A 71,681-nucleotide genomic window follows, 5' to 3' on the forward strand; every position below is an offset into this window, starting at 1 on the left:
GCAACAGAAGGATGGGGTTGGAAGCTGAGCAGATGATGACATCCTGTTCATGAGCTGTAACCTGTGTGTTTTGAAAACTAAGGTTAAATTCAGCTCTCTCTCTCTCAAAAAAAAAAAAAAAAAAAAAAAAAAGAGTTCAGTCACCTGGGAAAGATTTGGATGACCAAAATCTGAAATGGTACAGTGATTTTAGAACTTACCAGGCAGTTTTCCTAGGCTAATACTGGACCAAGAGCAGTAGTGACATTTATGCTGGTTTCACAGTGACTCAATCCCATTAGCTGCAGTGACATTATGGGTTCAGCTGCATGCAAGAGGTGAATTTGGTTCAGCTGCTCTGAATTAGCCTGGGAGTGCTCCAGGAGAGGGCACTTACAGGGTGGGTGAGGAGCAGTGATGTCTTTATCTGCTGGGCTTGATTCATGCTCGCAGAAGTCTCCTACAAACAGCTGTAAAAGGCCAGCAGGGTGTTTGTTCCTGCATTCAGCATGGAAATATACTGGGCTCAAAACAGAGCATCTTCTCAAAGCCAGAAAAGGTACCCTCTTGCCAAATCCATGCTTAAAGTGTGGCTTCTTTACATATAATTTTCATTCTCTGAAATCTGTAGACATGGTGAGCTGGTTTATTTGCAATATTTATGTAATTTTTTTTTAAATTGTAGGTTGAAGGTGCTGGGGTTTGCACCAATGTATTTCTTTCTACAGCGTAAACCAGAATTTGTTGCTAAAATCTATTTACATGCAGCAGGCTTCTGGTCTCTTAACTTTTGATATTAATAAGTGCATTTTTTATTTGTTTGGGCTTTATCAACATTTGCAATTAGAGAAAAATATTGTTCTGCAAAGCTTGAAAAGGGAAATTGTGTGAGCAATTTTAAGAGAGAAAACAAGGCCTCTGTTTTGGTTTCATTGGTAGATGTTCATCAAATTTAAACAAGATCCAAGTGTGTCACCTGGCTGTGATGGTAGATCTGTCTAAGGCATGTGTTGCTTGGGATGTCCTTTTTAAATTTGTCTCTTTAGCACTTGAATATTGGATTAGCTGAATAGTCTTAGGTATTTTCAAGAAATACAGATAATTTTGTTGTAGAAAAGACTCAGAACTGGAATCTGCAGAGGAAAAGCAGTTCCCAAAGGACTTTTCGGTGCAAATAAATTCGTGATAGGCTTGCCCAAATCCCAGCATGCTGATTAGCTGCAGACTAACGTCACTGCCATGAAAACAGTATTTGCTTCAATTTATGCAAATCTATAAATTGCCTTTAATTAATTTGATGTATTCCTGCTTGCAGAATTTGCTGAAATTGTGGAACACAGTATCTAAGGGTTCAAGTACATAACGCCCATTTATGTATCATGCAAGCAATAAATCATCATAACTCAGTTAAAAAAGATTATTAGATTCCCTTTCTGTATGATGAATGGCATAACATAAGCTATTGAGGGATTTAATTCTAGATATTTGCAGAAAAAATGATGGAGGATTTGGGATCTTAGTTCTAAGAATAACAGGAATAAGAGTAACAACACCTTCTATAGAGCAAATATTTTCTGAAATGCAGTTTCCAACACAGAGAAGTGAGTCCTTGCATGTTTGACTGAGGTGCTGCTTCATGAGTGTTTTACCCTCAGTAAATATTTGGGTGATCTCCAGGAAATCTCCCAAATATTGTGTGGTGGGGAGACCCAGCCCAGAACTGTGCAAGGCTACAGTAAATTTTACGTTATATTACAGTAAATTATTATATGATATATTTATTTAGTTAATATTTCTTGAGAAGTGTTAAGTAAAAATGACTTTTTTTCTGTCATTGGGGGAGGTGCAGTTCAAAAATAGTAGCACAACTCATAAATGTGTGTGTTTAACTTTGAATCTGGCTGGATCTTGATAAAAGAAAAAAGAACCTATCCCTTATCTCAGATTCATACAACTGCATGGCACTCATAATGTGTTATTATAAACATGTGTTTGTGGGTAATGTGATGTGTGATAGACATTGCTTATAATTATAAAATGTCCTTAACAAAGAATCGATCCCAACCAAGTAATGAATATGATTTTGTGAGCGTTGCCTTGCAATAACCCACATCAGTTATTCTTCAGCATCCCTTCAGCTTTTCCTCCCCGCATCGTTTTTATGTTATTCCCTACTTGCATTGTTCTTTCACTCAACTGCTTCCTTTTCTGCCTCCAGGATGAGATTCTGTGCCAAATCAATGCTTCTGTCTGACTGGCTCTTTCTGCTCTATGTGTTAATGGTCTGCTGTAAATTGTTGTCCGCCTCTAGTCACCATCCCCGGGGGCACACAGGTAGGAGCTTTTAAACTCATTATGTGCTACTGAGACCAATTAATACCACTTGCAGCATGTTAGAGCCCACTTTCTAGCAATGGATAATTGATGAGGCTGTTGACAGCATGTTATAATCAGTGCAATAGGTTAAAAATACACCACCAACAAGGAAGAAAAAAAAAAAAGAGTTATTGTAAATGTTCATGGCTTTTCTCTAGTTATTTATGTACTGAAGCTCGCCAGGAGGTTTTTGGAGTGACTTCATGACTGCTAGGTCTTTGGCATTTGTTTGTGTCATTTTGCTCTATCCTTATCCAAAAACATTCTGAAATGTATCTTTATCTTCACCCTCTTAATCCTGTTGTTATCAACTGACTTTACAGCAGTGGTGGGCAATAAATCGAAGCCCTCAGACTCATGTTAGCCAGTTCTCCCACTGACTGACACAAATTCTGACCTGTGCTTAGATCAGCCTCTGATACTCTCCTCCTTTTCCTAACTGGCATAATGAGGAAAACAAAGATCTTGCTTTTAAGGGATGCACTATTGTAGTAGGGAAATACCTACCAGGCATTAATAATATGATGTGTTATCATATTATTAATGCCAGAAAAAGCTCAGAATGAGCTGGATTGGCTTCCAGCCTGGATTTTTGTGGCAACATCTCTGGTAGGATCATGCAGACATCAGCTTGAGAGCAGAAAGAGATGGAGATGTAGCAGTGAAGGTATCTGTGCAAGTCCTGAATAAAATGGGATAGCTGTGCTAAGACTCTGCTACCTTTGATCCCACTAGAGAGAGGTAAGGTAGCAAAATACCCCGTGTCAGAGCTGCTTTTCAGGAGAGATCAAAAGTCTGGCTGCAAACCCCACAATGGGTTTGTTCTCAGCACCATAGACAGCTTCATGGCTTGGGGATTTCTGCAAGTCTTCCTCTCTGTGATGTGCCCCTAAATCAGGTGTTACTCCTCAAATCCATATGCAATGTTCTTAGCTCTGAGCCAGACTCCTGTGGGTCCAGGTCTAATGTTAGCATCCACTCCCCTCAGGGCTGGGAGGTGAGGATGCATTTGGTAAAGGCTCCATCCTCCAGGAGAGACAAACTATTGATCTCTTTCCTGGCTGCTTCAGTGGCTGTCTGGGCAGGAGCTGAAGGCTCCTCCTGTGCTCACCAAAATACCTCCAGAACTGGCAGGCAGGACTGACTGACCTGCACGTAGCTGCTGCGTCTCTGAGAGCTACAAAACCTCCTACTTGCCTTCCCCCATCACCAGCTCTGCTTTCCCTGGCTGTGCAGCACTCTGGTTGCTGCAAAACACAGCCACAGTTTATGGAAAGTAACTGCATTGGGAGGCAAAAGCCTGAGGAGTGACTCCAGAGAATGCAGAGGTGGAGGATGACCCACGTTGCTGCTTTGCTCTGGGAATTAGTTGTGTCCCTTCCATGAGGAAGGGAGGTCTGTGCACAGTCACAAGTTGATAGCAAAACATTTCAGAGCTGACTCTGCAGACAAACCTGGAGAGGAGCCTTCTGCAGATTTTGTCATTTGGGGAGTGGTCATGTCAGAAGAAATGTTGTTTTTGTCCTTTCAAGATGCACTTTGCCTGTATACCTAAGGGAAATACCTGTAATAAGGCAGCAGTGATATTGTATTGTGGGCTTGTATGATGAACACAGTGTATTATGTGAATCATGACAATATTTTTTACATGAAATTTCGGACTACTTGACAGCATACCTTAAATTGACACCAGGAATTCCTTCTTCCCTGTCAAAGAGGTACCACGAACACAGTCAAGTTACTTGACTTTAATCATGTTTGTGTGCTGTGATTTCTCTGGTGAGCTAAAAGAAGGTTCTGCTCCTCATCAATAGCTTGGTCCAGCTGTGGAGCTGTTTTTTCAGATGGACCCCCTTGAAGCTGCAGCCTTCATGCACCTTTTTTAGATCATGGTATCCTGTTCTTCCCCAAGTGTGAGTTTCCCTCTTTGCACACTGAAGTGACCCCCATCCCTCTTTGATTCCATGTGGTAGATGAAGCAGTGATCCCAATTTTGATTCTCTAAATCTGACTCTTGGCACCACAGAGGGTTTAGGGATCTGTTCTCAAGGGCCCTGTGTTTCCCAGCCCCATCTTATCTTTGCTGCCTGACACAACACATAGATTGCCCTTCTAATGGATAATCAAATCTCTGATGGAATCTATTATGTGAGCAAGGTGCTGCCTTGTTCATCAGGAAAACAAATAATTCAGAGCTTTTAGCAGAGCCTGTTTTGTGGAAAGCAAATAATTAGCCTCATTTATTTCATACAAATTAGCATGTTCTTGGATAGCAATTGAGATAAAATTTTTGCAGTCAATAGGCAGCATTCCCATTTTTCAAAGTAAAATGTCCTGAAGCACATTAGAGGGATGAATCCAAGGCTTGGGTTCAGCAAGGGCTTTGTCCTTTAGGTCCAGCAGGTACTGCTGAGCTGGGAGGCATCAGGAGCCCAGCCTGGGGTGCTTTGAGAGGAGCTGGTTTTTGAGAGCAGGTTGTGTCTGCTCCTGACACTCATTGTGTTTCAAATTATTTACTTGACATCATCAGCACCTTTTAAATAAGTGTGTGCTCACTACAGCTAAGAAACTTTGTTAACCAAGAGCAGACAAGAGAATTCAAGATGAAAAGTGGGAATTGACATCTTCTTTTCAAAATGCTGCCATTTTTAAGGAGCCTAATCTGGGAAAAGACAATTATTGACCTAGGTCATGCTAGATGGTGCTTGAAAAAATCACATTTGGCAACTGTGTGCCCTATTCAGGCCGGGACAGAGACTGGATCTTATGGACCCAAGAGCCATCCTGCTCCTGAAAAATGGGAGACAATAGCATTGAGAAATCCCTTTGACAATGGAGGCTCTTCCCTGGAATGAAGTGTAAGACAGACCTGGTTCTCTCTTTTGCTCTGTGAAATATTCACCACAAATATCCCCTGAAATACCTGTCAGAGGAGAGATGCTCAATCCTGCCTTGCTTTGGAACAGTTTGGGTCTTGAACTCAGCTTGGAGACTGCAGCCTGTTTTTCATTGGAACAGTGATTGCCCTGACTGACAGCGGCAAAAGGCAGAGGAGGAATTTTTCTTCTCATCACCATTAGATCATTAAAAATGCCATTTTTAGATCATTAAAGATGCTGCTTGTGCAGATTATTTTAGCAGCCCCTTGGATATTTGTGTGGAGAAGAAACCTGAGAATGTTCATCTGACTTTGTTGCTGTGAATGCCCTTCTGAAGAGTTTCTCTTTTGCCCTGACAATAACTAAGGGAAGCATAAGCACCAATTTTACTTCTTTTTTTAAAAAAATGGGCAGTATTTCAGGATTTTTGAGTACCTAATACCAATATAATGATCAATTCCATGCTGTTCTGGATGAAGCAACATACATTTAGCACCAGAAAAGGTTTGTTTCCACCTCACTGCTCAAAGCCACAAATGAAGAAGCATTGAAAAGACATTTTGTCAGGTCAGCTCATGTGAGGGCTGGCCCTGCAGACCCTGAGCTGGCACAGCCGGCTGAGCAGTTTCTGCCATGAATTACCTGGCTTTTTGGAGACTGGTTTATGTGGTGATGCTCACCTGCAATGCTTCCAGCTTTACTGAAGGGTCTAAATTTTTGGGCAGAATGTTCCACATTACTGCTGCTTTTCACAGCTTTAAGGACTTCTTTTCTCTACTTTCAGGGCTTTGTAGACGGACTCTGCTCCCACTGGAGTCAGAGGAAGAATTCCTTACTTACACAGGCTCCAGGATTTAATCTCCTTAAAGGAGAGCTGAAAAACGCAGCTTTATATCAGAAATATTGCTGCTTTTAAGAAAACAGGGAAAACCCATGCTGCTTGCTGTCCCTTTATTTTGGGGTTGGAGCCTCGTTTTTCCTGGCAGGGCTGCTGGGCAGCCGTGAGATGGATTCCTGTTTCCACCAGAGGGCCCTGCAAGGCTGTGCCAGGGGCTCCAGCACTCAGCCACCACCAGCTTCCTCCTGATTTAAATCCCAACTCTGCATTTTGCTAACTAGAATTATGAGTTTTCTGTATTTCCACGGGTCAGGCATGGTTACTGCACAATAAGCTTTAGCCCTTTGTTCTATTGAACTCCTTTTATGTCTTAATGTTTTATTCAGTGTGCTATTTATGTGGTTTATTACCCAGCTTCTAAATACAGGGTGGCTGCAATATACAGCCCTGACTGTAATCTCTTCAAGTAATAAGGTAGGGAAGGCAATTCACTTGAGAAATAGGTTCTCTTTAAGACAAAAAGGAGCAGAATTCTCAGTGTGAAGTTTGCCGGTGTACTTATTTTTGTGGAGAAAAAAAGTGTAAGAAATATTTATTTTCCATTTTAATTTTTTTCTAAATAACAATGAGAGCTTTTGATACTTATGACAGACTTTGACAATGACTTAAAATTAGATGCATATCTATGTTACCAGTAACAATTCAGGGTTGATTTTTTTTTTTAATAGAGTAAAATGTAGCTTCTGGTATCATTTTCCAAGAATGCACACTTTAACTATGTGATTGCATATGGAAACATTTGTGTATTCCTGGGAGCTGAGGGGTGGGAGGGGGAGAATTACAGGCACTTTTAAATGTGTATGTGTTGTGTTTCAAATGTCATTGTTTCAAAAGTGGGAGGGAAATTCTGTAATAAATAAGAGAGAGTCTCATTTAATACAAATGGTCAAGCACAGTTTGTCAAACTGTGGAGCAGGAGGCTGATACCAAGCACTTTCCTGCAGTATCAAAGTGACCTTATTTTAAAGCCATTGGGGAAAGCTTGTGAAAATATTGTCATTTTACAATGGCACCATCATTTTTTTTTACATAACTGTCACCTGCTGTAAATGATAATCTTTATATTGCATTGACCAAAATTCTAACCAGGAAAGCTTTCTTTATTCTGTGTCTTTTCTTTTAAACCTACTTCTCCCAAGCTTAGATCTGATAACAGAAAAAAAATATTACCTTGCAAATGGATTGTCTTGTGCTAGTGTGAGACAGAAATGGTTGGATAAGTGTAAATCCACAAATAGAATGGAAAAGATCTCATCCTTGGTGTTCACTTGAGTGAAGTGATGCAACAAAAAGCTCTGTTCTGGGTTTCCATGGAGGTCAGCCTGCTGAGTCCTTGGGAGGATGGATGCCAGAGTGATGAAGGCAAGAGATTGAGATGTAAAGGACTTGCATCAGTTCCTTGCTCTGAAATGATTAAAAGACCTGCCTAAGATGAAGTCCTGACCCCACTGAAGTGGGAGTTTGATTCTTCTGTGATTTAGTTTCCAGCCCACTCCGGATGTGTCTCAGCAGAAAAGTTAAACTCCATAGTTATGGTTTTATTAAAGCTAAAAGCAGTCACTCACAGCATTCACCACTGGCAAATCACTGCCTTTTTGAAGGATGGAAACTCTTTTAGGGTCTGTTCTTCTGTTGATCCCCAGCTCTGTGCTCACTGGCTGGGCTGCGCTGCCACAGCCTTCCAGTTAACATTGGTTGTGACAGCAGGGCAGAGCCTGCCCCAGAATCCCAGTCCCATTTCAGTGTAATTGTAAGGCCTTTCATCCCAAATGGCTGGCTGCCCAGGCCTGAATGGATGCCCATGGCAATGGGCAGCAGTTTCTGGTGATTTATTTAGGCTGTCTGTTTTTGTGTGTCTGCCTGGTGAAGGGAGGCTCAGAGGCTGCCCAGGGAGGGATTACTCTCCCTGGTGGGTTTCATTTGCCCACCCGGCTGTGGGTGGGTACAAAATACTCACCTTGTGTTGAAGAGCAGGAGATCTGCTGTCATCCTTGGCTGTAGCATCAGGCGTGGTCCAGCTGTGCCTGCTCCACTCACACTCTGGAGTGCCCAGCTCTGCTCTGGTGCCAAGCACAGTGCTCTGTCCTCCAGAAATCTGCCCCTCAACTTTAACTTTGAAAGTTTGTGGTGCTGATGTGCCTGGTTTCAAGGGCGTCTTTGAGCAAGCACTTCTTGGAAACCGTTATTAATGAATAATGGAAGAACCTGGAGATGGAATTTTTTTTTTTTTACTAACATTTAAGTGTTTTGCTGGCAGAGTACCTCGGGATTGCTGCTGGTAGCCCTTTGCTGCTGCTGTTTTTCAGTGTTTGGCAGCATTCTTGCATTCCTTCAGGAGAGTGACAACTGATAGCAGACAATGGATTCTAAATCAGGAGATTAAAGATGTCTTGTAGGCTTCAGCAGGGTAATCTCTCCTCATCACACTGGACATGGAAGCTACACCTGACATTCATTATCTTCCAGGGTGGCAATCTTTAACAATACCTCCAGAAATGCCAGAAGTTTTGAGTGGAAAATTCTAGGATCAACTGTACTGTTGCTTAGTGTTTGGCCTTTATTTATTTATTTATTTCCTTTATTTCCACTTATTTTTTCTCCTTATGGATATCATCCATACGCCTTGCAGTCTGTGAATGGTCACTAGTTTTCTGATTTATGTTGTTATTTTGGGAAATAATGACCAGAGAAGTGTGAGGCAAGATTTCCCTTAGCTTTATTTCCTACTTGCATCCTCCTGATACCAGTTCTTTTTTTACCTGTGTTTTCTTCAGGTAGCATCTTAAGATGAAGTCCATATTTTGGAATAAGCAGATTTATTTTGGTGTCTTTTTTTTTTTTTTTTTTTGTACAAAGAGTCACAAATTAGCTGGGGTGGAATGGCAAGCTCTGTGTTTAGCAGACCTGGGGTGTGTTAACAGCTGTTTGTAGGGTGTTGCATCACGTTGGCTGGTTTTGCCTGATAGCAAAAACAAAATTATGATTGTAAAGCAAAAATACAAATGTATCAAGGTGTACATTTCATAAATGAACCCAATCAAGGTGTACATTTCATAAATGAACCCAGCTTTTGGGTTTATTTTATTTTCAGATTGGGTGTAAAACATTAAAATATCTTTTGTGCTCTGTATATCCCATCTTCTACAGCTTCCATTCTTTTCCCAGGAGATTTCCTTCTGCATAACAGCAAATAAGGCTGAGAGGGAGCAGACACTGATCTTCCTTGTTCGTGGTGTCCCTGATTGTCTCTGAAAGGGACACAAAATCTCTCCTGACTTCCCATGTTGAGGAGATGCCCTTTTCAGAGGAGATCAAACAGGAAGATCTTAAGACTCTGTGTCAGCACTGACACTTGTTACTAAATTTTCTCAGATTTGTCTTTAGAAAACATAATTTATTGAAAATGTTAAAAATCAAGTCAGAATATAACTTGAGAAAAGAGCATATGATGTCAGTTGGCTTAACTCACCCAGCAATGTGAGTGTCTGGCATGAATTGTGGCTGGGCTGATGATTTCTGTCCAGTGAGTCCTTTCAGCAGATGCTGGTATTCTTCCAGCTGGAAAAAATAAATCAAAGCAACAAAACAACAACAACAAAAAAACCAAAACCAAACAAACAAAAAACCCCCAAAAAACCCTACTAAAATTCAGTCAACTGAAATTTGCTCATCTAAAAGAGTTTGAATGCAGAAATAGGTCCTTGCTGTTCTCTGCAGGCGCTCCATTGGAGTTAGTACTGTTGTGTCACTGAGGAAAAAAGTATAGCTGATAATTTTATTTTCAGTGTTTCTAAATGCATGTTGTTAAAAGAAAGTCTGATTGCTCTGCCAGGATTGTCACTTGCTTGGCTGGGTGTCCAGCTCTATCTGTTTTTAGAAATGGCTGCTGACAACTGAGTTTAATAATTTACTTGCCTAGAGTTAATTTTTCAGCCTTTGTTCCTCTTCCAAGGTTTCAGAAATATGGAGACAATATATTGGGTTTTATTATCAGATCTATGTTCAATGTTGTTTGAATTATATAGAAAAAAGCAATAGTTTGATATTTCATTCAGAAACACTGTGACAGATGGGCTATTTTTCTCCCCCTACCACACACTATTTTTAATATTTCATTTGGAAATACAAAAGACCCCTCAACTTTGTGTTGACACTCTTTAGAAATTGAGTAAAATTGCTGCCCTCAGCAAAATGCAATTTACTGCAAGGGATGCCACAGTCCCCAAACAAGGAGCCAAGATAATTAGTCTGCAACTGACAAATAAGTCTGCTATGCTAATGTGATGAAACATCCTTTTATCAGGCTGTATCACATGATAGTTTGTGCCAAGCTAGAGAGAAAAGAGAGTTTACTCTGAAAACATGTCCTCTTCTGGGGCAACAAATCTAATCCAGCACTGACTTGAAAGAATTTTCCTGACCCTTCCCTGGTATCAAGGGATTTGGATTGACTGAATTCTGGATCAAACCCAAGACCTGAGTAGGGTTTTTTGCAAAATCATTTCCATTTTTCTTTTGGCTGTAGCCAGAACAGCATCAAAGCAGCATTAAAAAGAGCTATGGCTGCAGAAGGAGCAGTTTAGGGAATAAAGGTGATTCAGCATTTTCTCTGTATCAACCCTCCAAAAAAGAGATGGGTCTTTGCCCCAAATCCTGCAGCCTAAATAAACAGTGATCTCTCCTCTGGCAGCCAAACCAAAGGGAAGTGTGATCATTCTCATTTAAGAGATGGAGATGAAACCCTTGTGTGCATGGTGAGCACTTCAGTGTCATGGGAACCAACAGGTCTCAGGTGCAGAACTTTGGTTTGGATTGTCCTGCCTGGGACTTGGTGGCTGGGCTGTGATTTATGCAAGCAATACACTTAAACACCATCACTGCTCTGTGCTGGCCAGCACAGGTACCACCAGTTAGAGCTGGCACGTGACTGGGGAGCTCCTTCCCAAACTCATTTCCAGCATTTCTCAGTCCAGAGTCTGTCAGCTGAGTTGGTCAAAAGGCACTGCAAAGAAAGGACATTTATTCTTATTTATTAGGTTTTGCTCACTATATATTTTTGGTGAAATATGACATGACCTTTCAGCCTGAGATCTGTTAGATGATAAAGATCATTAGCAGGGTCACTCCTTGACCAGGGGAAAGCTGCCTGTTGTGCAGTGATGAATTCAGTCAGGGGACAAGCAGAGGGAAGATGTCTGCTTTGTGGCAGCCTCAGCAGATGGTTGTGCTGAGAGGATATTGCTAATTGCCACTGCTCTTATATTAGCATGGTGATTAGGAACTGGTTTGCTACTTGGCTGTGGGGATGGGGAGAGAAGAAATGGGCTCCTGGTGTCTCAGGTGAGAGCACAGGGGTTGTGCACCCACTGGCTGACCCTGGTTTCATGCATGTGAAACACAGGTGACACCAAGGAACCTGGAGCTGAGGGGCAGCAGGTACTGGCCTCCAGCAGAGGAGGGATCAGTGATGTTATAACACACTGTAAATAAAGCATTAAACAAAGTGATTCTGAATATAAAAAGAAATTGGTATGAAAATCACAAGGATAAACACCATGCTTCAGTAAGAGTGTGTGTAAAAATCCAATTGCAAAGTGCTCTCTGGGGCAATGAGAGTTATTTAGTCTTTTTTGTATAAATCTGGTGATTTAAGCTATTTGCTTTGTGAAAGGACTGCAGGATGGAGTGAACAGGATGCGAGTCTTAGGGAAAAGAAGGGCAGAAATCCCTTTCAGTGGAGACAGGATCTCATGATGTCATTGAACGCTTGATAGGCCAATTGAAATTCAAAAATCACATTTCAGTTTCTGAATGATGACATGAGAGGGAGATAAATAGGTCTGCATTAGTGATTACATAACCTCTTGGCTAGAATCAAATAATATGTTGTACATTTTCTGTTAAGTCTGCGGTCTTGTGTCCAAAAATGTGCTAAAGTTCAAAATGCATTTGAGAAGTAACATCGTGGAAATGTCCAAAGCTGAGTTTATTCTTCATGTTAGGTGCTGTGCAAGTCTTGTTTGTAGGGGTGTGTGAATGATCAGGGCTTTAATGCTCCAGATAACTTGTTTAACAGGTAAATGGATTTATTGTGTTTTGGTACAGAGGCAAATCAAGGATATCTCTCTACTGACGGAGCACAACTATCCTAAATGAGTCCTCCTGAAATTAATCACTGGGAGTGTCCTGGGCTGGGTGTCTTGCTCAGACAGAGCTGAACTGAACACAGGGCAGTAAATCAAAGCAGATACCCTTGCAGAGTCTCTGTAAAAGCTGACTTGGTGCAGTGTGCAGCCTGTAATCACAGGGCAGCCCTGGCTTCTGCCTGTGACTCCAGTAGAGTGATTTTATAGCACCCAGGACTTCCTGGAGAGTGGAGGAGTTCTGGTTGTGCCCCTGCTTTCCTGGCAGGTTGACTGAACAGGGAGGACAACGTGTCAGGCTTTCAAACTGTTACCAAAACCCCAAGATAATCAAACCAGATGAAATGTGGATTATAATTCTCCCATTCTGCCGATGGTGCAGTTGAATATCAGGTACTGGTGAGTGCTTATCAGTCACCTGTTTCTCCCCATACACCAAAAATAAAGCAGCATCCCCTTCTTTGTTGGCTGCTACACCACTGCTGCTCTTTGGGAGAATTCTGTTTAGTGGGATTTAAAGATGAGTTAAATTAGAAGGATAAATGATCATTTTATGTTTCTTGTAGCAATTTTACAGTAAATATGAAGGTCTGAAAAATACAGAGACTGACACTTCTCTGTCTCAGCAGTGTCTCAGAGCAGAGCACTGATTGTGCAGCTGAACTGCTGAGGAAATCTTCGTCTTTTCCTCTTTCCTGGTCCCAAGTCAGCCACCTTTCCCTCTGCTTCCCTCCCATTCTCCTTGATTTGGAGGAGTCTGTGCCATTGATGTCTTGCTGTAGTCTCCTATTAGCATCAGGAATTTATCTTCTTCATAAATTGCCCTGTAGTACCCTGACAATTTGTGTTGGCTTTAAATTGTTGTCACTGTCTCTGCTTCATCATCCACAAGTAATGATGTTGGTAATGAAAATGTTATGCTATCATTTACAAATTCTTAGCTTGTCTGTAATCTTTGAGGAGATAAGTAGATAGCAGAACATCAAAGTCTCATTTTGCTCTACGTGTATTCTGAGCTCCCAAATACTGAAACAAGGCAGATACAGGCTTTTAACGCTAGATTTAACAAGATATTTAGGTACCATCACAGCAGATTAACAGCCAGTAGGATTTTTCTAGTGGGTTTATGCAAGGTATGTGCTGAACCTCCATTTTAAGTGTAGTGAAATTCTAGATCTGAAGACTTGGAATCTGTGCTGGTATAAGATCCTGCATGTTACAAAGCTCTGTGTGACCATTCCTCTCTCAGCTCCAGCATCTCAAACACCTCAAGAGCTGCAGGGTGGAGATGGATTGAGCCCATGGAGTGATTTCTCAGGCAGCACCAGGAGTGAGTCTGGGCAGGAGGTGCCTCTTTGTTCCTTGTGCAGAAGGAGCAGATTCTTACAAAGGCTTCTGTGGTGGTGTTCACAGGGGTCCCAGGAAGAGGGAAGAGATGAGAATCTGACTCCATGTTTCAGAAGGCTAATTTATTATTTTATGATATATATATATAATATTAAAACTATACTAAAAGAATAGAAGGAAGGATTTCATCAGAAGGCTTGAAAGCAAAGAAAGAAAAGGAATGATAAAAGCTCGTGACTGACCAAGAGTCTGAGACAGCTGGACTGTGATTGGCCATTAATTAGAAACAACCACATGAGACCAATCACAGATGCACCTGTTGCACTCCAGAGCAGCACATAACCATTGTTTACATTTTGTTCCTGAGGCCTCTTGTGACCGTGTTCACAGGGGTCCCAGGTTGAGGGAAGAGACGGGGATCTGACTCCATGTTTCAGAAGGCTTGATTTATTATTTTATGATATATATTATACTAAAACTATGCTAAAAGAATAGAAGAAAGGATTTCTTCAGAAGGCTAGCTAAGAATAGAAGAAGGAATGATAACAAAGGCAGCTGTCTCAGACTCTCTGTCCGAGCCAGCTGGGCTGTGGTTGGCCATTAATTAGAAACAACTAACATGGACTAATCAAAGATCTACCTGTTGCATTCCACAGCAGCAGATAACCATTGTTTACATCTTGTTCCTGAGGCCTCCAGCTTCTCAGGAGAAAAAATCCTAAGGAAAGGGTTGTTCATAAAACACGTCTGTGACGGGCTTCTCATTCACGCTTTATTTTCCTTTCCCTGCACACCTTAGCCTTGCTGGGCATTGCCAGGAGGAGCAGCAGGAGCATCCCTGTGCCCGTGGCGCTCTCTCCATCCTCGGCCGGGTCCCTGTGCCGAGCCCCGCTGGATGGCAGCAGCGCGACAGCCACGGCCCGAGCGCTGCCGCGCTCCCGTTGGGGACACGCTCTCCCACATTTCCACGGGATTTCTCCCCACTTCATCTCTTATTTACCTCTCTGTGTGTCCAGGGAGAAGCACAGCTAGGTGTTTAGCTGGCTCAGTGTCCAACACGCGTGTTGCTGTTGCAGATTTTGGAGGCGCAGGGGCCAGGCGAGGCAGTGAGGAGGGGACGCATCCCTGGTGTGGTGACCCTGCAGCAGGACCAGCCCAGCCCGCTGCTTCTCAGGCACATCTGGACCTGGGAAGAGAAATGAAATTGAGCCTGAACGTTTCCTTTCCAAGTTTTATTAGGCTGTATCAACAGCAATTAAAGCAGGCAGGTATTTACTGCCTGATAGCGCTGACAAATAATTTAATTTTGCACCGCTTAAAAAACGATCCTCGTCTTAGCAGGCTTTGTAATTAGGTTTGACCTTAAGCAGCCCCACATTCCTCATGTTGGTATCCTCGTGTTAGAAGCAGTTATCTGAATTTTGGGGTCTATTTAAAATGTAAATTATGTTTCTTAAAATTTGTAGCAGCATCTCGTACAGCATCAAGATGTTTAACGTTTATGTTATAAAGGTACATAATAACTAAATGTTTTACAACCAGATGCCATGATTTTATACTGAGTGCTTGGACCTGCCATACTTTATATGTGTGCTCGTATTTAAATGAGATCCAGCACAGCTCCAAGGCTAACAATCTATTATGATAAAAGTGTGGGCAGTTCACCTCAGTGTCACTGCTGTATTTTTCAGCTATTCATGTGTGGACTCTGTACTTTGAGAGAAAATATCTTGCTGTCAGCTACAGAATTTATTAATTATCCAAGAGCAATTTAAAGAAATGCATCGACTGAATATTTAGTTGCAGGAGATCAGATGTTAAAAACTAAAAAGCTGTGTCTTGCTCATTGAAGTTTGGGCTCTACCTAGATACCCAAGATGTTGCTATCATTTGAATTTTAATTTTTGTGAGACTTTCTCATGTTAAAGAGAAACCCTTGACTATAAAAATTTTTATTTTAGATCACACCTGCTTTCTTTGGAAGTGGTTCTAGGTTTAAGAGAAAATATTTGTGTTTACAAGGGTGTGAATATGGCATTAAGTGGTTCCAATAAGGATAGTGCTGTTTGTGCAAGCAGGAAGTATGATATCAGAACAGACTATTTCCCTAGAACAGCAGGGTTATAAGTGCTGAATTATTAACAGTAAATCCACAGCATTTCTTTTTGGATATGTAGAAGAGACTTAATCCCAGCCACAGGTCTTGATGATGGTTTTAGGCAAGAAGATGGAGACAATGAAGTGAGGAAAATTGCTATATGGAAAAAAAATTGCAAGCTTGGAGCTGGTACAGACATGACCTCTGTTATAGCCCTTAATCCTGGAATGAAACAAGATTTTGGCAACTTGTTCACCTCCTTCTGAACTTGCTTGCAGATACAGTGACACAAAACTCTTTCAAACTTATCAACACCAGCACTGGCTGAATGCATTATCTGATGCTGCACTGTGGAAATTGGGGCTGTTGGATTGATCTGGTTGACTGAAAAGCTGCAAGGAAAAATTGCTTTGAAGGAGAATTTTTAAAAAGTAAAGAGATCCCTTAGTTTTGGGTTAATTGTGCCATCCAGGGAAGGTATTTCATTAGCATTATTAATCTAGGACTCTGCCTGGCCCTGTGGGAGAGTGCTGTGCATGCTCCAGGTGACAGAAGATGGAATATCCATGGAGAGGACAGAGCAGCTCTAGCAGGCAGACATAAAATAATCCATATGAAACTGGGGAGTTTTAAGGAACTTTGGAAGTTTTAAGGCCATTGCTTAGAAGTGCACTGGGATTTGGTCCTGTACATTCATTATGAAATGATACAGTTTAATCAAGAGGTGATTTATGCACCTGTAACAGTGGTATAGACAGGCTGCTAAGTTCATCCTGATATTGGTGCCTTGTTCCAGGTGTTGGGATGGGCTACAGGTGATGAGAACAATGCTTTGTTTTTGTCCTAGTTTGTTACATTTCAATTTGCTCTTATTATATTTGTCAATCCAACAGTCCGGCATGTTCTGAATTAATTATGAAATGCCTCAGAGTAAATGGGACTGGGACTGCTGCAGAGAACAGGAGATTGCTGTGGTTTGCTGAGTTTAGTGAGACTCTGTGTTTCACAGTGCTTTCCTAAAGGGCAACCATGTGTGCACCTTGAATTTCAAACACTTCTTAACCCTGAAGGACTGAAATTCTAAAGGAGCAGGAGAGATGATATTTTCCAGTGCCTCCACCTGCCACTGACTCTCCAGTAATTTTTGAGAGTGCTGGGCCAGCAGAGGTTGTGTCAGTGCAGACTGTAACCCAAACACTGGGCTCCATCCCTCCCAGCACAGCCTGTGCTGTTCTCAGGTGTCAGTGTCCAGGTCACACTTAGATTTTGACTATTAGATGTCATCCCTTTGAGACATCAAGCATTAGATATCATCAGCAAATGCTGAACTGGAAAGGTCATTGTTTTCAGTGTTCCCTTAAGACTCTTCTGAAAATCCCACCTTTCAACTCTCTCATTAGTCACATTTGTTACATGAACAATGTCATTCCTCATCCTCAAATGACAGGGTAACACCAGTAGTAGCTCACCTTTAATTTCTTTAGTGGTTTTTTTGTGTTCAGTGACAAAGTTATAAAATATGTGTAGCAGGATGCCATAAATAACTGCAAGCTGAGAACAGAATAATGATGGAAAGCAACTAGTTAGCCAGATCATTTAACTGCAATGCTTTGTACTGCTGGAAGGACTCACACCAGGTTGCTTGCAGAGTTGCTGTTCTGAACCTTCTAGAAACCTGGAAGGTGTGTAATTTGAGAACGCTTATGGATTTCTTTATATAATAGTTCCAAGAAGCCTTGCCCCCTGTGACCTAATTATGTCACCTGCATGCTGCACAACTTTGTACTCAAGCAAGACTGCCACGGGCATGTGAGCTTTGTACTGAAATTTTTTTAAAAATTGGACTTCATCTTTTCTTCCCCTCTCTCCCAGTACAAGCTCCTTGACTTTAACATTTTACCTTAGGTTGGATACTTCACTTTTTTTCCCCCCTTGGTGTTTTGCTTATGTTTTTGTTGTGTGTGTTTTGGGGTTTTTTTCCTTTTTTTTTGTTCCCCAAAAGGCCGAGGATGCAATGCTACAACTAATTTGTATTTTTAATCTGTACCTTGTAATTAGAGCTAGGAGGGGCTGGAGGGAGATGCCAAATGAGTAAGAGCTTTTCCTTTAAAAGCTCTCCAGGCACATAACTGAGTTTTGGGAGAGCTTTAAAGGAAAGCACTAATGAAATTCCTGCAGAAAAGGAAAAATAAGCCAACAAAATTAAGACTTAAATGTGCTATTTTTATTCAGGACTGGGGTTAAAAAGACTTTGCTACCCCCTGGGTTCACTCTCAGATAAAACATGTGAATCACTAATTATTATATTCCTTTTGTGTGGATGAGTTTCTACCCCATTGATTTCCCCAGTACTGAAATTTTTAGGTGATTGAAGATGATGTTGCTGTTACTTGGAGGTTTTGCATTGTTCTACCTCAGCTTTGTTTGAAGACCAGGCTGTTTTTACTGTGAGATCAGTAATTTTCATGAAGTTTTGTTTTTCTAGAGGGCAGAACTCCAAAGCACAAACACCAACTTATTTAAGTCTTGGAAACTGAATAACTGTGGAATTGTGAAGGTTTAGAAATACACCTTTCACTCAAGCAGAGCAATGAATTAGAAACAAAAGAGTCATGGTTATAACCTCCAGGAAGGTGCTGGTGGTGAGGAAGGGTGGAGGTGGCAGAGCAGGTCTCTTGTGAAGCTGAAATAGGAGGTTGCCATCCTTTTGGGCAGGATTCTGCAGTTTAAAGCCAGTAGATCTCCAGTGGCAGAGCAGCACAGAGCCTTGTGCATGGATCTGCTGATGGGATTGCTCTAGCACAGAGGATCTTTGTTTCTGGGAAACACATACGCAAAATTTTCATTATCTGTTCCCTTCTGAGCGCGTGTGACTCCATGAGTGCAGTGAACTCCAGTGCCTTCCTTCTGCCAGCTGATCCTCTAAGGGCCCCTGACTTCTGCTCTCTGTGGCTTTTCTCCCTAATCTGTGACAACCTTTATTTAAAAATACCAGTTTATAGAATGGAAATGATGGCTCTGAACATTTCTCTGAAGCAGAGATTGCAGAGCTGAGCCATGTTCATTGGCAGGTTAAGCTGTGCATGAGAGGATGATTTTGCATTCCATGTGCAAGAAGGAACACAAGCCTCAGCCTGTGCTGGCATTCCCAAGGACAAATGAAAACAAATGTTGAATGAGACTTCTTTTGATAAAGAAGATAACCAGTTAAAATGAAACTCAAGCCTTTTGCTTATGCAAGACTAGCTTTTAGTCTTTCTAAAGAAGACATATCCAGGTGAACATACTGGGTCTTACCTGGTATTGCTTAAAACTGGGTTATTCCCTCCCTTCCCTGGTGGGAGCCATGGATAGCTGCCTTTCCCTAATCTTATTTTTGTATGCAAAGCTGGTTTTCTCTCCATAATATTTAGTACCTATCCTCTGTGACTTGACTTTTCCAGAGTGGTTTGGGTGATTTCTTTGTTTTCTGTGGCTTAGTGAAGGCAGCTTTCTCTCCTGTCATAGCTGGAGGACCAGGCTGAAGATCCAAGTGAAGTATCATCCATAGTCTGAAGAAAGAGAAGGACAACTAGCTATCAGGATTTGTGAATTGAAGAGTAAATGACAAGGATTTTTGTATTTCTGAAACTAAATTTTGCAAAGGAGCAATATCCCCTACCATCCAGGGCATTCTCAGCTATACCTCTAACTTAGGTATATTAGTTTTCCAAGTGTTGTAAATAAAATTAATGGGCCTGACTTTGTTTATGGGCTGTGTCTCTGTGCAGGCTCAGCCCTGGTGCAAGCACTCCCATCCTGGTGTTAGCAGGCAGCTGTAAACCTCTATTCCTTATGGCTCCCTTGTAGCTCTGTGCTCTGATGCAGCTCAGCATGCAGATTTTTGAGTAAGGAGAGCCAATAGTTTTCAACATAAACAAGTCCACTGGGTCACATTAACCTCCTTCAGTCTCTGTGTTAAATAATTAAAATAAACTAGGTAATGTTTAACTATACGTATTTAGAGGCTTTCTGGAGGAGCTTATTAGTTCAATATTCTAACACAGTGTCTTAAACCTTCTTGAGCTCCAGGATCTCTTATTAAATATTTAATGCATATTGCTGAAAAAGTCAAGATTTGCTTTATTTCTTAGAAGAAATGTCTATTCTAAAAACTCACTCAGCCTTTAAAACACTGGCCATCTATAAATACTACTTTTCTCAAGTTGTCATTTCTTGCAGCAAGGAGTATTTTTCATTTGTACCAATCTTAATAACAAGAATGAATACTTGCAGGAGGCTCTGCAGTGCATCCTTGCTGCATTCTGTAGAACCACCTCAAATACCTTTTTAAGCAATTCATTTGACAGCAGCTCCTTTGGATAGAAAGAAGATGTGTGTCAGCTGCTGACTGTGCTTGGGAGACATCAATATTTCTCTTCTGCTTCTAAAACTGTCAAAATGAAATTAGTTAATTGGTGGGTACTTTAGTGTAGTTGCTGTGGGATAGTAATTATTGGTGACGAGCTGCTGGATGTGCACTAATACAGTACAGCAAAACCTGAAATTTGGAAATGTAAGGCATTATCCTGCACTGCTATTATGACTAGTCATTTTGCCACAGTCTGACTTGCTAGAGATTCAAACCTTCAGGTTCAAGGACTTCTTGCCAGGAGAGAGAAGGTTTTGCTTTGTGCAGAGCAGAGTTTTATAAGAATTGCCACATAGCTAAGCAGCAGCAGCTTAGTGGATTAAAATAGCATCAGTGATATCTCCAGTCTCTGGGGTAATGAGTTCTAAGCAAGGCAAAGACCTCTAGGAAGGGATTTTGTTTCTGTGGAGTCTCTATCAGATGTTAGTGAATTATAAACAAATATCAAGTTGTTTCACTGAGTCCACTCTCATTTTGGCTAATTGCCTGTCTTGGTTCAGTACTTCTAAAGACAAGACACAAACCAGGTTGCATTTACCTTTACATGCAGGCCTGATTCCTTACTGCAAGCAACACAAATCCTGTGTTTTCCCTCTGCCTCTAGCCAGAAACTGGTCACCCCTGCTCCAGAATTGTCCCTTTAATTCATCACTTTCCGTGTTGTGGTGTGGTCTGACCTGTCAGCTGGGAGAAAACGGTCCCTGCTCAGCCCCCATGACAGCAGCACCTTGCAGTGTGAAGGTATCTGAGGAAACCATTCACAGAATCCTGCAAACAAAGCTGCTTTCCACTTCTAAAGACTCCCCATAAATGCTCTGTGTGCCATAAAACGTAAACTACTAAAAATCCACCCCTGTACAGATGCTTAAAGTTACTCAAGACAAAGGCTGATGTGTTGGACTGGCAGCATGCTGGATCTCTGACACAGGATCTATTCATCCTGGTCATTGCCATCCACCTCTCCCATGGAAATCACCTGTGCTTCGGGTTGTGCACCATGGTCAGTCATAGCTCTGATCTCACAATGCTGGGAAGGAGAAATGCGAGGTGAGAAACTCTTTTACAGAGTCTCAATTTTGACAAGGTGTTTCATGCACAAATATGTTTGTTTCTTCACTTGCAGTATTTTCAGGTTTTATGGGGTCTAGATTAACAGATTTTTCTTCTCTACTCACTGAATTTTTTTCCTGAAATTTGATGGGCATGTAAAAAGTTAACTAAAAAAAAAATTCTTCTGGTTTGAACTGACAGGAATGTTAGAAGAAATAGAAACCTATTCTCTCTTACCCAACTTCAGTGCTTTTTGAATAACAATATATTACTGAAGTTCCTGATAAAATGTCAGTGATTTTAAATAAATAAAAGGGAGAATGAATTATGATTCTCAAAATACTGTACCTTTTAATCTTAGAGAGCAAAATGCATTCCTGAAGGAGAAATAATGCTGGTTTTTTTCCTAGACAATTACAAGTAGATGTCAGGTTTGTTGCCAAATAACATGTCTGATTTCATGTCTAATAGTTAGTGGAATTTAATGAGTACAAACTGAAAAGTGGAATGGTTCTCAGTAGGAAGGGAGCTGAGTTCTTCTTTGACACACCCTGCTGTTCAGTGGCTTGTAAAAGATACCCACAGGTGGCAATTCAGTGCTCTCAGTGCCTTGCCTGTGTGAAAGAATAAATGTGAAGCCAGGGCACACTGGGAACAAACCCACCCTGGCTCACAGGCTCAATAGATTTCAAGAGGAGTGAAAAAGGGCAGCCTTTTAACTAAGGGAGGGTGTTGGTGGTCTGAGATTTTACTATTGATATTTCAGGTACTTGATATTGAAGGTAATTATACCTAAAACTTATGTAGGGAATGAAATTTATACTAAATGCAGTGGTTCAGGCCTTCAGGTGCCCCACTGCTGCAGTCAGTTTGGAAGAAATACTTGAAAACTCCTCCAAGTTCTTTTCTGGAGATCACTTGCCAGCTGGCTCCATCAGAACCCTGTACTGTGGGCTCTGTGGAGAGACAGCAGGGAAATCCTTGTGAGGGCTGAAGGGGGCTGAGAGAGAGATGGAGAGAGACTAATGAGACTAATTTACAAGGGCCTGTAGTGACAAGAGAAGGCGGAAGGGCTTCAAACTGAAAGAGAGCAGCTTTAGATGGGATATTGGGAAGGAATTTTTTGCTGTGGGGATGTTTGCCCGAAGAAGCCCATGGCAGGCAGGTTGGGACTGATTTTCCACATCCCTTCTAACCCAAGCCTATGATTTGATGATTTTATGATTATCTCACTTTTCTGCCACTGTCCCACCCACCACCAGTGCAGAATGTTTGGCTCAGGGACTCTCATGTGGATGTTCCCTTCCCTGGGGTTGTCCTGGTACCTAGGGGAATCACATCTTTGTGATGGTTCAGTTGTCCAGCTCTTGCCTCTAGGATGTGTGAGAGTTAAGAGCCTCTGAGAAACAGTTGATGCTGAAATTTGCAATTTACTTGCCCCATGTGGAACTGGGGGTGCTGGCAATGCATGTGGTTTCTGATGCTTTCCTGCTTTTTCAGGAAACTTGCATGGCAACTTTTCTTCAGGTAAAAGTAGGAAACTCTAAGTGAAGTGTCAGATATTTCCAATATCTGAAGGTCTAATTCTCTCTGGTGCTGAGCCTTGTGAAGCAGTGCTGTGTGAAAATTGGAGTTAGGAGCACTCTGTACATGGCCAGGTCAAATTATGAGCATGTTTATTGTCAGCTCATTGGTCTGGCTTGCTGTGTAGGTTTGAATTGTGATTGAAGATAAATCATCATTTTGCAGCCTCATAGAACATAGAATACTTGGATCAGGATAGTGAGAAACCTGTTTTCTTGTTTGTAAGTGAGCTCTTCGGGGGTTTTGTTGCTGAAGCTGGATCCCTTCTCAGCTAAGGCTACTTCCAAAGTGTACATATTTATGATAACCTCAGGCCATCTGCCACTGATTTCAGAATGAATTAAAATATTCATTCTAGATGTATCCTGCCTTATCACAGCCACTGATTCACAGTGGAATGTATCTTTTGCTGTATTTTCTTGTTTTAAGCCCAATAAGTTTTTTATACTAATTTTAGAATCTTTTAAGTCTTCCACATTTTTTGTCTCTCCCTTAGCCTTTCCCCAAAAATAAAGGGAAAATTTTACCTTAGATTCTGTACTGCCATTTTGCCTCCTCAGAAGGAATTTGTTGGGGACTGCAATTAAAATTATTGCATATTTCACCTGTAATTCAGGAGTAAAAAGTAAATGACTTTGTTAGAAGTATTTAAACAGAAATCTTGCAGGCATTTAATCACATATGAAATAACAAAAGACTTTTGAAAAGCTATTCTATTTCTACATTGTCATGTTGAATACCACCATGCCTGTTCCCCAACAATAAACTTTTTTCATATTTGTTAAGCAAAACTCATTTTTATTAAGTGCAGAAATGTAGGTACTTTTACATTACAAGGCTCAGACTATTTCATTAAAGAAAAGTCATGGCAGTTCAAGTGGGTGAGTTATTTTCCTTGAGAGTTCTGTTTGTCAAGGTAGAATTAAACTGGGCTAGGCAGGACTGTCAGTGTGCTGACAATTGAGTTCTCTTCAGGTAGCGCAGAAACCAACCTGTTAATTATATTGTTTAATCTCAGCTGGCCAGGTTTGCATGCTCTGAAGGTGGATAGTCACTATAAAGAAAATCTTGTAATTTCTTGTGCTCAGAAGAGGTGCCTGCAAATAATTGCAAGATGCAATCCCATGAGATCAGGAAGCTTTGATGGATTAGTAATGAGATATAGAGCCTTTCACCTCAAGGTTGTTCCTGAGCCAGGAAGTGCCCTCAGACAGGTGCTGGGTTTGCAGAGAGCTGGAGCTCTCAGGGCTGTTGATGAGTACAAATTCACTGAAGAAAAGCCGTGGCTGTGCTTTTCTCTCTGGCTGTCTCCTTCCCTCTTATCCAGAGAGGAGACAGAATTTCTGCTGTTTTCTTGGGTTGTGCTGACTGAGGGAGATGAATGTGATTCTGGGCAGGTTCCTGCAGCTGGGAGCTGCCTGCTGGACAGTGATGATGCTGCTGGACATGAGAGCTCTGGCGTGGGCACTGGAGGGAGCGCAGCAGCAGGAGGCAGGGCAGCAGTTCCTGTTTAAAGCAGAGCCTGCCAAAAGTTCACGTTTAAAGGCTCAAAGAACAGTGTGATGGAGGCTGTCCAACCCCACACAGAGTCCTGAGAAGCTTTGAAAATAACAGGAGTTGAGCAGGTGTGAATGGAAGGGGAAGTCTTTTTCCATGGGCATGTGTGCTGTTCAGGGCTCCTCACAGACAGTGCCACTAATGCAGCTCTCACTGTCTCCTGCTGCTGGCATTCACTTCACATTAAACTGCCCTTTTCTTGGCTTCTCAGGACCTTCAAGCAAGGGGTCTTGCAGAGGAATGTGCCTTTGTGGAGCTGCTGCTGCTCTGTAGGAATATCTATTGCAAACAATGGCTGCTTCCCACCCTGTCCCTGCTGAGGCACTGAGTTGAAGGAAGCATCAAAAGGACACTGAATATAATCTCACAATGTCCATGGATTTTCAAAGCTATCTACTGTTCTGACAATTTATATTGCAAGGCAATGTGTGTTTTGAGATCGAGAAAAGCCACACTGGCAGAAACTGTTTTCTAGTGAGTTAAATCAACACAATTTTTAAGGGTAGAAAACCTCTGCAGAAACTGGGGGTTGAAAGGTATTTTTGAGAATACCATCAGAAAAAACCTGTTAATAGCTTCTCCTTTTTAATATGCTGATTTCAAGAGGAAAACCCAACTGCTTTATTTAGAGTACTATCCTTGTGGAAGGAGTGAAACTAATGACAACTGTGCCAGGTCACCTTTAACTTGCTCACACAGGACATGGTGGAGCATTGCTGTTAAAGTCAATGGCTCTTGGGGGAGACTCACCAGCACTGCAGAAGGTAATGACATGTCCTCTCCTGCCACCTATGGCTGCTCCATTATCCTTGAAAGCAGCCATGAAATTTGCAAGGCTTTAACTGGAACATCTGCTTCTCTCCCTTGGTTGTTTCCCTCACATCTGCAGCGGTGGTGACAGGGCACGTGCTCTTCTTCATTCACCCTCGCTGCTCTGACCTTTCCTGTGGCTCATTTTTTATGCTCTGTCTCCTTAATGACTATTCTAATTCATCTCTGCATTTGCTGATAGTCTTATTAGGGCCAAGGGAAAATTCCCCAGGTGAGGAAGCCTGTTGTTTTCTGGTAAGAATGCAACTTTGTCAAATCTGACAAGCTGGCTGGGACACTTTCAAGGGACAATTTCACTACACTGGTTCTGCAACTTGCCCAGTTGTGACAAGTGTTCCTGCTAAAAAGAGCAATCCCTCTCTTCTGTGGTGAATGAAGTAAATCTCCTTTTCAGAATTACATGCATGACTTACTTCTTTTCTGGCCAACATCTAGAAAAATATCCAAGTGTTCTCCTGCTAGTTAAGCATCTAATTGCTGTAATTTCAAATAGATTTCATTGCCAGCATAGGAACGGAACACTTAAAAGCCCTTGGGAATTTGAGACTTCCTTTTCAATTCTAACTCCTCTGAGCTTCTAATCCAAATATGCTTTGTCAAGTGTCCTGGAGCTAAGCCAGTGTCTGTCTGGTTTCCTACAGGCACAGGGAAATGCTATTATTGCATCTGCTGCATCCCAAAAGAAATGTGCTCAGTTATTGGGGGGCAAATTTCCATCTCATGGTCAAAACCCCCCTTCCAAATATAATAATCTGCAAGAGTCAAGAGCTCTCAGTCCTTTGAGGGATGGCAGTGAGGATTGAATTTCATTCAAGGATCAAACTCCCAGAGTTGTGGTCTCTTTCTGTCAAAGCTGTGACATGGTCTGGGAGGAAGCTTTTGAAACTATGTTCCAATTTGTTCCTGTGGTACATATTGCAGAATATGGTGGCTTCTGTTATTATAGTTATATTTTAACTTTTCACTTTAAGCTGAATGGCTTAATTAAAATAGAAAATCTACCAAATTGTTGTCAAGGACTGTCAATTTTAATAAGAATGGAAGAAGAATAGGATTCTTGGATGCTTGGAATGGGATGCATGGAACAAAAAAATAATGTTTTAACTGATAGCTCTTTCATTTCTGAGAAGGGTCTGTTAACACTCTGTCTTTACTGATTTGAACAGCCTTTTAATAATAATTCACATTTTAAGCCTGGGTGAAATGTCTTGATTGTTGCTAGGTGCCAAATAAAAAAAGCTAAATTTATGTAGAACTAGCTGTACACTGACTTCCAAATCAGCTTTTTGCTGCACAAAATAATAGGGTTGATCATATAAATGGCATGGAGGAAATAAAGTGTGAGATCACAGCAGTTTGTGTGTTGTGGCAGCACCCACTTGTGCATGCCCAGGTACTGAGCAGAGATCTCCACATTTGGCTCTTTGAACTGCACCCTTCTGGGATTTTTTTGGGTTATAGCCTGCAATCGGAATGTTAAAAATTGTAGTCTTGCACCTTTATTCTTAGGTAAAGAAGATTAAAAAGTGAAAGTTGAGAGGCTCAAGAAAGCTGCAGAATCTTGAGAAGAGAAAGAAGAATTAATGGTGATCCTTTGACAGAGTCGGCAGTATAAAATAGGAAATGTGCAGACCCTGACAGCTTCTGAATTCTGACCTTTAAATTATTTTTCTGTCATTAGCAGTGTAAGTTGGGGTCAGGAGTTTAAACGTGGGCCTATGGGAAACAGTTACCAGGCTGATTCTCACTTTATTTCATTGTTATTATATTTTATTGTGTGTCTGTTACACTGCAGCTTGAAGTGCTGGGCAGTCTGCAGTGTGTAAGAAAACCCCCCATGTTTCAACAGTGCTGACTAAAAAAATGTCTGTTGACATTCTGGAAACCTCACTTATGCTTTGCACTGCTGGATCTGGCAGTTAAAATAACTTAAGTTCAATTAACTGTTCAGCCAGGCTGGATAGAGTCTGTACATGCTGAAACCACTTAAAAGTCCTCATGGCACTCAGAGTTAAAAATGCATTTGTTCAATTTAGTTTTATGGCCTGTTATTGCATAACTGGCAGCTGGATCTTATATTTGGGCTGCTGTGATGCTTTCCTTGTCTATTCCATCAGATAAACCCAAGGTAATCATTACAGCTGATATAAAATGAGACAAACTTTGAAAATAATTAATCACTAGTGATCAAGACAGAGGGCTTTTCCCAGGGATTAAAGAGCAGCTGAGGAGCTGGTGGCCTGGTGCCCAGTGCATTAACTCCTCTGATGATTGCTTGTGACATTCCTCAGAATTCCATTTGCCTGATTTGCCTATCACAGGAAAACTCCATCCCACTTGTTCAGTGAAATCTATCATTCACATTCAGTCTTATCTGCTGGTTCTGGTTTCTGCAAAAGACAGTTCTTCCACTGGCAACAAATGCTGCTCTGATTTTAATAAACACAGAGTAATTAGTGGAAAGAGGGATTCACAGCCCATCTTTTAAATTAAGAATGTCAAACAGGACAAGCAGAAGTGTTTCATAAACCACACCATTTAATGATAACAGTTATGTCTAGATCTTTCTGGAACAGATTGCCAAATGAGGGTTAATTAATGAATAATTAGTTATTTGCCAATTTTAACTATCAAATTTGGGCAAAGTCCTATTATTCTATAGTCCCATCAAAGTAATTTAAGGAGGGAAATATACCTTGGCATTATAAAAATAAACCCCAGAGAAGCAGAATCTCTTTATGCTTTGTGAGTGTGAGCTGTTTTGAGCAGTGAAATGGAGTACAGTACGTGTTTCCTTGGTTGCTCTCCCCAGTTTCACTGATTCTATTTGGACATGAGAATAAAGATTCAATTTTCACTTGAAATGAAGAGAATGCTTTTCCCCCCAAACATCTACTTTGTTTTCTGGCAGCTTCCATTTACTTAAGCTGCAGAGCCTAATGACTTAGATGACAATTAGTGTTTCATATTCTCTAAACAAATATAATTCTTTTCTGATGAATGACCTTGAACTGGGTTAAAAATACCTCTGGTATTTAGTAGATTACAAATGTTTGTTTTACACAAGTAAGCCTGAAATGATCATTAGATATTTCAGGTGCTGGAGGAATGCTCAGAAAGGCACAAGGCTTAATCCTCAAAATATATTTTTTTGCATGCATGAGACAGACTTAAAAGGTTTTGATTTTTTGTTTTTGTTCTTTTTTTTTTTTTTAATTTCTTGAAGATTATGATACTATTAAATGAACTTCTGTCATGCCATAGATGAGCAGCAATAAGCTGCACTGAGACTGGGTATGGAGAGCAACTGCAAATGGCAGTGAGCTCCTGGTGCCTGCAAGGGCTGTGTTAGTGACACCTTGGGCAGGATGGCTTCATTATTGCTGTGGATGGGATTGCCTTTCTCAGTTTGTGGTCCCAAATATGCTATTTTTGCTTTCCTATGGCAAGAACAACCCTTTTGTAGGAGGAAATCAGCTCTCACTTGAGGCAGAAAATTAAATTTTTGCTTACAAAGTGGTAACTGTAAGCCTGGCCTGTATGGATGTGTGTGTACCTGCTTTCTCCAGGCAAGCAGAAATCTCTCCAGGGAACTGGTTTCATTCTCTTTCTTTTCTCTCATGATAAATTTGTGAAGGAAGGAACAAATGAGAGAAAAATAGTGGTCCACATGTAATAGCGGGAGTGAATGTTAATGGGACACCTGGGAAATTCTTCTATATTAGAGAGCACAATGTTGCTCATTTGCTCCAAGTTATGATTGAAAACCAAATCTTTCCTTTGCATTTTCTCCTCTGCCTCACCTAAAATAGCCCCTCAGCAGGAAGCTGCCCGTAGGAAATTATTAACACTGCTTTGCTCTGAGGTGCCTTATGAGGTTTTAAGTCTTGGATTCTGTCTGTACAAGTGATGTGTGTGCTTGAAGCAGATGAATATTGGTGCCCAGCTGAAAGGCAGCAGACCTCATTGATTGACTTCAGCGAGCCCCCTGGCAGACAGAGACCACTCATGCTTTAATTTGTTTTTGCTTCCAGGTCACCCTTCATCCACCTTCCCATTTGCAGCAGCTTTCCCCTCCTCCCCCCTGCATTTCCAGCACCTTCTCATCTGTTTTGATTTATTGACCACTCAGATTTAATGCTTCATCCCTCAGAGAAGTCTCTGTGCTTGTGTCTGATCTAAGGTCACCTGTGCTACTTATTCCAGGGGACTTTAATCTCCATATGGATGTGACCCCTGATACTCAGCACAGAATTCTCTGTGTTACATGGTTCTCTCCAGCTGTGTCAGCAGCTTCCTCCAGCTGCTATGAAGGGTTATGATTTCATTAACTCTTTGGGTCTCATTATCAGGGTTTGAGGTCACTCACCTATTTTCTGATATGGAGGTACACCCACTGTACCCCTGGGGTTTCTTTCTATTTAGGTGCTTGTTTTGAGAGTTGTTTGTTTTTTTACCCCATGTGTTTCTTCTCACCTGAAACAACTTAAAGTGGTTCAGGGCTGCTTGCCTGAATCCCCAGTTAAAATCTTGTGATTTTGCACATACCACACTGCTGGTTTCCACAAGGAAAAAAGCACAAATGGCTTGATGAGAACAAAATCTGTAACTTTATAAATTGTAAGAAAAACTCTTTGGTTTGAAACCTGCACATTATGGAGGCTCCATCCTCTATTCCTACATCTGTTAAATGGCTGTATATTTACCTGCCTTTTTCTTACAGATGTTAGCACTAGGAATCACAATCCTGCAGTGTATTTGAGGACTGTAAGAGTAATGGTTAGCAAACAGGATTCTTTTTCCCCTTTTTTAAAATTTTTGTTTGATTTTTTTTTTTTGTGTTACATCCTACTTTGCCTACTATCATGGGCAGATTATGGGAAGATATTTCTTGTCTGTTTATTCCTAGAACAGCTGAACTGGGCTTTTGGGGCAGATCTGGACTATCTCTGAGCACTCCCTTACTGCCCATAAGTGAAAAGGTTGAACTTTAAAAGTGGAACTGCACTGATTTGTATATTCAGAGACAATTTCTGAGAAAGTGTGTCTGTGTATACATATATCTGTACCCTTGAAGGAGGAGAGCATCTAAGATAGAACCTTGGGACATGAATGTGAAATTATGAAAAATCCCAGTAGCTTATGGAATGGTAGTAAAGAAAAAGCTCTGCTGATACTCTCAGCCTCTAACATGGTGTGTAGTTTTTACTTTCCAAGTGACTTTTAGCTTCTTTTCTTGAGAAGAGTTGTCATCTTTAGAAACAGCCTTTTTCCACTTTTACCCCTTGAAAAACCCTGCCCTGTGAGCTGGATTGGTTCTTGTAAATATGTTTGGCAAATAATATGCAAAATAGCAAGTGTTATTTCCTCTAATGTTTGTGTTTTTCTAACAGTATTTGCCTTCTGGTGTGTGCTTCCTATGCCCATGTATTTGTAAGCAAAAGTCAGCATGAGATGAAGGCAGATGATGAACTGGCACCAAGCTTCTTAAAGTGCTTTCCTCTTCCAAACAGCATCAGTGCTGACTTCTAAACTCATTTGTTTCTCTTAATGTTGTCTGCAATATTTAGTTCCATGGCTGTTCATCCTCCTATTGACATCCATCCTCTTACCCTTTAAATAAATGATGCAGTTGATTTTGTGCAGACCAAGCTTGCTGCTTTTGAGGCTTTCTGAGGAATGTGCTGAGCTGGGCTCATCCTACTCCAGATTTGCTGCCCTCCACAGCATAGTAGCTCTCTTCATCAGAGGTGGCAGATTATGAAACAGAGATAAAAACTCCCTTTAAATTTGTATTTTCCTTATGTTTCTTAGCCAAGAAATGAGCAGAAAGAGGCGTTTGTTCAGGATTTCTGGTCAGGCATGCTGCCTGCATGTATATTGCATTGAGACAGCACTCCCTGGGAGTGATCAGAATTAGTCACAGAGATGAAATGCATGTGGACAGAATTGGTTAGCAACCTTCTGAAAGCCTCCTTCTTTCTTTGATATGTTCCCTGTGGTTTTGAAGTGCATCACTACCATGTTTGATATTTTATTAACAATAATTGTATTTCCCTCTTTTCTTTTGAGCATTTCGAAGAGTTTTAGAAGTATTAATTGGTATCTGCCCTTTGACTCCTATGAAGAAAGTGAAAATAAGTTCTTGTCAAATATGTTTATTGAAAAAAAAGTACTAAGAGTAATACTGAGAATATTAAGAATACCACTGGGAATAAACAGTTCAGTAGTGATTATTGGGTCATCTCCACAAGCCAACACAACTGCTGTGAGTAATGTTCAAGTTCAATAATTTTCTAGTTTGTGCTTTCTTGTTCTTCAGAGATGTCTGTGTTCTCTGAAATCCTGGGGGGCTGCATTGCAGCTCTGCACAGAACATTCTCCTGTGATAAAAATCCTACAGATGGCAAGTGAATGGTCACAGAACCTTCATGTGGCCACTTCTTGAGGTCATTAAGAAGCATTCTAGACCTGGGCACCTGAGGGCTGCTGTTATCTGTAGGTATTTCATTATGGAAGGCAGCAAAATTCAAGGCAGGGAGAATCCTGGAGGTTGTTCCATCAGGGAGCCTTGTCCCATTGTGTCTGTGCCTGTATGGGAGACAGAGAAAGTGAACCAGAGCAGCACTGGTGTTTCTGGGGAGGAAAAGCTGTAAGGAAATTAGGATATGGATAGAAACACACATGCCAAACTGCTGATAGGAGGAAACACAGAGCTGTGTGGTTTTCAACACCCATCCCTTATCCTGTACCATGCCTGGCTGGCCCACGCTCTCCCTTCAGTGTGCAGAAGCTGCTCTGTGACACAGACCTTCCTGTGATGCTGATAAAAGGTTTCTCCCTCTGGAGGGTTTTCTTATTTAAAAGGGAAGATGTAACCAAATTTCAACCCCAAATACTGACAGCCCTGAAGTCACAGATCTGAGTAGGTTTACACATGATGAGCTATGAATTTATGGGCTTTGCTCTCCACAGCTTTTCTCCCTCTCTCTCACTGCATTTCTCCCTGAAATGGCTTTCCTGATGTGTCCAGCATAGAATTCATTTACTGTGATCTTCACATTTTGAAAACTCTTCACTCCCTGCTCTTCTAATGACTTGGCTTCCAGAGAATCCATCAATTATAAAATATTTTAAGGCATTTCTTGAGTGTTTCTGTCAGTATAATCTCAGCTGCATGTTAAGTGTACTTTAAACCTGAGGTGAAGATTTATTTAGTGCAAGATGAATATTAAAATGTACAGGAGAGAATTCTTATATTTATTCTTTTTGCTGATGTTGGGCACTTGAATGCAAATACAACAGGTTTCAGTAGATCTAGGGAGGAATAGATTGAGTTAGGGTTGGTTAAGATTTTTTGTGAATTTTCTTAAATGTGGAAGCCACTCTGCAAACAAATGTTTATCCTCTAGATTCCTGAGCACTGGCAAAAACAGGACTGAAAGGCACCACTTTAACCCTCAGCATTTGTTCAGCACCTGCTCACAGATGTGCCTGAATATTAAGGAGAAATTCATATGGTGCTCAACAGCATAAAAAGTGTCAGGATGTGTGTGAACAAGCAGGAGGAAATATCGATGTGAGCGTGTAGGAGGGGAAAGACTATTACAAGGGCAATCCAATTAATGCAAATGATGCATGCAGATGTCTGGGGCTTTTTAGTGCTGTACTCCATAAGAGCTGTGCATGAGGGGTGAGGGAGGGGAGTGCTGCCTTCCCTTGTGTGGCAGGGCTGTTTTCAGATCTGGCATCCCACTCCTGCCCGGAGATGGAGAGGGGACACCTTCCCTCACCTGCTGGTGGAGCTGCCAAAGAGGAACGTGAGTGAAACAGCTCCTGAACCCAGGGCTGCTTTCAGGAGGCATCTTAATCTCAGCTTCTGCAAACAGCTGTGTGTCTGTTGACTCCTGGCACTCCAGGGCACCACTGTCACTGCTTCAAAAGTCAAACAAGATAACTGAAAGGCAGCCCCAGGTTTTTGGGGCTGTATGCTCAGGGCCCAAGTGTTTGATTTGCTTTGGTATTGGCTTAACAGGACTGTACACCTAAAGGAAGCAGGGTTTGAGGTGGAAAATAGACACCCTTGCAGCTACATATTGATCCTTGGAGCTGGATCTTGTCCGTCCTTATGACGTACCCTCTGGAAAAAAGGCTTCTCTTATCTCGGCATCTGATGTCTGGTGAATTGTGACTTTGCTTAAGGACAAGGCCTGGCCGCTTGGTTTTTCAGATGAGATACGTGGCAAACGCAAATATGTGGCCTGAGCAGCTCAGAATTTTTGCTTTATATTTCTTCCTTTGTAAAATCTCATTCTCAAGAGACCAAGCAGACTCTGACCTTGCTCTCCTGAAGTGAATAGAAACTCTGCTGTTGATTCCAGTCAATGCTGGACAAGCACGGTGAGCACTGTAGGAAACCAATGGAAATTTTTCCTGTTTACTCCAAAGAGTTTTGATTCAAGATATAGCACTAAAAAACCAGATAATTAAATAAATATTAAAGTTATTTAATAAGTAAATTAACAACCTCTCTTAAATAACAATCTCATTTTACAAAATCTTTTCTGTCACAACTTGTGCCACCTTTTCTCCAAGCATTGTCATGTCAGGTATTTTGAGGAACAATGCTTTGGGATGAAGTGAGAAATTTGCTTTCTCTTTTGTGTGTTTTCCATATTGACTTACAGAGAAGTTGTTGTTCTCCTGACTAGTAGCTGTTTTCATTTTTTCCATGTTTATTATTAAGTACTTGCATGAAAAGTCAGTCTCCCAACAAACTTATTACAGTGGCTCTGAAGATACTTTTATGTTGTCTTCAGCATTTTGCCAACTTGCTGTAAAATACCTTATACATTTTTCTACTGTAGCAAATTTTGCTTAAAAGTAGTGTAGCTTTGTCCTCAGGGAAAGAAAAAGGAAAAAACCTCAAAAAGCTCTGTGTAGATATAATTTTTAAAAAAGTTGAGTGCTCAAGTAGAACACCACATTTCCACTCCAAGATTGAATATGCATAGTTTCTTGTCCATTGAGGTTGTTATGAATACAAATTTGGCAAGAAAATCCAGGCAGCCAAGTGCTTTCACAAGTATTTCAGCTGTGCTTGAAATACTTGTGAAACCAAAACATACACAGCAAGGAACACTGCCAAGCCAACTTTTTAAAAGAGTTATATGTATGTATTTAATACTTTTTTTTTAAGAACTCCCCCCATAGAAGTATAAATTGCATTGCTAACTCTTTTTGAAAGTTAAGATCTCACACTAATCAAGTTATAACATTTTCTGCACAAAAATTACAGTAATCTTTATTCCTCAGGAAAATTTCATTTGTAAAGGTGCGCCTGATGTTAGTTAGCAGCAGATACTGTAAAAAAATAACCCAACCTAAAAAATCCAAACAAAAACCTCCAAACAGGGCAAACATGGAGTGAGGAAGAAGCAGGATAACTCTGAGGTTTGTCGCTTGGAGGATTTTCTGTTTGTGGAGAGTTCTCTGCCTTCCCCCTGCATTTCTTTATTCTCTGTGCCTTTGATATCAGCCACACCTACACCAATATCTGGGCTGTCTCTCTTCTCATGCTTTGTGCTGCTTTGATGGTGACTATTTTTGTTATTCTCAGTGTTGTCTCTGTCTCTCTCTCTTATGAAATAACTCACCCTGCTCTGTAGTGCTGTTAATTTACAAGGTGCTTTACAAACACAGATAAGAGCCATCCAAGGCTCTACTCTAAATAAGACAAGACAAATACAAGATGAAGCACTTGAAGGCTGCTCAGGAAAGTGAGGACATGGAGATGATTTTATGCAAGGAGCTGAGGGGCTTGTGAAGTGGAGTTTCTGAGAGGAGGTTTAGGCAGGATGGAGAGGAAGTTTGGCAGGGGAGGAAAATGATCAGCTGCAAGGAGCACTGAGGTGAGATGTGAAGGCAAGAGCAAAGGAGGGGAAAAATCAACTTGGAGAAAAGCAGGAGCAGATAATATTTATCAGAGGTTTGTTCAGAATGGTCTGTGAGGGAACTGAAGAAATCCATACAGTTTGGGTATGTTTACTTTTTCTCCTTATGGACAAAATTTGACTATCTCTGACAGCTTTACAGCCTACCTTGTTCTCAGCCTGTCTGTGATGGCAAGCATAGCAAGCAGTGCTTACATGTGGATGTGTCAAAAAGTTTCCCTACTGTTTAAGATGTCTCTCTTGTATTAAATATTACCCTATCCACTGTGTCCATTTATGAAGGGAAAGATCTAAATATAAAACCTGATGGATGTCAGGACGGCAAAGGAAGATGACTGTGCTCTTTTTGCCTTCATCATTTAACTGATTACTCTGACCTGCTCTGTTTTTGTAAGGGTGAGGGAAGATAGATTGGAAAACTGACTTACAAAAGCTAATTTCATAAGGAAGAATAGTATATATAAACTCAGGGAATGAGCCAGATCCTGTTGGAACCCTGGCTGCTGAGAATTTAAGCTTTCTGTGCTGACAGACACTGACCCCCAAGAGAACGCTGCATTTGACCTGAGGCCGTGGAGAAAGCTTCCAAAAAGCTTCACCTTCTAATAAGATGAAGTCCCCCTCATCATTCTTCCCTGCCACAACAGTCATCCTATTTCGACGGTTTCTCACAGGCACTGATGTGTTTTTTCTCTCCATCCTTTGCCTCTGGGGCTGTTAGGGCAGCACCAGGTGAAGCAGGGCACGTGTGAGGTGGTGGCCATGCACCGGTGCTGCAACAAGAACCGGATCGAGGAGCGCTCCCAGACCGTGAAGTGCTCCTGCTTCCCAGGCCAGGTGGCCGGCACCACGCGGGCCCAGCCCTCCTGCGTGGAAGGTGAGTGCTGGGTTGTCATTTCAGGCTTTACCCCAAAACCTGTGTCCCTCCCCTGAAGATTCTCTCCCAGGTGTGTCAGTCATCCTTCCTTTCCCCTCCCTGACCCCTCCCAGCACTGTCTGTCAGTCCTGCAATTCCAGAAGGGCGTTGAGTGATTGGCAGAATCAAAGGATGCCCTCTACCCCTGGGGGGCATTGGGCCATCCAGGTGTCCTTTGTCCCTTGAGACCTCTCATGTACACCTGGTTGGTGGCTCCCTACCCCTCTCCCCGGGGTTCAAAGGAGCAGCAACCCCAGGCTCAGGGAGTTCTGTTGGAGCTGCTGCTGCATCCAGAGGCCTGTGGGCCAGAATAAAGCTCTGGATCCAAACCCTCCATCAGAACCGACTCCTTTCTTTCACCACTGCCTTAAAGGTGAAGGAAAGAGATGAAACCTTCTCTGTCAGGGGAAAACCTGAGGAGCAGACCCTCTTAAGGGAGGAGGCTCCATCCCACCACCACCAGAGCTCCTGCAGGCCTGGACTTGTCTCCACAAGGCCAGCTGCAGCATCCAGCCGGCCAAAAGTGTCTCTGGGGTGAAACACCACACATCCAGCCAGCCAAAAGTGTCTGTGGGGTGAAACACCACACACCCAGCCGGCCAAAAGCGTCTGTGGAGTGAAACACCACACACCCAGCCGGCCAAAAGTGTCTCTGGGGTGAAACACCACACATCCCACAGCCAAAAGTGTCTGTGGGGTGAAACACCACACACCCAGCCGGCCAAAAGTGTCTCTGGGGTGAAACACCACAGTGCTGCTGTTTGGTTCAGCACCAAGGCCAGACGAGCTCAGGCACGTCCTGTCCACCTATATTGGTAAATATTCCGATAGTGAGAGCCTCTGCTCACTCCTGCCTCGTTAAGATTGTTTGAGTTTATTCTCCTTGATGTCTGACTTCCCACTGCCTCAAAAAAGCATAATCCTTCCTTTTGTTAATTTTAGAGACATCTCTGTGTGTTGTTGATAATGAGCCTGTGCATAAATCTTGGTGTAATTAATCCTCTTAATATATGTGCTGGTCCATTTCATGTCTGTGCCAATAAAACTTCTCAATTTTTTTCCCACAGAAGAATTCTCCTCTAAAACTAGTTTGAAAACAGCATAAGCCAAGAAATTCAGGCTTATGATATTAACTCTTGCAGATGTCTTAAGACTTAGTAGCTTGGCTAAAAATTCACTGGATAATAAATGCAGCCCTAAGACTGGGAATGCACATGGGGCTGGGACATCTGACATGGAGAGCTTTTCTCTAAATCAATATTCACCATTTAATTTGCCTATTTTTTTAGGGATTGCTGCTCTTGTTAAGTTAGTAAATCTACTTCAAGACAGATTTTTTTCTTCATCTTAAAGTTACCAAAATCCCTCATTCCATTAATTCATAAGCAAGATCCTGTTTTTATTCTTTTGTGCCTCAAATCGCAACCAGTTCACTTAAACATAAAAAAAAAGTTTTTAAGTCCAATTCTAATCTAATATTCAGAAATATTTAGTGTCAGACATAGAACTCTATGTTCTGTGTGAATGTAAATATGTTCTATGTAAATTTGTGTTCTATGTAAACATGAATCTGTTTTGTGATTTTTTTTACCTATTACAAAGCTGTCAAAAGAGATATTTTTTAAAAGTAGATTTAAAAAAAATAGGTGCCTAGTGTTTTTATGCTTTATAATTCAGCAGTTCAGTTTAATGGTGCATTTTCTTAGGGAGTTTTCTTGTTACATCAGGAGTGTCTTCTGCATTTTTAGGTAACACATCAAATAGCAGAAATACTTTTACATGTAACAGATAATAGAAGTCAGGCATTATTTTAAGCTCACTTAAAGACTGCAAAAGTGACACTGTCATTCTATGGCAGAAATATATAAATACTGCAGAAGCTTGATTCAGCCAACAGTTGCTGAAGGAATTTAGTTTTTTTTTTTATTCAAGTATAGTTGCAATTAAGTGTAACAAAATATTATGAATGTAAGATTTTGACTGTTCAAGTGGAAGCCTTTGATTCCCCTCACTCCTTAGGGTAATGCTTTACCAGGCTTAGCTTATTTTTGCCAGCATCTGGGACTGGAGTGAGTTGCTGCAGCACAGAAGCTGAAACTCCCTTTCCTCAGCCTCAGGATCTGATGTGTTTTCTCCCACTCTGTACATACCCTGCAGTAGACTCCTACACTGTGAAAGCAAGAAACTGTTTGAGTCTTCAATTTGCATACTACAGACTGATACAGACATTTAGGGGCTTTGTCCTGAGTGCAGGCTTTATCAGAAATGATCTCTCACCTCCCAGGGAAGCACAGTCAGGTTTCACCCATTTTTTGTCCACAATCAATCAGTATCAATGCAAATGATCTGAGACCCAGATGGAAGTTCATACATTTATTTTGTAATGTTATAAGGCTGAAATGTTAGTTTATAAAAGCCAAAGCTGTGTTCCAAAAGTGTGTCTTTTCATAACATTTTTCAGTAAAAGTGCAAAACAAAGGTAACTGAATGAACATTTCAGCAATATCCTGATGTCAGCTTCCCTGCTTGACACCCCAATTTAAAGGTTGCAGAAGAACAAATATGTCTTGAAATTAAAAGGGAAAAAAGTGCTTTACAAGAAGTAGACTCCATTATTTTTGTTCATCTCATCTGAATATGTTATCTTTTAAGGCATGTGATTCAATAGTTTGTGCACATAGTAGCATAATGCAGACTGGCTGAATCCACATCTTAAGCCATATTTTATTTTGAAATCCAATATAGATTATGTAGGATTGTGTACTGATATGATTCATAACAATTTTCTGGGATTTGATGAGTGCCATGAACAATGCAAACCTGAGAAATGCATGCAGGTGTTTGTGCTGTTGTTAACAGCAGGTTTATAAGGTCATGGCTACATTTCTAAAAGGAATAGGCATGGTCTTAATAGAAATTGGCTTAAGGGTAGAGAATTAATAAATTTGCCCAGTTAAGGTGTACAACTGTGGCCTTCCAAAACATATTGCAGAAGTGGCAGTGTGACTGCAAATGGATTTTTTAGTCAATATTCTAGTGCTTGCCAGAGGTTTCCCTGTTCTTACCTGCAGTATTTGCTGACACACCTCTGGGGTTTACGTCTCTGTGCAATTCTATTTTCTCACCCAGTGAAGAGAGAAACTGGCATTTCTCTGTCCAGTCTCCCATATGCATGTATGGATTAAACAAGAAGTCTCGGCTTCATTCCCCCTTACAGCAGGTACATGACTGAAGCATGCAAATGAAGGAGAAAAGTCGTTTTTGTAGTCTGTGGAGATGGAAAGGCACTTCCAGAGGTCAATTCAAATGTTGGAATCAGTCTCTGGTCGTGTCTGCCTCTTTCTCATTTGGATATGGCATTTACCTTTCTGAGAGCTGGTGAAGTGTTCTCTCACTTTTTTACCTCAAACACACTCCATGTAATTCACTATTAAACCAGTCATTGTTGATTTTCCATTTTGAAATCAACTAATTGAACATGGCACAGACAACCGCCCTGCAATAAAACAAGGGTGACAAAAAATATATTGTTTCTGTTTCCTGCTTCTTTTTCAGCTTCCATTGTCCTGCAGAAGTGGTGGTGTCACATGAACCCCTGTTTGGATGGAGAGGACTGTAAAGTACTACCAGACTATTCAGGTTGGTCTTGCAGCAGTGGAAATAAAATCAAAACCACAAAGGCAAGTACAGAGATCACCTATATTTAAAGGTGCCATTCTGCTGATTGCTCTTATTGCATTTTGTCTGTGGGTGTGAGCACCAGTCTTGGCCTTCTCAAAGTTTTGGAAAGCTGTGATTAATTGGTTGCTCTCAGAGAGGAAATATTAGTTCAGAACTGCCCCTTCACTCCTGGAATCACACTGAAAATGGCCCTGATTCAGTCTGCAGTGAGCCAAAGAAATTATTTCATTGTGCTCAGTGCTAGAGGGATAATCATGTTCCAGAACCAATTCTTCAATTTGCAGGCTGAGTACAGGGATCCAAGATCTTTACCACTGTCACATAAACTTAGATTCCTGTGCTGGACAGCGTTTTACCTTTTGAAAGTACCAGTCTGGCTTGGGAGTTGCTGAGAACCTGCACTGATGACAGTGTGCCATACTGAGCATCACTGGAAATCAGGCTGGTTCAGAATATTTCTAATTACAGACCACCCTGTAGGTGGCCTGATTTATTTTTTTTAAACCAAACCTTTGCTTATGTCATCTTATTTCTTAACTAATGGAGAGAAAATATCATGTCCTCTGTCTGCCTGGCAATTTAAAATGAGTTCAGTGCATTGAAGTTCAGCAAGTCACAGCAAACTGCATGTCTAAATACATCATAAACCAGGAGTCTTTAGCAGGCAATAGCAAGGAGAGACATATGCTCGGCTTTTCCCTTTACAGCCTCTTCTAGCTGGGAAAGAATGTTCTTCATTAGGTTACAGTCTGAGTTAATAAGCAATACTGTCACCAAATGTTGTTTAGTGAAGGCTGCTCTGAGCAGTGAAAACTGCACTAATTTGTGGATGGATGAGAGGAAATTGGATGTTTTGGGCAGCTGTGCTGTGGCACTGGTGCTCTGTAGACATTGCACAAAGGCAGTGGCATCCCTGCTCGTGGCAGAGGGGTTGGAACTAGAAGATTTTCAAGAACCTTTCAACCCCAACCTTTCTATGACTCTGTGGCCAGTGATATTTATCAAGTGCCAAAGATGTAGTCTATAGCATGCCTGGGTCCTGCTGATCTCCTGTGGTGGACACTACATCTGGAATTTGGCCTGCAAACCCTGGAATCAGTGTGGATAACTGGGACTCAGTTACTGCAAGTTAAAAATTACCCTCAGCCTTTCAGTTTTTTCCCCAGGGCTGATTTTTAACTACTCATTTGTAGATCAGGAGTAGCATTGTAGCATCCACTGAAGGGTGGGACTGGTGAACAGGAGTTCTAGATGTTGTACAAGACAACTTCATCTCTGGACATACCAAGAGAGAGCTGACAGTTTATACCAAAAGGACTTTATTGGAGAAGAGTGAGTCAGGTTAATTATTCTTTGAGTGAGGGTTAATTATCCTTGATGCCTTGGACAGATACTCGAGGGGTGGGTGGCAGAACAAAGACTTTTATGTTGGCACTGATGTCTGAATTGTCAGATCCTCATCATGCAGCTGCCTCTTCCTTCCTCTGGACAGCTGTAAGGAAACTAGAATGGAAAGAGAGTCCCAGGGAAAAGGGAAATATGGCATAGCATATATTTTTATTTTGAAAATGAACCAAAGATTTGTCTCAGATTAATAAAACAAATATTTCTTAGGTATGTTATTAAAATTTTACACAAAGAGGCCTATTTGAACAGCCAAACTGTTGAGTCACCTGTGAGCCTCAGCAATGGGATGCTCAAATCAGACACAGCAAAACCTTTTGGGACAATTACAGAAAGTGTATGCAAACATGAATTTTTTCCAATTTAATAGTTGCCTTATGTCTAAAACACAATAGTTGAGATCCATTCCATACGAATTCTTTTTCTGTGTTATGCACCAGAGATGATCTCATTGCCATTTAAATTTGTAATCAATTTTTGAAGCTTTTTAAGACCCTGGGATCAGTGCTGCGTGGGACAGGTTAATTATACACTGAAAGAGGAAATGTCATTTAACCAACTTTAAGTCCTCTATCTTCTCATTCCATGAAAATAAGCAAAAATAGTGTAACTAAAATATTTGAAGCAGAGGAGACTGCTGACACGACTCAGTATTTAGATGAACAGTTAGTGTCTGAGTGGGACAGTTAAAATGTGCAAAGCTGAGGAATTTGCATCTTCCATCAGTTCCCTCAGGGAAGGAAATAAAAACTTCTCTATGCTGAGTGTCTGTTTAGTTTTGTGACACATGTAGACACTGCAGAGCAGAGCTGACAAAGCTTTCCTCCTTCCAGCTGCCTATTCTCATCCATTTCCAGGACAGGAAATCCAGCAGGACCCTCCTCACTGTGCAGCCAGAGCTGTGTCCTGTGTGTGCATCAAGGCTTCAACACATCCCTGCAGCCCCTCCAGGGTCCTGAGGGAGTTCTGCTGGCTGGGGGAGATTTCTGCTGCAGGAACAATTTATTCCCATGTGCTGCCAGGTCCCTGATTCCCTCCCATGGGATGGACCCCGGGAATGGGCAGCAGTTTGCATGAATGGCCCTTTGGGATGTAAATCCTACACTTGTGTTGGAGGCATTGGGAATGACATGAAGCAAAGTAAAATAGGAGATGTCCAGGAGGTGTTGGTGGCAAATTTAACGGTGAATTGCCATTTCTTTATCTGCAAATCTCCCTCATGCTATGAAATAACATGTAATTAACATTTCTATGGAGATTCTGCTTCTCTGTGTGATATAAAGGTGTGGCTGGGGCAAGTTCATTCATTGTCTATTTGTGTGCAGTTTTTTGCAGTAACAATGCACTTGATATCCTTTTTTTGGTCGATTCTGTGTAAGTAACTCTTTCCTCTCCTTTTATAGGTAACACGGTAGCAAAGGCTAAACCTGAGGGCCACTCCCAGAACTATGGCACACGGAACTGTTCCTTGGCTGTCACACAGAGACCCTTTTTTGTCATGCTGTTATTGACTTCACCCTTTGAACTTGCAAAGGAGTTGGGAAAAAGGGACAGCACTTCTCCTTTGAACTGTGGCTGCAGCTCCTGAACCTGGATTTTGCTATATTGGTACATTACAATCTCACAAGAAAAATCAGGGAGATTTGGTTCTGCCTGAAACGCACCTTGGATTCCCAAGGATCTGAGACCTGGCTGAAAATTGTGGAAGAACACACCTGAACTTCTTGTGGTGCACCAAGGATAAGACTTTCCTAATGACACAAAGATATGTAAAATTGTTTTAAATGAGTTTAGGTCATGAATGTAACTTAGGGGATCATAGAAAGAAAATGCTGATGTTAGAACTGGTACAGATGATCTCTAAGGTCTTTTCAACCTCTATGATTCTATGGATTTGTCTGAGGTGTTTCTTGCATACAGTACAACATCAAAATACAAAGCTGATCCCAGTGAATTGATGGGACCGTGCTAGTAAATTATGTCTTAGGGTATTTTCAACTGTAATTTAGTACCTATCAAGGTGGTATGAAGGTGAAAAGATGGAACTTATAGAATTAGTAGCAATTATTGTAGGGCAATAAACTTTGGTTATAGCTGTGCAATTAGATTTATTTCCTTAGATAGTTCTAGGTAGTTTAACCTTTACATTCATAAGTGATGACAGGAAAGCATGAGGAAGAGATAAAATTTGAAAGCAGGCATAGTTTTTCTTGTCCTAAAATAAATCCATTCTCTAGGGGAATAGCAAAGTATACATATTCCTTGCCTCTTTGAATCTAGATATGGGAAAGAATTTAGCCATTAGCTAAAAATATTCATTGAGATGCCTCAAAAAAAAGGAGAGCAGGCTTGTACTGCATAAGGAAGGCTTACTGGAATGGGAGTAATTTATTTGGATTTTCATTGCTTTGGTTATATCCTAATAGGTAACATACTTAAAATTCATAAGCAAAATTCTAGATAAAAGTAAATTTTCAGTTTCAATTAGTTCTTGTTTAGAATGATTATAATAATTAAATGTCCAGTTCCTTGACAGACTGAATTTCCAAGTGGTTACATTTTGAGACACGTAATTGTTCCCTATTATTGTAGATGCATTTCATGCTCTTTTTTTTATTTGCCTGTTAGAGATTTTTTGTCATCAGTCTTCATAAATAGAATAGAGGGTAGAGGTGAAGCTGCAGCCAGTCTGCTCCCCCTGACATTGCAGCAGACTGAAGTGCAGTGGTGCAGATGAACTGCTGGTGACCCAGAGACAGAAGTCATTGTTATGCTTTATGTAAATATTGGGGTAACAATGCACATCCAATTTTTATACACACTGAAAGGTGGAAAAAAAAAAGCTGTCTAGTACTAATGTAAGTCATTGTGCATAAGCTCTCTAGTGTAGGGGAAAGATCCCATCAGCAATGGGAAGCTGTTCAGGGTCATAATTATTAAATTCTGATTTGCTGGAGTGAGTGGGAGCATTCAGCCAGTTAATTCCACCAGAGTCAGTGGTGGGAGGATCTGGCCCTGTGTTTTTTTGGTTTTGATTTCCTCGGTTTAGGTCACTTTCCATTATGTATTTGATTACAGCTGGGATCATAGTGGTCATTGTACTCAGTGATAAGCAAACAAGAGATTTTCTGCTCTGTGCTTGGACAGCTGAACAGTTAATAGACTCTGCTTGCCCTAATGAGCTCTACATTCCCAATATTTTTCCATTGTTTTGATTTTCCGATTAAATTTTAAAATTACTATTTCTATTGTTTCTCTGCATATATATTCATGGTGTCATCAGGGGAGATCCTTTTCATTTGCTATTTGTACAGTGTTTACCCATAACTGGAATTTATTTATTTTGGTAAGTGTTCTATGGTGATGTTAAGTTAAAACCATTTCTGAGATGTTCTAGATGGGAAAAAAAGAGTTTTAGAGAAAAGTTGTCTATTTTTGAAGGTAGATTCAAAGAAAATAAGTTACTTTCCAGTGGTTATATACTGGATTTGTGGTGGAATTGAGAACAAAACCAGAACTTCTCAATTCGCTGCTACCCCAAAGGGGTGAAATGTGTCACATACCCTGAAATGGCCCCCTGGAAGCTTTTGCTGTCACTAAGGACAGGGGAAAACTACAATGTAAATTTGGTAGTAGGGAATTATGAAATATGGCCCAAATGAATGACTTGCTTTCCTTGAAGCCCAGCCCATGGCAGAGATTTTATATTCCCAAAGAAGCTTTGTTCCAGGGGATCTTGGGTCAGTTTACAGCCTTTTCTGACTCGTTGCACAGGTGCTGTGATGTGTGCCTGCCTCTCCTTTTGGAGCAGTGCTGCTGCTTCCAGTGCTGTTGTCTGGCATCTGACACCAGCTTTGCCCTTCTGCTAGGAGGCAGCAGAATTAAATCTGTGCCAGCTGCTCTGCCGGGGGAAGAGAGAGATCCGTGCCTCAGATCCTTGGTGTGCTCTCTCTGGAATAGTCTGTGTCTCACTGCTGCTTCTAGAGGAGCAGTTTTGGTAGGCAGCAATCCTCACCAGCTCTTTGCAGCCTCAGGCTGCTCCCACTGTTGAGCTTCTGGGGGCCAAATCCTGTGGGTCATCACACCCAGGGTTTTGTTTGGACAGACACTCTCCTGTGCTGGTTCAGAGAATAATCCTCTTGCTCTAAAAGTGGCAATGTCTTTCCATGCAGTTTCAAACAAAGATTATTGCAGACACTCACTTCTCTGATGATATATTAATATCCAAGCTGAGCTGATTCATATTCTGATTATACCTTTATCTTATTTCTTAACTTTGTTCTTTTTGTCCCTCCTCAGGCTGACCCTGAAGCCTTTCCTTTCCTCCAGGTGACATTTGAGTGGGCATAAAATAACTGTGGCTTCTTCGTGGCCTTTTTTCTCCCCTCTGCCTGTCTTTGTAGCCCTCCTTGCAGTTTTGGTGAATATTTTTGAACACAGATTGCCAGAATTATGTGCTTTATTTGGCATCTGCCATTGCTGGTTTTTGGGAGTGTTGAGCACTGCCAGGACTGACTGATGAGGAGCTCCATCTCCATCCTGTCTCACTTTGAGCAGGAAGTGCCACTGTTCACTCCCCAGCCATTCCTTACACCATCCTTGTCTTCTCCAGCTAGATAAGGAAATATCTGTGGTATCAAAATAAATGCTTGAATATATAGATTAAACTAGAACTATGGCATTTTATTTATCTAGAAATTAAATTATCATAATATAACTCCCTTCAAGGTTTTCCTTGCATCCTACAACTCTGTTAAATTCATGGTAGATTTTTTCCATTTTCCATTTACCTCTAAGTCTTATCTTCAAGGATTTTTGTTCAAGTCTGGTCTAAAGAGAGTGGATAAATTTTTTACACTTGCTGTAAATTTTCTCAAGGGTTAGTTTATAACAAACCTACAACAATAGAAAATGGCTTTGAAGACTCACAGTTTGCTGGCAGACTGAAAAGACCCTGAGGTAAGAGAACAGTTAAGACTTCTGTCATAACAATAGATGCTTCTGTATCTATTGAGATAGAGATGATCCTGTAACAAATATTTGGGATAAATTAGTGCCTCTAAACTGCAGTAATGTCACTTAAAGAACTGCTTTTTGCAGCACAGTGTCTCTCAGCAATGCATTGGGGTAATAATTCTGGACAAACTCAGAATGGATGTGCTCACCTTGGAATTTGGAATATATTGGTTATGGTTCAGGAGGGTGGTTTTTTGAAGGTTAAGGCTGCAGGGATTCTCACTGCCTGGAAATGAGAATTCTACACCTGAAAACGTGAAGTATGTACTGTTTTTCAGTTCAGTTACATTAGAGTTTCAGAATCTCATTTTCAAGAGCAGGATTAACTAAACAATGATGAACCTTGGAGCTTTTTTTCTAAATGATGACTTTGCCTTGATGAATAAGCATATCTCCAAATAATTTCCTTTATGTTTTTTGCTGTTAAAGTTACTTAAAAAGACAAACAAAAAAAGTGCCTGGGCAGAGTTAACAGCTTGTATTTTAAAGTCTAGATCTCTGCTATGTGAATACATCTCAGTTACCAGATTTTTCTAATTTGCATGAAATTTCACAAATGGGGGTTAGAATAACAGCATGTACCAACCTTCAGGAGACCTTTTGCATTTTATAAAGTACCACAGCTTTATTATGGTTATGAGGACAAAGTCACCCACCGGGAGAAATTGAGTAAAAACACTTCAGGGGCCATTCTGCCATGCCCTGTGTGTATGAGTGTGACATTCCCATTAATACCCAGAAATCACATGCACTCAAAAGAAGAGCAGTTTTGGTAGCATGTTTTATTGGTAGCATATTGTTATTACAATCATTTATGCAAAATGACAGTCAGTGAAATGCTGCCAGAAAAATCACTGTAGGCTGCTCTGAATGTGGAGGCTCAAGCCTGTGAAAAACCAATGTTGCATTTTACCAGCCCAAGATGGGTCCTGGAAATGAGTATATAATTCTGGTCCTTTGAGAAGTAATGACTTGTAACAGGTGCAGGCATGAGGGAGACTTAAGTGGAAAATCAGCTTTGTTTTCACTCTCCTGTCCCATTCCATGACAGAGAAGAAAATGCTTGCACCTTCAGTCTTTGTACACTTTTCTGGACTGAAACTCAGAGATTTATAAATCTCTTCTAGCCAATGCAAGTTTTCCATTTTGGAAGGTGTCTAACAGCATGGTCAGATCACAAGTGGTTAAGCAGTGATCTTATCAGGACACTGATAAGCTGAATTTAGCTGATTTAGCTGAAATGCAGGTACCATATTTCCTTGTGGTTATAAAGCAAAGTGAGGGACCTCAGGCTGCTGTGAAGGTTGCAGCTTTTAAAGCTCTCTTAACTCTCTGTTTTCTGTCTCAGCCATAACCTGCACTGGTGGTATTTAGGGACACTGGATAATCCAGCACTAGCAGTGACTTCGTAAATTCGGGATATATTTTTTAATCTTTGTGAATGAAATTTTGCAGAACTGACCCCATTACATGCTTGGTGTTTATGCACTGAAGTCCTCCAGCAGAGAAATAGGAACACAAATATTTTGTTTGCTTCTGGAGCTGAGCTTCACTTGATGACAATCCGTGCTGCCATGAGGTTGCATGGGTTGGTATAGGAATTTCCACAAAATTGTATAAGTTGTAGTAATTCAGCATCCCTTCTGCTCTTCAGTGTTCTCTCTGGTTGAAGATTTGGGGATCCCATTGATGGCTCTTGGCTACAGAATCCTGATTTGTGCTCTTTGCAGTTCAAGGTTGTGGGTGGATGTACTTTTTTCCCATTTTTTAAAAAACTTTGAACCACCAGAGAGGTTTTTCACAGAAATGCCTTCCAGTCAGGAAACTTGTTACTGGGTCTTCTGAGAAGAGGGAATGGTTGGCCCAGACATGAAAAGAAATCTGTGAGGGGCAAAGTTCATCCAACCCCACAAATGTTCTCAGTGAGCCAAAGAGTGGCAATGTGACATGGGTGAGATAACTTTACCTCAAGACACTTCATGTTACTGATACAAAGCATTATTCAAGACATTTCAAGGACTCTTAACCTGTGCCCTTCATATGGCTGAGGCTTTAGAGAGCCACAATAAATTGCAAAATAATTTTCATGCAACTTAAAGGAACATCTATGAGGCCATCCATGAGCCACCATGGGAAGGAGATGAACATTACAGCAGTGGAAAAAGAGCCTAAAAGGCAGCACAAAATTAGGTACAGAATCTATTTATCTGCTGTACAGTACTTTGCAGATCCACCCAAGCTCATCTTGCACTGGGTGTTTTTCCAGTTTACAGAATCATGATGATTTTTTCTTTACCACATTTTTTGACAGATATTCCCATTGCTTAAAATTCACCAGAACAAGTGATTTGCAAGCAAAATTGTCAGCTGTTTGCTTACCCTTTAAATTAAGTAGCTCACAAAGTAATCTACTACAGTGGTAAAATCAATGTAAAATGCATTACTCTAACTCCCAACAAAATAAAATCGGTGCTTTGTAAAACAGCCCTGCTATTCACAGGACTAAACTCTGCTGTCACTGGGATTCCTGTGGAACTCCTGGAGCTGATGAGTTCACAGGGGTGCAGATGAATGCACAATGATGTTCTCTCTCTGCCTTTTGAAGATGTGCCTGCAGTCAGCAGGAGGCATTAGCAAATCCGTGAGGAATAGTGCAGGAAGAGCAGAGGAATGTGCTGCTGCTTTCAACAACTTTTACAGGGCCTGGAAAGTCATGGGAAAACTGCTTCCTCCTGCAGTGGCCCATGGCTTTCAGAGCCTGAGGATTAGGTGCACAAGTGCCTGCCCATGTTAGCAGTGAGCTCAGGGATCCTTGGCTCTGCTTAATGTGCATTTTTTACAGAGGGATGGTGCAAGGTGTAGTGTGGCTGTGCTGAATGTCTAAATGTGTATTCCAAGCCTTGTAAAGAAGAGGCCAAGGGGGCACTCCCACTCTCAGATGGATCAGGGTGTGTGTGAAAGGATTGAGCTCTGCCCCCACACGGTGCTGTGTCCAGAGATGTTCTCTCTGTTCATGTGCTAAGAATCCAATAATCTGACAGCAGGAAAACACAAACAGTTGCAGAGGGGATGTGAATTCCTGCAGCAAGGGCTGGAAAGAACATTTTTTGTCACTTAAAGCAAAGCAGACAAGGTAGCACATCCCACAGGACACTAATGAGCCACCTGATAACACCGAGTGCACACCTGACCCCTTGACATGGGAAGCGAGGATGACAGATGTACTGTCAAAATACAAATCTATCAACTTCATCATGTAAATCTACCCACAGATGCTTTACAGTGGAGATCTGAGGGCAAACAAACATTTTAACTTACAGAGTAACCTTGTAAACAGGAACTTTTTACAAAAGACTCCAGTTAATAATTTATGAATTGTAACAGTGTCATGAGAAAAGGATTCTGGGCATTGATTTTTGGCATTGAATGACAACAAAGCCAATTCCCCAGTTTCCACAATAATGATGCACTCACTCTTCTAGTGTTGGGGTGTATTGATATTCATATTGCATTTGCATAAAATCCTGTCTCTCATCTTTTATATTATTCATTTGGTGCTTTCCATCTCTTTCCCAAATGTGTTGAGTTGTTCCCTGAAACACACAGATTTCTATTCTGCAGATTTCTGTTCAGAGTCACTTTAGGATGCTGAGTTTTGCTCTTTAATTAGGTCTGTAAAGAATTCGGTGCTTAGATCAGGAATTAATTTTGTTTTCTTGTTTATAAGTAATTTATTGTGACCTCTTGAAATGATAGCATTCGCCCTGTGTGAAGACAGTTAATTTTCCAAGATGTGACAAGCACAGTTTTTAATTAGATTAGGGTAATCATGTCAAAAAAGGAACTTTCTTTTATGAAGCATAGGAATATTTGCATTCTTTTAGCAAAACCTTTTTTTCACATGAATGAAAATTAAGCCTAGCAACGAACAGATCTGGAGTGTTGGAGCTCATGCAAGGTGAAATTTTTTGAGCTGTTTACAATACTTTTCAGGCCTCTTCTTACAGAGCTGCATTTGTGGTACATGTTTATTTATGATTAATGTATCAATATTTTAGTTTCTATTTTAAAGAGGCTTTATCCAAATATCTGTAAGCATTTTTGCAGGGAAACCTTTAAAATATGGATTGGGTATAGCTCTGAATGTTGTGTCTTTTCCCCCCTGTACCCTTGAGCAGTGATGGCACAAATCCAATCCCTTTTGGATGTTCTCCCTTTGGGGAGAGACCCTGATGGATGGGGAAGGCTGGCTGGGCTATGGGGGGAGGTTTTTCTGTGTTGTTTTGACACGAATTCATGAATGGAATCTTGGTTTATCCATTGGAGTTCTGGATTCACAGCATGCAACAGGTGTGGGGTTTTCAACACGATCCAAAGCCCCCATAAGCACCTTTGAAGATAGTTTATAGCTCTGATGAGGTTATTTGAGTCTGCCAAATCAAATCAGATTTTGCTGCTCCTTTAGAGAGAGGTACTTCTGCAGATCTGTGGTTTAATGGGCTGATGGCACTTTCAGAGATGCTACAGTTTTCTGAATTGCTGCAGGTGCACTGATGGGTGAGACCCTATAGGCCTATTCTGAGCCATTAATGCTCACCACATCAGGAATATTTCAACAGAGTTATGTTCCTGGATCATTGATCTGCTGATCCATAGGTGTGCAGAATTATGTTCTGTCAGACAAGCTGAAAGAGGCAGGAATGTTTTCTGTATTCTCCAACAATATTTTTTTTTCCCTTATGGGAGGCCCAATTCAAGGATTGCTTTGGAGATTCTAGAGGTGCTTTTAATGAAGAAACAACATTACTGAGCCTACCAATTGTGTTTTACCTGCTGGATAAGTAGACATATATATATAGAGAGAGATGGATAGATAAATATATCTGCTATTCATATATATATGGATAGATAGATAGATATATCTGCTATTCATATCTATATGAATAAATAGCCTGTGAAATTATGAACTATTTCCTTAATGTTTTGTCCCACTGCACATTGTGTTCTGGAGTGTGATTCCCTGTATTCTCAGATCTAGGACAAATCAATATTTGATGACTGATGAAGTCACTCCTTTAAATTTTTATTTAATTTTTTTTTTAATCTGTCAAGTTCATCATTGTCCTGTTCTGCGCCTTTGGGGTTTGGCTCTCAGCTGATTTCAGGGAGTGCCCAAGCAGGGAGAGAGTGTCACCAGCTCTAGAGGAATGCTGGATTTGGTGCTGCTCCTAGCCAGACTCCTGCCATGGAGATTGTATTTGAGATGCAGCTGCAGGCAGTGACACACAGGCAGTGCCAGGCTGGTTGAATAAATGCAGATAGGTTGGTATATGCAGTGGATATCCTTTATCCATAGAAATCCTGCATGAATGAGGTAGCCCAAAGGTTTTCCATCAATGTTGGAAAGCAATTCTATCCCCCTCTGCTCTATTGCTTGTGACAGTGTGGGGTGAGAAGCCAGGGCTGTTCCCATCCTGTCCCCAGGGCACAGGTCCAAGGAGAAGCCAGACTGGTGTTTCCCAAATGTGGATTCCTGCAGCCCAACTGCCTACAAGCCAGTTCTGCTGTGTAGCAAGCAGGTAATGTGAGATCTAAGAGCTTTGCCAACTTGTCTATCAAATACTGACTGTGTGCAGCTACTGTGAGGCTTTACAGGCAGAGGAAAATTTGGCTGTGTGGTAAAAGCTGCTGCTATGCTCATTCAGCCTGAGACGTAGATCTAAATTTTCCTCATTTCTGTTCTCCTTTTCCTTCCACTCCTTATATCCAAACTGTGCATAAACACACATTCAAAAGGCAGTGAGATATAGTCATTAAAGCCTCCTGCACTGCTCTTGCATGGACAGAATGAGATGAGAGTCATTTATCCTTTCAAAACAGCACAATTTGTTCTTCAAGAGTGTTGACAGTATTGTGCAGGGGAAACTCTCCATGAGAGCATTTGGTTCTTACAGACAGGTGCTGCAGAATGGTTTCTGTAAAGGGCTAAAGGTTTGCCAACTGCTCTGTGGCTGCCACCAGCTGCCATCCTGACACAGCTGAGCCACCCTGAGAGCTGTGGGTGGCTCACTGGGACCCTCTCAGTAATCTGTGGTGGCAGAGCTCACAGAGCTCACTGTGGAATGCCGTGGAAGGATTTCCTTTCATGCTGTTGCTCTGAGGCTGCAGCATGCATGGCACAGCAGAAGTTGCATGATCACTTTTGCTGTTGGCCCTGTTTATAGCTCCTGCTGGGAGGGATTTGCATGGGTGGTAGGTGAAAGCATGACTGGCATGTAATGGAGAGTCAGTGTCAGGGGGCAGACAGGTGGAGATTTTCCAGGGGCAGAGGAATCAGCTGCTGGCTTGCATCCCTCTCCAGCACTGGCTTAGCCAGGTGGGTGCTGCAAAGGAACAGGGAGAATCCCATTTATCAGTATTTTGCTTATATGTGTGGCAGGGATTGAATGGGATTGAATGCACAATGCTGTGCTGCCATCAGGTTGCAGGAAGGGAGAGAAAGACAATGCTAGATGAGAAACAATGGAATGCAAACACCGTTTTTTAACCCTTTCTAATTTTTCTAAATTATCTTAATATTGAGAGGTAGAATCATAGAATAACCTGAGTTGAAAGAGGCCCACAAGGATCATCAAAGTCCTGGCCCTGTACAGGACAGCCCCAGAAATCACACCATGGGCCTGAGAGTGTTGTCCAAACACTTTTTGTAGGTTAGTGTTAACTGAAGATGAGATGTAATACTTTACTACTTATAATGAGTGACAACCCTTTCATTTTCATGTGTTTACTAAATAAAATGTTGGATTTGCAGAGGCATTCCTTTATAATTGAAAGTATTGCGAAAAATCTGAAATTAATTTATTCAGCTTTATGAGCCAACTTTTCTTACTTTGTATTGCAACCCAAGCAGACTGTCTTCTGTGGCCCTGGAGATGTCTCTGCAAATCTCAATAAATTCTCAAACTTCAGTTAATGTCTTCTGTGCATTAGTCACATGTGAGTTTAATCGCCATCATGAGAGCCCATCCTGGGTCATGGAGCCATTTCCCTTGGAAATAATTACCCTCAGGTGCAGCATAATGTGTTAATAGAATTGCTTTAAAGCAGGAGAGCAGCCCCATTAGCACTTGTCAGTGCTCTGTGTATTTTCAGGATGTCTCTCACTTCTTTCGTGAGCCATTAGAACCACAGGGCTGGGATGCAGTAAATAGTCTGGCTCACCCTGGCAGCTGTGAGCGATGAGCTGACAAGTGATTTATCCAAAAGGAGACACCTGACACTCCAGAGGGGGCTCTTTCCTGCTGTGCTTGGTGCAGCTCTGCAGCCCTGGGGAGGTGGTTTGTGTACCTGTGGTTCCTGGCTCTGCTCGGGATGTCAGAGCTGCTGAACCGGGCAGTGCAGCTGCACATCCAGCAGTGCTCTACAGTGAGATTTTCTTAGCTCAGACCACCTCAAAACCAGAGAATGGAAAGGAAGTGTGAGCAGGAGGCACCTCAAACACATAGGGGAGTGTACAGGTGCTGCCCCAGCAATCCTGGACCTGGCTGAGCAGTGTGGAGCTGCTGTTGGAGTGAGGGTGTCTGTCCCAAACCTGCACCACATGGCCAAAGGTGTGTCCTGGGGAGCTCTGGGCTGAGCTCCTTCACGTGGAGAAGGTGACTGACCCCACACCCTGGAGGAGATAGAACAGGGCAAGAAAAGGGGAGCTGGCAGCTCATTTGGCTGCATGATGGTTTTGCTCAGAAACAGCATTTATTTTCCATGGCATCTGCAATCTGCCTTCACAAAGCTCTCTGTTCATTACATTAAATTGGAAGCAAATGTAGGAAATACGTGACTGTGATTCGGTATATATTTTCATTGCTTTGCTTTTGCAATTAACTTGTTGGCATAAAAGTCATTATCTGATGACATTTGGGAACAAAAAACCAATATTGTCTGGGGCAGAGGAATCCTACCCATCTCTGCAGCAGCCATTAAGACAAACACTTCTCTGGTTTTGTGCAAGCAACCTGATCACTTTTTTGGCAATTTAAATCAGCTGATATCATCACCATGCTCCAGACTCCATCCCAATGCCAAAGGTTAGTAAGTAATAAATGTTCAAGTCAAAGCTGACCCTATGCAGGCCTCCCAGAGCTTCAAAAAAGCTCACAATATTTCAGCCACAGCAGGTGTATTCTGTAATCCTTTATTAAAAACTCCTGCCACACATCCCCCCAACATGTGGTGGGGTCTTATGCAGATTAAATCTGACATGCTATGAAGTCACTACAACCTTTTCCTTACTCCTAATTAAAGGAAAGAAAGCCAAGAGAAGAATGAAATACTCCTAAAGAGAAATGTGAGGCAGGTGGGTAGAACTGATTGTGGTGTGTGGCAATCACTAAGACTCCAGGTTCACAAGATGGGGAAGGTGCTTGACCTGCTGTTTTTCCTGTGTGTGTGCTTAAATTAAATTGTAGGCTTTCTGTGAGAGGAAACTGACTTTGTTTAATTAAAAGCCTCTCTTCTGTTCTACCTGGACTTCTAATTCCAGGGTGATGTGTAGGCACACGGTGCTTTGTCTTCTCAGGGTAATTAGACTTAGTAATGCAGCTGTCCTGTTTACAGTGTAAATCCCCCTAATGATAAATGGAGTAGACTTTTGGAGAAACCCTGATGATACTTCAGACAGGGAGAGTGGGTGATCTTTGCAAATAACTGGTGGGTAGAAAGTAAATCATTATCTGCTAATAAGCCTCTGATTGCTGGGTGTTTTATACTGTGGAAGATTAGGGAACTTGACTTTGCTTTATTTCAGTCCTGGCCGTGGAGCTGAAGCACGAACAGGAGTAACTGGTTTGTATATGGGTGAGATTGTGACCTTGTGTCTTGAGAATCTCTTTGACAGTTCACACTGTGGCAGAAGCTCTTCTGTAGTGCTGATGAGAAAAATGTGACAAAAAGGCTTTAGAAATGGAAAATCTGCAGTAATATTTGGGGCAGATTCTGTGTTGTGACGCACCCAGTGACCTCAACCAGGTGAGAGGACCTGCTTAAACACTCTGTAGCCAAATAACAGAAGACCTCTGTGTCCCAAAACCCCCAGAGCATCAGGAGAGAGAGCTGGTTAAGGGTGGAATGAGGACGTGCTTTTACCCTTGTTTGCAGGTGTGCTCCTGAGGAGAGCAGAGTGTGCCAACTGCAGTCCCTGACTTGTGCTGAGGCAGGGCTGGGACCAGGAGGGGGAGGTCACTTCAGCTGTCAGATTGCAAAGACCAGAGACTGCTCAGCAGGGAAGGGATGAGGAAACATATGGTGTGGTGGGAGGAGGTGACAGTGGCAGTGAAGATCAAGAAATATAATGAGAAGCAAACTTCTTGTGGGGTGCTGCCTTTAGGAACGCAGTGTCAGAGGGCAGGAGCTGGTGAGAGCAGGGCCCTTTGTGTGAAGGGGAATCAAATAGGGTAAAGACAGGAGCTGAGAACAGGGATGAGCCCTGGGAGGGAAATTGCCTTCTGTCAGGCATGCTCTTCCTGTGGTATGTGTCAGCCTGGAGGCCAGGGGAGCTGTGGTGTGAATTGCAGGAGCATCCTAAAGATGTTCTGTGTCCATTGGTTGCTCTTCAGAGGAATAAAACTGAGCCCTCTGGTTATTCTCTAGGTCTGGTTTTGATTCAGCAGGGGACAGGAGGCATTTCCTGGCATGATTGTATGAGTACAGCCCTGGGAGGAGGGAATGGCCATGGGAGGAGATGTGCCACCAGCCCTGGGGCTCACTCACTCCCTGGGACCTTGGGGCAGCTCTGGGAGGAAGCAACTGGAGAGGAGTTCCTTCAATTGGACTGAATCCCATTTCTCCTTGCTCCATTGCATTTCAGTTACAAGGGATGAGTTGGGTGGCTTTACCTTTCCTTGTTTTGTGTTGTGTCACACTGTCATTGCAGCTGGTGTGGCCTGGCACAAAACAATTCTCTCTGCAATGTCTGGTGCTGATCCCAGGTGTGCAAAGCCCACCAAAGAGAGCTTGAGGAGCTAATTAATCATCACCATGTCCACTGACCATGCTCAAGAACTTCTGGACATCTGAATATCTGCTACAATTTGTTGTAGAGTCCTTGTGGCTGTTATGGCACTGTGGGAATAGTTTCCTAACTGCTGAGAAATTCAAGATTTGAAAAGTGCTGTTATCTCAAATTCAGACAGCAACCCAAAATCTCAACCATTCTTATTTATCAGCTGAGGGAATTTAAAGGAAGGAGCTGGCTTAGTTGAAAAAACCTGATTCAGTAAATTGCAATTACTTCAGTTTGAGTTCAGACTTTTTAAAATGTAAATGAAGTATTTGCTGATCATTATTAATTTCAAAGGAAGAAAGCAGGTCTATGTGAAATTCAGTCTGTTTCAAGTAAAAAAAGTATATTAAAAAGTAGTTTAGGTTACCGATTTTTTTCTCCCTAGCTAACAAATTTTTGAACAATTCTTCATTCAAAATGTTTTGAATTAGGTGAAATGGCATTTACTAATGTTTCCTCAAAAAAATCTGGAATTGTTTTAATGATCTAACCAACAACACTCTTCCGTGGCTTTTTGCCAATATGTTGGTTTATGTGTAATTATACTGGAATTATATTAAAAGTTTATTTCATAATGAAAATAACCTCAAGAGAAATGAAAATGGATACAGAGCTGCAAATGAAACACTCCGCAAAAAGTGAAATTTGCTCTGCAAGGAAATCCGTGCTCCACTTTCAGGTCTGAGGCGGTAATAAATTGAACACAGAATGTTTCACAGACAGTGTCAGATATAAAATATATTAATCTTGTCAGAGAGTGTACTAACTCTCCCAGATTTATGATCAGGTGCACTTAAGTGCTGTTCTTCTCATTAATCTTGATTTACAAACAGTAGCCTTCAGAAGAAGGGGTCAGAAGAGACAAGAGACTCACGGATGTGTTGCTTGGATAATTCACCTTCCCCTGCTGCCCTGTGCCTTTCAATGACACCCTTCCATCTTTAATTACTGAAAGGTCTTTAATCTTGTCTGAGTAAGGGCAGAATATGATGAATGTGAGGGGTTGCCCGTGCTACTCTGGGTTTGTTTTTTAACAAGAGATGTCATGGACGTTGGTGGGAACAGCAAGATAATCACATCTACCACAAGCAGGACTCGATGCTGAGAAAGTTCAAGAGGAGAGGGATGCACTGGGAAGGGGGAGAAAACAGCAGGAGAATTATTGAGTGAAAACATACAGAAAAAATACAGTTCCTGAAGAAACTGCATTTTAAAGTCTGATTGACACACATAATGTGTATAAAATCCTGTCCATTGACAAAAGAATGTCCTTTTGTAATTCTTAAAATTATGGAGAGTGGGAAAACCAAGCTTTCACAGGAAATAAACTGGTAATTCCACTAGGTGATACTGGAGACAAATCAGTCTGCCTGCAGGCTGGTGTGCTAGGTAGGATAACATCAGCCTGGATTCTTGTCAAGGTGCTTAACCTGGAGGAGTAAATAACAAACCTCCCAAATCTACTTTTAATTCGTAATAGGAATGGAACAAAAGAATTCATCTGATGAAGCTGCAAAACTGCCAGATGGGGGAAGGTAGGTTTATACCAAATGGAAATAATTTCTAACTTCCTCTCTGGTATGGTCTGTCATCTAAAAAATGTCAAGGACAGATTGAAGCATCCAGCACATTCTCCCTGCTCTTGCTTTTCTGTACTTTCTCTATGGATATTAACCTGCTGGAGCATCTGTGTGTTGGGCAAGGTCAGTGGCAGTGTGGGCTAATGGGCTTTGTAGTTCTTCCAAATGGGAGTAGAAACTCATGACATTTGATACTATGAGGGCTTTGGGAAGAGTTTTGGCATGAAACAGTTATCTGAGTTGTGAATTTAGGTCAGGAAGTAAATCCACCTTAAAGAAATATGCCTGAAGTGTACCAGAGTCAGGACTTGCCTGATACCCGCTAGAAAAATATTCCCCAGCTATTGATAAAACCCACCTTATTTTCTTCTCATCTCCCCTAGGTGCTTTGTTCTGAGCTTTAAGACCTCTCAAAATCTCACAGATGCCATGGGGATTCATGGATGAGAATTCAAACTTTGATGTGGTTGGAACTTGAGACACTAATTGCTTTGAAAAATAGAACCAGGGCCTTAAACTGGCATCAGATACTGGCTGGGAGCCATGGGAAAGGCTTGAGCACAAACCAGATATGCCCTTGGCAACATAAGCCATCAAACAAGCAGTTGTTCCCCATTCCCAACCAGCTGGAGCTGGTGTACAGTTTCCACACTGAGTTTCAAAACACATTGAATTATTATAATCCAGCCCAGAGGTGACAAATTCATGGATTACTGATGCCACCTAAGCAGCCAGACTTTGCAAGGTGTGAGACCCAAGGCACAGCCCTGACAAATGTGAGCAGTGTGCTTTTCCACAGAGGGGGAAACAACATTTCCATGGGCTGCTAAAAGAAATCCTTCCCCTCATCCTGCATTTTGGCTGTGCTTGGATTCACTCACTTCAGCCTCTCTGGATGCAGTTCAAGCCATCTGCTCCTCTCCAAGAGCTGAGCTCCTGGAGGGGCCCTGGTGTGCTGTGAGTGTCAGTGGTGCTGTCTGTGGAGAATGAGGACATTGTCCTCTGCAGGCTGCTGCTCACCAAGCCTGCAGCCCCTTCTCCATCTCTCCCAGCCATCCTTCCCAGTTAAAGAGAGGAAGAAGGGCTACATGGATGTCTGTGGGCTGTTCAAGGATGGGAGGACAGAGCCTGCCTCCATGCTTAGGTTTGCTGGGCACCACTGACAGCAGCTATGTTGGGGTTGAACCGTCCACTTCTATTATTGTTATGTTATTGTGTTATTGTTATGAGCTGTTTCTTCAATTTTTATATCAAAGGCTGCAGACTAATGTAGGAGTGGAAGGGAGGTGGTGGCAACAAGACCTGGGTGCCAGCAGAGCCCTCTGTGCTGTTTCAGGGGCTGCAGCCCTGTTCTGTGCAGGATGTTGGCCAAAGTGAGACAGCTGGCAGGGAGCAGGGAGGCATCAAGAGGAGAACACATGTCAGAATCTTCAAGGTCAAGGATCAGCTTTTGAAAAGGTTGGGAAAATTTTTTATCATTGAAAGAAGGATTTTGAAGACTTGATTGTTTAATACTTATTTAGAATCCTGGCTTTTTTTTTTTTTTTTTTTTTTTTTTTTTAATAAAAGAACTTTTCTGGAGTACAGAAACACAGACATCAGTTTGGTTGTAGGTGAAAGTTTCTTTTCCAGGGAGAGCCATATGTACTTGATTAATAAGCTGACACTTCTCTACAACTTTTTGTTTTGCTGGCTTACAGATTCATGGGGTGACCTTCTTGGTAGGGATAAAGGGAATAGGCAGAGTGAGGACATCTAAACAGTAGAAGAAAATACACAGTGATTTTTTTTTTCTGACTTGTTTGCTCACCTAGGACAAGTTGAGGCTTCTTTGAAAGGCAAAGCAGTTTCAGTTGTTCTAAGCCATGCTGGTGTGTAGTTTAGCCTCTGATCTCTGCTCTCATTAGTTGGTAATAATTCCAACAGAGTCTGAAATTCCTAGTGCTTCCAGAATACAAGATTTCAGATTTTGCATTAAAAAATTATGCAAAATATGTTCACCTCATAAGAAAATCCAGATAATAACATAATAGTCTTCATATGAAGTTTCCATGTGGTGGTAGGCAGCTGATCTATAATTTTATTCAGAGAGTCAGAAGTCTTTCTTTTTGGAGGAGAACATGCTGCTGATCATCTAATTTTCTTGCTGTATGGGTTTTCTCCATGTGTTTATTTTTAAATCTGATTATTCAATGCAGGAATACTTTCTGCACATCTGAAACTGAGGAACAGTTAACCCCTCCTCTTCATTCATCTGGTATGTACTAAAATACATCCCAGAGTGTGGAATGTGTCCCAGACTTTCTGATGAGAAGGAGCAAAGGTGAGAGAGGTGTCTCTCCAAGAGTCTACAGCATTGGTTCATGTCTCAGTGAGGCAGTCATGACTAAATGCAGCAGCCAAATTGAAATCCTGCCTAGTCTGACTGGGTTTATTGGCATCTGATCTTGCAGTCACCTGACAGTGTCAGGCTTCCCCCTCTCTGCTCTGTTCAATGGTGCTGCAGAATGAGCAACTGTCTTCAGAAACGATTCAACAAATGGGGAACCTTGAAGAAATATTTTATGCAATTTGAGAAGGTTTAGGGCACTGCTATCACGGCAACTTCATCCTGGTGGTTTCTATTTCCTGAGCCCTAGTGGGATTGGCTTCTCTCTGCTCTGCTGGACTCTGTGCAAGATTTGCATTTCTTTTTCAAGTGGGTGCAACTTGTTTAACGAATTAAAGTATAGGTCAAAGAATTTGTTGTTCTTGTAAGGTGACAGAGTCAAATGCTCAAAGGCCTTCCTCCCACCAATGTCACCAAGGCCAGAGCTGTGGGTGGAGGGAGATGGCCATCTGTGGCTGGGAAAACCAATTATTCAGCAAATCCCCATCCTTTGCTAAATTAGCAAGTGTTGGTAGTAACTGCAAATGCACCATGCTCAGTGCTTGGATCTACCAGTGCTTCTCTGTGTATTGCCCAAGTGTCACTCAGAGTGAGATGCAATAGTAGGTTTCCAAGTTAAAAATTCAATGTTTTTTTAAAATATGTAAAGCATAAATTAACACATATAATGAAAAGCTGGATTATTTTTATCCCTTAGAAATGCTGCTCAGAATGTTTCTTTGTTTTGTCAGATTGGAAAGGCATCAAATTGTTTTATTCATTATTTCTCCCCATAGGTTGCTTTCCAACTTGGTGTGTTTTGTGCTGTAGAGTTTGGAATCTTTTCAGATTGAAAAGTGCAGACAAAGAGACTCCCAGCTTGTTTTGACAGTTTCTTGTGTATTTTATGCACCTGTTTAAAGCAAACATCACCCCTTGGCACCCCCTCAAATATAATGATCTTTGATTTGATTCACTCCATGGACCTAGAATTGAGATGAAAACCTGTGCAAGGATTAAACCATGTGAATAATTTTAAAATTGTGCCTAAATACAAGTGCAGCAGGGTTCACCCCTGGAAACTCTCAAAAGAGCTTAAAGAAGATCTTTCATGAATAGTTTAAGGAGATATGGTTCTCTGTTGGGACTGGGGGAACAGGCTGGTAACCTTTTCTGTCCCCTTGTGGATCTGTCTTCCATAATTACCTAATTCACTGCTTTAAATTTATTTCCAAATAAGGAAGGATTGTTTTTAGATGGAAGCTTAGTAACACCACAGCTTACTTGGTCAGAGAAGCATGAAGAGAGGATAAAGGAGAATATATCTGGTGCCAGAGGTTTCCCAGGAGTTTCAGCCGGGCCTGGGCTGGGCTCAGCTTGGAGAGGGATCAGCAGGACACGAGGCTGAGCTGGATTTATGGGTGTAGTTATCTAACAGCAGCTTCTGCCTCTCAAGGTCAGCCCACCCGAAGCGCACATACACAGTGATGGGAGAGAGGAATAAGCCATAAAACCATAAAATGTACAGCAGACTGAGGAGATGTCAAGTGGATTATTGCTTTGACAGACTCAGGAGACCAAAGCACAGGTGCAGCCTCACAGCAGCTGATAAAGCAAGAGCTGGCTGCTAATGAGAGCTCCCAGAGCTGCTCATGCTCCAATGAGACCATGGGTAGGAGCTGCTCCTTCCAAGGGTGAGGACAGGCTGAGACACTCCTGAATTGTCTAACCCTGCTAACCCAAACACTGCTTGCTCTCTCCATCCTTGAGGAGTGTGGGATTTTCACCAGAGCTGTGTGATCCCTGGGATGAGGGAGCATTCCTCAGGAAGTTTTGGAAGGGCTGAGGACAGCATCCTGTATCACAGCAGCCTTGGTGGAGTTTAACCATCAGTAATGGAAAATCTCCTGTGGGCAGAGAGAGGACTGGGGAGAGAAAAAGGTGCTGTGTTTTTTTGGTGCTGTGTTTTTGTTGTTTTGTTTGTTTCTATCAATAGGGACAAAGGAGTTGGTGTGTTGTGTGTGCACCACCATCCTGGCACCTGAGTGCCAGTGCAAGGTGCTGTCTGCTGAGACTTTTCCTGCACACTTTTTTCCTACCTCCCCTTAAATTTAAATTTGTCAAATAAAAAAACCAAGACACTGAGAGATAGTTTCTCTGTCTTTGGCTGTTCCTAGGTGTGGGTTTTACCAGCAGTGACTGCACCGTGTACCTCACTGGCTAATTTGATGGAAGGAGCTTTGTAAAAACAGATTAAACTATTTTTCATTCACTTCAGGAGGGGATAATTAGGTGGGAACAGAACAGACAGGAACAAGTCACAAGTACTGCATTATCAGACACTGCCTTTGATCATCGTGTTACTCCCAGGTTTGCAGTCACAAATTAGGGTGTTCTATTTGCAGTGGATGGGGCTTCAAGAACATTGTGCTCAAAGCTGCATTTTTCCTTGATTTCCTCTTCAAATACCTTTTTCTCATGCAGAAATTTTCAGGCTTCTCTGGACTCAGAGAAACTGTGCTATCTCCAAAAGGTGTTCACAGGGGAAAAGGCAACTTTCCCAGTCTCCAGGAACAGAAATTTTGCCTTCACTGAGTTTGAACTAAAAAGTAGGCTCTCATTTGTGCTTCTTTGAGGTACTGTCTCAGAACTAAAATTAATTATTTAATCCTCTGTTCTCTGAGCCCTGTCTCTGCTGTGTGTTTCTAAGTTTCCTTTCTACTAAGTTTCATGGCTGTGACTGTGAAGGCTGTGTGGCTTGTGAAGGTCTAATAAAAGCAGAAAATGTAGTAACAGTCAGCAAATCCACTCAGTGGCCAGGGCTGGGGGTGGTGAGGCACATCTGGGAGTCCTGGAACTGCACTGGACAGACTTACAGACCTGTCTTGTGTGCTTTGCTCTGCTCCCTCTCCAAGTCCTCCATCAGTGGGATGAGGGAAACCTTCATTTCTGTCCTTTAGGTGTGGCTTTAGGTTTGTCCTCAAGGGAAAGTCTTGAGAACGAATGCAGTGAGTCCAATAAAGGAATGAAAAATAACCAACTTCCTTTTGTAGTGTGAGTTAAGGAGCAAGGTGAAGGAGAGACTTAGGGGCTGCTTTGTCCTATTGCTTTTGAAACTGTGAAGGAAAAATCTGTAAGGTCTGAGTCTGGCAGACAGATCCTCTGTTACTGAGTCTCTTGAAACTAAATGTGGTGCCTTGGCTCCCTGGTGAGGGCCCTGGAGGGAAACAAGGCCACTGGAAAGCTCTTGAGGAAAACACAGTGAGGCTGTCACAGGGTGAAAGTCCCACAGCCTTTGAGAGAAGGCTCAAGCAAATGCTTGAAAAGAAAATTTAAAAGGGAGTCAAAGGCAGGGAGGTCTTCAAGTATTAGGAGAGATGGAGGAGAACACGTGTAATGCTTTGTCAGGCTAACATATGGAAAATTTACTTCTGGGACCAGTGTGGGTTTGAAGTACAGGGCTCAGCTCAAGCTGTTGGCATTTCTCCTTCAGTGCTGGGTGAGTGGGATGATGTCCTGTGCCAGTGGCAGGTGAGTCAGCCAAAAGGATGAACTTCATGTTTCCTCCAGAAAAATACTGGCCTATGTGTCCCAAGCACAGATAATTTCTACTGCCAGTTCTCACCTTAGCAGTGAAGACTCTCCAAAATATTAATTTGGTTTGAAATGGGGAATATTTTCTGTCGAAACACCTGGGCTCTGTCTATATAGAAATTAAATCCAGGCACTTAGGCCTTAGCAACATAAAAAATATCCCCTGTAGGTAGAGGTGTGATAGAGTTCTTCATGGAATTTGTCATTTCACATTATTGCTGGGAAACAAGGAGACAGATTGCATTGAAGCCGTGGGGAGATGCTGATGAAAGCAATTTGTGCAGTGGGAAAGTGAGATATTTGTGGTGGAAATGAGAGGGCTGAGGGCTGGAGCAGAGTGGGTATGATGGGCACAGCAGCTGCAGGGCTTCCCCTTGGTCAGGTGTCACTGTCACATTTTCTGGAAAAATCCCTTCACCAGGATTTCTTCTCCTGGGAAGCTGAGAAGTCTCAGAGAAAAATGAAAACAACAATTATCTGATTGCTTCTTTGTGTTTTGCTCCTTTGGAATGTGGTTGGAAATGGTTTATCCAACATGTGAATTGTTTTTAATTAATAACCATTCACATTCTGGCTGTGTTGGACTCTGAGGAGTCAGTCATGAGTTTTTCAGTAATATCTTATTAAGCCTTCTGTAAGTGTCCTTTCTCTATTCTTTAGTATAGTTTTAGTATAGCAGAATATAATACAATACAATATAATATATAATTAATATGCCTTCTAAGGAGATAGAGTCAAGTTCATAAATTCCTCCTTTGTCCTAGAGACCCAGCAAATACCCCAGTGAGGTGTTCCCATGAGCTGCTGCAAGGGCAGCTCTCTGTCCATGGTGCTGTCCATGGGTGAATTCCAGCTCTCTGTCCATGTGTGAATTCCATCCCTCAAGTTCTCAGCTCTCTGTCCATGGTGCTGTCCATGTGCGAATTCCAGCTCTGTCCATGGTGCTGTCCATGTGTGAATTCCGACTCTCTGTCCATGGTGCTGTCCATGTGCGAATTCCAGCTCTGTCCATGGTGCTGTCCATGAGTGAATTCCAGCTCTCTGTCCATGGTGCTGTCCATGAGTGAATTCCAGCTCTCTGTCCATGGTGCTGTCCATGAGTGAATTCCAGCTCTCTGTCCATGGTGCTGTCCATGTGTGAATTCCATCCCTCAAGTTCTCGGCTCTCTGCTGGGTGACACAGAAAGCTCCAGGTGCCCTCTGCACACGGGGTTTTCAGGAGTCCCACACCTTCCTGCGCCTCACCTTGCTTGGCCATCTGCAAGCCAACTCCTCCTTGGGTGGCCAAATCCCTGGGTAGGAAGAGGGCCTAAGGCAGAGATTGATTCTGTATCCTTTTCCATTCTTTTTCCTCATTCCCATGACAGAGATTGCATTAGAAACTGAGAGGATTATAAATTCTGAGTTATAGCTGTAAGGCAGTTCATGAAGGGGAAATTGGGACTGGGGAGGGTTTGAAATTTGCATATATACCACACCCATTGCCATTTAATTTGCATTTTGTTTGCATATATCATGGTTAAATAATACCCATGCAGTACTTTTAAGGGCTAAGGATTGTATCAGTTTGTCTATGATTTATATAATTTTTGCTTTAAGTGTAATTTTATAGAGTAGTTTGGAGAGCATGCAGTATGAACTTAAATTTAATTTCACAAAAATGATCAAATGACACTTATCAGCCATAAATATAGAGTTCTATTTGAAAATAATGTTGTTTCCACAAAGATCTTAGATTAACAACACTGCAATCTGCTGGTTAACAACTGGAAAACCGTGATCCAATACAACAGCAAATTTTCCCATACATTGGGATTGCAGGGGCATCTGCCCTGAACTGGGTGGGAACTGAGGACTCGTGTCTGCTCAGTGGTGTGTGATCCCTCCAGCTTTAGGGACTGTGAGTTTGGATAGTGTTTTAAAGCCAGTTCCTTCCTTGTTTGCATTAGGTGAATGATTTTCCAGGATGAGTGCAGCAGCTGAGTGACAGTGTCTGTCCTTCCCAGGATCGCACATGGCTGTAACATAATTATTAGATAATTATGATTAGTGTCTCATGTGGAAAGAGAGAGGCCAAAGTTATCTCAAGATGCTTTTAATATTTTTTTTTATCATGAGCTTGTCACAAATTCAAATGCAGGAAGTAAAACCACCTGATGCTATTTGCTTTGAGCCTTTCCCAATGGCACAGGAATTGCAACATCCTATTTAAAATTTGTTTTCCCTTTTAGTTTTACAACTGTTCTTCAGCACAATGACCAGTTCTGCAGAGCTATTTCTGCAATTTTAAGAAGCAGAGAGGTGCCATGCTCCTGTCATTGCATTTCCATTGATTGGGAGGACTTGGAAATTCCTTTAATCCCATCCCAGGATAAACCTTCTTCCTCAGAGATCTGGTCCCATGTGTTTCCCTGCATTTTTAGCCACCTGGTCATCTTTCAGCTGTGAGTACATCTTTGGTAATGTACTAAAACCCTTGGACTACTATGGTCTGCACACACTCATGAATCTCACTCTGCAGCCACCCTCTCTGCTCCTTTCCATTAAAGGCAGCTCTCCCCTGGCAGCCCAGCCATAAATCCTCTCTGGGGCAGCACAGAGATCTTGTTGTGTCCTTTTGGAGGCAGTGCCCTCCATCCTGCAGTGCCCCAGCCCCACGCAGGAGCCCCTGCCCTGGCTGTGTGCTGGGCTGCCCACACGCTGCCTGCAGGGCTCAAGTTTGCCTTGAACCATCTCTCAGCTAAGAAATAACAACGTGTCACTCTGGCAACCTGAGATTAAATTGGTTTGAGCCTGTAAGGAATGCTCTTGGTTCCTCTCTAGCCTCCTGGCAGGGGCAATAATTCAGTTCTGAATGTGCAGCCCATTGTTACTGAGGGCTTTTGACACATGGGTAGGAAACCTCCTCTAAACGTGGCTGAGCCTTGCCAGCAGGATGGACACCAGGAAGGTTGACTCTGTTCTGATCAGCACCAATGTGCTTGGGAGCACATCCCCAGTCCCTGCCTTGGGCAGCACCCGAGTGCTCCAGCAGGAGCCAGGGATCTCACCCAGCTCCCATTTTGTCCCTGACCTCAGGCACTTGCACAGACTCCATCTGGAGGGGACACTGGAGATGTGCTGTCACACCAGGTGCAGACAATGTATTTAGCAAAATGGACCAAGTGTGGGTTTGTGCACTTCAGATCCAAGCATTTTTTCTTAGAACTTTATAACAACTTCTTGTTGTTTCATAGCTTTCAAAAGCAATTTGAATTTCTTCTGCTTCTTGATCTTTCTCATAGTCTTCCAGCTTTGCTGCTTTGTTTCTGTGCTCATATGTGGCATCAAAACCAGTGCACTTGCTGCTTCCCTTTGTCCAGGTTGCTCAGATGGCCCCAGCCCCTCTGCAAATTACAGATAGGTGTCAGTCTCCTGTCTTGATGGGAAAACAGGTATGCTCATGTGAACTCAGAACAAATCCTTTAAATCTATCCTCTGTGTTTGCACTTGGATGACTCTTTTTAAATTAAATGTAAACCACCAAAGCTGTGGAAGAATACAGGGTTTGCTTGGTGGGCTGCTAAATAGGATTTCTGAGTAAAGCCTCAGCGATTTAGGAGCACCTTTAGAGATCTGAGCCCTTGGAAATAGCTGTATGGAATGTGCTGAACACAGAGGCACAGCACTGAAGGCATCTGTGCCTTTCTACCCTGTGGTGTTTCCAGGCTTGCTCAGGTGTTGCTACAACCTTAAAATCTCCTTGGTGCCACCAGCAGCTGCCTGGCCGGATGTGCTCCTGAGCCCACAGCGATGGAGGGGAGCTGCTCTGTGCCTCCATCTGTCTTTGCACACGGCTGAGGCTGGGGCTGCATGTGCATGGAGGCGAGTGAGGCTCAGAGCAGCCTGAAAGGAGCCAGGCTCTGTGACTGCTGAGCACCAGGAGCGTGCCATGAGCACGAGCCCTTCCACAGCCTGAGTGAGATGGAGCAAGACACCAGGTCAAGGAGAGACATGTGCAGCAGAGGGGGAAGTGGGAAAGAAATCCATACATATTCAATGAAGGAAGCGGGAAAACACATTCTGATTACAACTCTGGCTCTAATGTATGCAAATGTAACAGTTTCCACCCCTACCAAGGAATCATGTACTACATACATTACATGATGTAGTACTGTGTAGCAACACAGTTTATGACTCCTAGGAGAAGAAAATCATAATTCAATGCCATTAATAAAAATAATAGTGCTTTCACCCAGAGGAGCTTTCCTTGGGAAGCCTGCACAGATTCTATCTAACCTAATTTAGGCAATGTCATGAGTTGGAACAGATCGCTATCAAGTCTGTCATGCTTGTCATAACATGGCACTTGAATCGAAGACATCCCCTCCCAGGAGAAATCCCTGTGAAGAAACTGTATTATTTAATGGAGTTTAAGATTCCTTTTAACTTGCACAGCTTGTTTGTTTAAAAACTGTTCCAGTAAAGCTCAACCGTTAGCCAGGTTTCATTTAAAGAGAAATGAGTTTGCACATCCATGATCACAGGCTGCTGTTCCTCAAAGTTGTAATTAACTGGGGGGGCAAAGGGGAAGCTGCTGAAGAGGAGCAGAGCACACACCACGTGCTTTGCAGCTGGCATTTATTTTCTTGGGGACAAGGTTTCCTGGAGCCTGGGCACCAGCATTTATGGGAAGAGACATTCCCTGGTGACAGCCACCTGTCTCTGTCACACCTTCCCTCATCCCTCCTGCATTTTATGCAAGCTGCTAATTAGCTTTCAGTTTTTAGTGTGTAACAAGGCAGAAAACCTAAGAAGGGAATGAGACTGTGGTCTCACCCCCCAAAAATACCGTGGAGTCAAACAGCATCTTAATGAGTTTAACCCCTTGATGGTCACAGGCGCAGGCTCATGAGTGCTCATTTAATTTCTGATTTCAGGCAGCAGCAATAGTGACTGCTCATTTAATTTCTGATTTCAGGCAGAAACAATGGCTGTTGAGAAGTGTGGAAGTTCCCTTGCTCCAGTGCTGCTCCCACTGCCAGGTTTTTCCATCCCCGTTTGTCCCCGCGTTCCTGAGTGCCGAGGGAGGCGGGTTGCTCCTTCATTAGCAGCACGTGTGGGCTGTCCTCGTTCAGGGAGGCTGCTCAGGAACCTCCTGTTTGCAGCAACTTTGGCAGCTTGTCACAGCGTGTCAAGATCTGCTCATCTCCCCAGATAGCAGAGTTTATGCATAATGCAATAAATAGAGACGGGCAGAACTGCGTTCCGTGCATTTAGCAGATTTCAGGCTATGTGAGAGAGGGGTTCAACTAATGCCTTCCTGTCAACCTCTCAAAGCATTTAATCATCTTTTTTTTTGTGTTTACTTTCTTCACTCCTCTTATATTTATTTGTTTATTTATACGAAATCTTTTGGGTTTTACATCAGCTATCTGTTAAAAATGAGTCGATGTCTTTTTTCTTTTTGTATGCTTTAGGAGATGCTGGGGAATACTTGAAAAAGAAATATATTGGGAGAGGCATGAGAAAGGTGTTTAAGGAACTGAAAGCTCAGGGAAAAAGAATAATTCTTTTCTCTTTTGCTGCCTGTTCTCAAACTTCTGTGACCAGGCCACTTGGTGGCCTTTGGAAACTTTGGTGTCTGATGCTGAAGCTGTGTTCAAAGCAAAGCCTGCCCAGTCCTGTGTGAGGCACAGGGCTGATCAAACCCCACTGAAGTCAATGAAAAGGCTTTCTCTGAAGGCAGTGGGCTTTGGCTCAGATGCTAAAAGCATTATCATCACTCTCTGGCTGATCCTCTTGATACCAGTTCTCTCATCAAACCCTCTGACAGAAAAGGAGAGAAAATCCAGTCCCTGCTGGTTAAACCAGCAGCTAAACACAGAGTTTTGACAGATCTAAACCATTCCTATGGAGAAATCAAAGTTTTTTTAGTACAGAGGTACAGAAACACAAGTGTTAGAAGCTACACCAATCTTCAAAGCATCTGTGCCCCCCGAACTATTAAGGTGCAGCTTTTTCATGACCAGAAGAGAAGTAAATGCTGCAGGGTATTGCCTTGCATCCTGCCCAGCCTGTGGGCATGGGCATCCCTTGGGGACTGTGGCAGGGGTGTGGGGATGTGCCAAGCTCCCAGGAACAGCCTGTCCATGTGGGGGAGGCTGAAAGATGGGAAAAAGGAGGGAGGCAGGGGGGATATCAGCTTGGGAGAGGGGGAAACTGAGACCTGGTGAGCCATAGCCAGGGAGAGGCAGGAAACAGAGCTCAGAGCCCAAAGGGAAGAGATGTTTAATGAATATTCAAGATAAAAAAATTACATGATTAATCAGGACTGGCCTTATTTCTAGTCCTGGGATCTTGGTACTAAATGAAAGTGTAGCAGAGGGAACTTGAATCCTGACTTTTGTTCCTGTTCTTACTGCAAAGGCTCAGTCACAAACAGTCAGGTGGTGGATGCAGGGACACAAACCCTGGCTACACATTTTTATGCAGCTTCTCAAACAATAAGAAAGAGCTAAAAGACCCTCCTGATTCAATCAAACATCTCCTTCCAGCCAGCAGGAGTAACAGGCTTTGGATGGCTGGTGTGAGTGGATTAATCACTTTGCTTTTTATTATCAGCTGAGTTTCATCTAGAAATAAATCCTGCCTGATCTCTGTGAACATGACACAAGATTATTCCAGCAGGTGCAGAGGCTGGGATTTGTGCATTGAAACCCTGGTGAGCAGGGCTGTGGGGGGAAGGAGAGGATCTGTGCCCGGAGGGCTGCACTGGGTCAGGGTTTGGGGAGCAGAGAGAGGATTGCAAAGGTGAAAATCCTGCACACAACACATCCCTGGGACAAATTACCCCAAAAAATCTTATGAGAAGCTGGGGGTGAGCTCTGAAGGAGCTGGGGGTGTTAACCCTGAAGAAAAGCAGACTCAGGGAGGATCTTCTCACTTCCCATAAGAAGTTTGTAGCTGGGTGGGGAGAGGTTTCTTCTCCCAGAAATGATAGAATAAGAAGAAATGGCCTCCAGTTGTGGCAGAGAAGATTAGGACTGGATATTCAGAAACATTTCTTCACTGAAAGGATGGACAGTGTGGTGAGGTGCATGGGAAGCTGGACTGACAGAGCATGGTGGAAAGAAATGTGGGAAAGGGTTTTGTCTGAGGGGGAGGCAGCTGTATCCCACCCCTCTATCAGAATTGTGCTGCAAGGCCCAATTTCCATGATTCTTCCCATGGGAAATTCTGCACAGTGTTTTAATTAGCAATAGAAAGACATTTAAAGAAGCTTGAGGTTTCTTACTCCTTACTCATGCTTTACTCATCCACTAGACCCACTACTCATAGCCTTTTGCTCTTGGTCTACATTTGCACTTTCTGTTGTTTGTCTTTAGTTTTGTTTTTCTTTTTTTTTTTTTTTTATTCAGCTTTGAAACAAAGAAATACAGAGCAAATTTTAAATTATCTGGTTAAAGAAATACACTTGGGTTTTCAGCTGATTTTTGTATTACCTTTTCCCAGTGGTGCCTAATTCTGGGGTTAAGCCTTGTGTGACTCCCAGCAGAGCTTTTTGAGATCCTGCAGTGATGGCAGACCCGGTCCATGCTGGTGGTGTTGCTTCCCACAGGATTTTTGGCCACTGCTGAGAGCAAGCAGCAGGGCTTGGTGTGCTAAACCCATCCTGGACATGTACGAAAAGATTGGCATCCCAACTGCAGAACCACTGAGGTGAGAAACAGCCCTTAGACTGCAAACCAAGCTTTTAATTTACTTTTAATCCCTTATCCCCAAATCAGTATGAAGCAAAAATGTTTAATAATATCATCCTTTTTACTGAATTACAAAATGGATGTTTCCTCATTGGAACATTTCCCCCTTCCACAGCAAGTTGCTCTCTTGTTTGGAAAAGCTTTCACAGATGTCAGTTAAAATGCCAGAGGATTCTGATCTGATCTGTGCCCTCCAAAGGACACCTGGGGTTATTTT

General features: G+C 42.0%; 1 protein-coding gene across 3 annotated transcripts; it reads left to right on the forward strand.

The window, feature by feature from the left end:
* The first annotated feature begins 424 nt into the window (after nt 1-424).
* Nucleotides 425-44,324, forward strand: TAFA4 (TAFA chemokine like family member 4). 3 transcript variants are annotated; one of them, XM_059480234.1, is made up of 5 exons: nt 425-538; nt 2,198-2,313; nt 35,828-35,983; nt 39,578-39,702; nt 42,511-44,324. In XM_059480234.1, exons 1-5 carry the CDS (start codon nt 489-491, stop codon nt 42,520-42,522), a joined length of 459 nt encoding a protein of 152 aa, XP_059336217.1. In that variant the 5' UTR covers nt 425-488; the 3' UTR covers nt 42,523-44,324. The 3 variants fall into 3 exon arrangements, with proteins under 3 accessions (XP_059336217.1, XP_059336215.1, XP_059336218.1); XM_059480232.1 differs by lacking the exon at nt 42,511-44,324 and having other exon boundaries at nt 39,578-39,729; XM_059480235.1 differs by lacking the exon at nt 42,511-44,324 and having other exon boundaries at nt 470-615; nt 39,578-39,729.
* Nucleotides 44,325-71,681: the final 27,357 nt, after the last annotated feature.

This window comes from Ammospiza nelsoni, chromosome 11 (genome assembly GCF_027579445.1).
Source record: "Ammospiza nelsoni isolate bAmmNel1 chromosome 11, bAmmNel1.pri, whole genome shotgun sequence".
Taxonomy (NCBI): Eukaryota; Metazoa; Chordata; class Aves; order Passeriformes; family Passerellidae; genus Ammospiza; species Ammospiza nelsoni.

Excerpts from the sequence above, each read along its gene's own strand:
- TAFA4 (XM_059480232.1), top strand. The coding sequence starts at position 489 with ATGGAAATATACTGGGCTCAAAACAGAGCATCTTCTCAAAGCCAGAAA. Across the intron at positions 539-2,197 it reads TCTTCTCAAAGCCAGAAAAG|GATGAGATTCTGTGCCAAAT; the intron begins GTACCCTCTTGC and ends TTCTGCCTCCAG. Across the intron at positions 35,984-39,577 it reads CCAGCCCTCCTGCGTGGAAG|CTTCCATTGTCCTGCAGAAG; the intron begins GTGAGTGCTGGG and ends CTTCTTTTTCAG.